Source organism: Schistocerca serialis, chromosome 1, assembly GCF_023864345.2.
Source record: "Schistocerca serialis cubense isolate TAMUIC-IGC-003099 chromosome 1, iqSchSeri2.2, whole genome shotgun sequence".
NCBI lineage: Eukaryota > Metazoa > Arthropoda > Insecta > Orthoptera > Acrididae > Schistocerca > Schistocerca serialis.
The window spans coordinates 1,165,789,592-1,165,861,680 of NC_064638.1; the positions used below are offsets into that span (position 1 = coordinate 1,165,789,592).

At 42.8% G+C, this 72,089-nt stretch overlaps 1 protein-coding gene across 1 annotated transcript; it reads left to right on the forward strand.

Annotated features, from left to right (window-relative positions):
* The first annotated feature begins 3,864 nt into the window (after nt 1–3,864).
* Nucleotides 3,865–41,833, forward strand: LOC126418294 (prostaglandin reductase 1-like). Its single transcript, XM_050085182.1, has 3 exons — nt 3,865–4,146; nt 22,351–22,695; nt 40,671–41,833. The coding sequence occupies exons 1-3, from the start codon at nt 3,901–3,903 to the stop codon at nt 41,121–41,123; spliced, it is 1,044 nt and encodes a 347-aa protein (XP_049941139.1). The 5' UTR covers nt 3,865–3,900; the 3' UTR covers nt 41,124–41,833.
* Nucleotides 41,834–72,089: the final 30,256 nt, after the last annotated feature.

A 72,089-nucleotide genomic window follows, 5' to 3' on the forward strand; every position in this document is an offset into this window, starting at 1 on the left:
GTCATAAGTCGCCTAGAACTTAGAACTAATTAAACCTAACTAACCTAAGGACATCGCACGCATCCATGCCCAAGGCAGGATTCGAACCTTCGACCGTAGCGGTCGCTCGGCTCCAGACTGTAGCGCCTAGAACCGTACGGCCACTCCGGCCGGAGGGACTTAACTGCTCAGGTCATCAGTCCCCTAGAACTTAGACCTACTTAAACCTAACTAACCTAAGGACATCACACACATCCATGCCCGAGGCAGGATTCGAACCTGCGACCGTAGCGGTCACACAGTTCCAGACTGTACCGCCTAGAACCGCTCAGCCACACTGGTCGGCAACAATATCTTCAGAAAAACTATATAATAATCCAACATTTATTATTACAATAATAATAATAATAATTTATATGTTTCTAACATTATTAGCAGTAACAGTATAAGAAATGTTTTGCTGATTACTTTATAGAGAATGCTGGCAAAGTGCCATGCCAAGACAAATGTATCTAAATTGGTCGGTAACAATCGCAATGAACCTAAATCAATACCTTTCCTAATTTGTGTGACTACTGGATTAGTATCACTACAGAAATGTGTTTTCGTGGCTGCAGTACAATAAAGCACTGATTACATTGAACCATCTGGATAACAGATTTTATTTTAAGTAAAGATTTGTCAAATCAGATGAAAGGGCTCCCGCCAGGGAGCTTAGCGCTGTTTCCAGTTTTAAATGACCACATTCGAGCACAAACGCCACCTCTAGAACACCAACACAGAACAGTTTAATAGTGATGTTTACCTATATCATTTCTCTCCTGATTCGGCTTCGCAGCAAAACACCCACAAAACTTTACACACACTTGAAACCATGCGGGTCTTTTCTAAATGCTATCATGATAGTCGTTGCGAGCTGTGTCCTATATTTCAGGGTATTTTTTACTCCCGTTCGATTAACAAGTACACGTCCAAAATGGCTGCATTCAAGACAGGCTAATGATAGCTGTTGCTGGGGTGCGAAAGAGTGTGCACTGCCCCGTTCACTCACTGTATCACTGCTGATCTGCGATAAGCCTAGTTTACACGACGACAGTGGGTTGCACCACTCGTTGCGTGGAATGAGTTGCTCACAAGTGGTTTCAAATTTGACTGTAGACACGGCGACACCAGTATACACTTCAGTTTCGTCGTTTTGTGGGTCCCTAAGTCGTGTCTGAAATGAAAGTTTTGGCAGGGGCTGCATATCGCACGAGTTGTGATGGAGTTAAAGCTTGTTGCATAAGAAAAAAATAAGAGACGTGTTTCGATTCGTGACTGGATGAAGAAAAGACGTCAGCTCGGTTGCTCAGCATCCTTGCTGAAGTAATTTATAACGGAAGATCCAAGCAGTTGTTTTAATTATCTTAGAATGTAACCAGAACTGTTCAAGTTTCTTCTAAATAAAGTTAATTATGCAATAAGGAATAAACGTACTGTAATGCATGAAGCACTGTCGCCGGAACTGACATCACATATGTTACGTGCATTACAATATAAAACACTAGGCATGCTATAAGATACGGTTTTAGACGCTATTTTATTAACACCAATTGTTATTAGCATTAACAGTAATAATTATTATCATTAGCAATAATAATTATTCGAAGCTGGCCACATTAAGAAGAGAATGGTTTGCAAACTACTGTTTTGATTATGGATCTGTACAGTGGCAACATTTCAAAATTCTAACATATGTGAATGAGGAGCACTGCAGAAACGTTTTAAATAGACGAATATTGAATAAAGAATGCAGCTTCTTGAATTGGTATAGCCTTCCCTCCTGTCAACAATATTCCGTAACAAAGAGTTGGCCAACTGGGCCGTCTTGTAGACGAGAGCATTGCCACAGCTAGATTCCGCGTCCGGCCATCCTGATTTAGGTTTTCCGTGATTTCCCTAAATCGCTCCAGGCAAATGCCGGGATGGTTCCTTTGAAAGGGCACGGCCGGCTTCCTTCCCTAATCCGATGAGACCGATGACCTCGCTGTCTGGTCTCCTCCCCCAAACAATCCAATCCACAGCTAGAATTACAATTGGTTGTATTTTTCTTAATTCAGTTGTATATGTGCTGCTAACTCAATGAATTTTGCCCTGCACCTCAGATATTGTCAAAGCATCTATGTTATAATCGCACATGAAGGTCTCAGCGGCAGCAATATGTTGCTTATTTTTGTAATCGGCATCACTGAAATCCCACAAACACCTATGCAAAGCATAGATATCCAAAAAGCTAACATTATTCTCCGTTCCCCGTTTCATATTTCAGTTTGGCTACACTCTACGAACACACATAGCCTCAAAACTCATGCAATTAATGTCGCCATAAGTTGGAACACGCCGAAAGTGTTTAGTTTCACCAACGAGTTGCGCAAACGCGCTGTGCGCATGCGCAGTTGCCGGTAGCGCAGTTGGCTGCAACCTAGTGTCGTCGTGTAAACTAGGCTGTAGTTTGCGAGGTCGCTGCTATGAGGCAGCATTCATGTCACGCTAGGTGAGGAGAGCCCTACGTCAACGTGACGTAGGCATGCGTCATCATGAGTTCCACGAGTTGTCCTATCGACTGTTGTGTCCATTCTGTATACATCGACTGTTGTGTGCGTCTTGAATCTGCACTGTTCAAATGTTCTTAGTTGACTTACAACATGAAGGCAAAATTAAATCGAACTAGATGGTTTAATATTTCCAGCAACATTCGGAATTACTTCGAACTTCAGTTTCTCAGTTTAACGTTTCTGCCCACATGAATTATGTACAAGTCATTGGCTTTTATTGAAATACGAAACACTTTAATTTCTCCTTATTTCACGTTTTTATCCACATGATTTATGCGCGATTAATCGGACTAAAAAATGCCTAGACACTTTCATTATGGTTATGATTCCTTCATTCAGATATTCTCTATGTTCATGAAACACACAATAACATCTCACATTCTTTGGATTGCAGCTTAATAATTTATTATTTCATGTTTCTGTCCACACGATTTAGCCACGATTCCTCGGATTCTTAAAAAAGTGGGGTAGCATTCATTTCAGGCTAGAAAAATAACAAGACACTTTCGTTATGGTTATGATTCCTTCATTCAGATATTCGTTATGTACATGTAACACACAGTAATATCCCACATTCTTTGGATTGCAGCTTAATAATTAATTATTTCACGTTTCTATCCACACGATTTATGCACGATTCATCGGATTTCTTAAAAAAAATTGACTAAAAGCTTTTTTTTTTACTTTCGTTATGGTTCCTTCGTTCAGACATTCATTATGTTCCTGAAACACATAATACCATCCCAAATTGTTGGTATTACAGCTTAATAATTAATTCAATTGGGATGAGCGTAACAGATAACTCCTATCGCTTCGTTGTACACATGTATTTACATTTAGCTTTGGGGTTATCGGTACAACCGCAAAGACCGATTTACGCACTCATGTAGTCGATTTAGGTTATTTACGTCACGATGACGTAGTGTTACTTCACTATGACGTAGGATTCTCCTCACCTAGCGTGAGATGAATGCTACCCACTGCGATGCGGTCAGCAGTGGCTGGCGAGTACAGTTGCCTGGCCGCATTCACGCGGCGAGCTCGCAGCGTCATTGCTGTAGTGTGTGCCGCTCCATGCACTGCCGAACTGCGCGAAAAAATAAGCTTTTGAGTGTCTAGCGAGACACAGACAGCGAAACAGCGCTCGAACGGTTGTTATTTGCCAACGCAAGTGACTCGTAATATGGGCGGGAACAGCATTTGCTGACGCACGGGTCCAAAGAGCGCGCCACGCAGATATGCCGCCCAGACAGATGCCGGCGACTGCCCGCAGCGCTATCTGCGCCAGACGCTCGCCGCTGGCAGCCACGTCAGTTGAGAGTCGGCCATGCAGGGCCTGAGGACGGTCGTGAGACAGTTGAGCGCGGCGTCTGCCGCCACGGCGCGCAAGATCGTCATAGCGCGCCACTTCCAGGGAGACCCCAAGTCCGACGACTTCCGGCTGGAGGAGGAGGCGTTGCCGCCACTCAAAGATGGCCAGATTCTGTGCGAGGCCGCCTACCTCAGCGTCGACCCCTACCAGCGGGCTTACACGCACCGCCACAAAGTCGGCCAGCCCATGATCGGGTCGCAAGTACGTAAACGAGTCTCATACTTCATTCCAGGTCTCACACTTACAAGAACTACTATGTGACAAGAAAAACATTCCGCTTAACAGTTCAGATTTATTATTATTTATTACCCACCTTGAAACACATTAATGCAATGACATTTTCTTTACACGCACACCTTGAATAAATCGAAAACCGTAGTCTCTAGCGAAAACCTATCTCTATACAAAGTTAAAGTACATTAAATTTCTTTTCCTTTTTCCTCCAGCCCTAATAGTTTGTTATCGTTGACACGTTGCATACGTTATGTGACACACGATAGGCCGTTATTATCACAATACAATTTGTTCAAAAAAGAAACATTACATATTCACATGGTACATAAATTAATCAATATTAGTATTCAAGATCATCTTTGGGACACATCTTAAATTCTTCTATTGACTCAGGTGGAATGCCTTTTGTGTAATCTAATTTTATGTGATGTTTCTGAATGAATTACGTGTCGCACCATATTCCTTTTCCGGCAACATGTTAGTTGTAAATACAATTTACTGCTTTTGTTAATGAACAGGCTGTCGAAGTTTATGGTTCTACAGGTTTTCCTTTACATGCATCATACAATTTAAATTACAGAAGTACAACCAGTAGCCCTTTTCACTTTTTTTAATACAGTTTTTACTTTTGACCCCACAGATGCTCCTGATTGCATTTTTGGCAATTTTTTCACAACAAAGAATTCTTTACTCTGTAACAAATGTAGCGCCCTCTACTTCCATATAGTGTGGAGTTACACAACATAATTCTAGGCAAGTAACTGACATACATTGTGAATAATCCAAACACAGAAACTTGTGGCATACTCTCTGACAGCCAGAACACTTAACTCCTATTGTTGATGTATACTATTCGTTTTCTATCACTGAAGTATAATCTGATCAAAGAGAGTTCTCAGCCTCTAAATCCATAACAATGAAGTTTAAAAAAAAAAAAAAATCTGCATTGTGTGGCTGCCAGTGTCAGAATGCCTTACACTGCCTGGCGTCAACAGACGTGGTTGACAGAAGTATACGTTTCACATCTGTCAACTCACCATCGGCCTTCAAACGTCTTACCCCAGTTGAATTTTTTATGAATAACTTCAGTTATTTCATCCACACTAACTGCAATCACACTATTGCAAAATTTCACGTTACTTTCAAATATTTTGCACAGTGCAACATTAAGGGAGGATTCAGACTGTAGTGACAGTGGCATGTGTTTCGATAATTATGTGCATATTCTTTACTTTTATCTATTTTATATTTAAAGGAAGAGAAATAGTTAAAACTTGCTTTAACAAGGCTTACATGACTTTCCAAAATATGAGTATAAAAATTTATCATTTCAGAAATGAAGCCAAGGAGGGGATTGTTGTGTGGTAATTGTAGAAATTACGAACATGGTATTTGAAGCATTGTGTGAGGGAAGGTTTGAGTGGGGGAAGTTGTGTGGAGGTTTAGACCGAGGGGATATAGTGGAGCAAGAACGTTTGAAATTAGACACCGTTGTCTTTCAGGGATTTGTGGTTGAAAACTTTGGAAATAGTGGTAGTAGAATGGAACAATATTCATCCCACTGAATTAGAGGAAAAGCATTCGGAAGGAGAGGAAATCCTGATCTAGCAAAGTTGGATACAGTGGAAAAAGACCCTAAGATGTGCGGGTGGGTTTGATTTTTAAAATGATTACTAACGTGTTGGCTGAATTTTACGATGACACAGAAGTATATCATATTTATGGAGTCTACATTTGTAGCACCATGAAAACCGCTTCCGCTAAATGTCGTTAGTAGATTATAATTGGAAACAACCATTTTTACAAAAGAAGTTATTGGCTGTCTTCTGTAGCTCTTTGTTTACTTGGAGAATAATGTTGTGATGCCGTAAAAACTGATACACTGGCGATAATACCAAATGGTTTCACAAAGTGTTCAAAAACATTTTTGTTCTTACTTCTTCCTGACAAAATATAGAAAACGGTCCCTTCAATAATTAGTGGCTGTAAACTACGTTTCTCCGCAGTAAATTCTTAAAGCAAATTGAAAACTCTCCGACAATTGATACATACGTGAAAAACATGTTCAGGAATTTGTCGGCACGTTTGTGTGTGCCGAGATGAGATACCGCGGAAAGTTCCCGACAAAGGTCGGAGTGACGAATTATCTGTCATCTTTAGAAGACTGGCTATCTTGAAAACATGTTATCATTTGTCGGTTAAATAAATACCGTAACGGTATATCATCGATCAAAAACTTCGCCTACATTAATATATAGTTCATACAACTTCGTGCTATCATGTGATGCTTCTTGTGATAGTTACTATGACCGTATGTAACTGCTGCACTATGCGCTATCGATGTTGTCGCCTACGACTTGTGTAATGATCGCAATACCATAAGCATTCTGTGCAAGTACTAACAGCTAGTCGTCTACAGATGAAGCACGAACATGTGTATTGTGATACGAAGTAGGTATAAGTTTTATTCTGAATTTCAAGGCCAAACAACCAATAACTTAATCATTGTACACTTCAGTACTTCAGAATAGTCCGTGTCTACAGAAAAACTAAATCCCGTATTGCTCAGTGAAATAATTTGTTCTCGGCCAGCTTGAACCCTGTTAGATTGCTGAAAGGGCTGTGCTTCACATTCGTAGTACATGGGAGGTAGGAAGAGCGAGCTTTTGGTTAATTATCTGGCTTGGAGACGCAGTTACAGGACGTGTAGTGACGGCGAGGTTTCTCGTTGTCGCGCCCTGTTTGTTTTGCTGCGTCAGCCTGGTTATCGCTACTCGCGAGTAGTAGCAGCTTTCACGCACAGATGGCGCGCAGAGGCGGTGGCATGATTAAACCGCAGAATTGCAGCGTCTGTTTCAGACCCTCTCTGCGGCTACACAGAGAACAGCGCTGAAAGCTTCGCCGACCTAATTGCAAACCGCAAATGCAACCTGTAATGAACGCAACTGTCACTGGAAATCAAGGTTTGTTTCCCATGTTCTAACAACACAGCTGCTGTGGATCTACGATACCCATCTTCTCGTCAGCCCGTCTTTGACGTGATTTGTCAGCTATGCAGACAGATTATTGGCTCTCTACGTGACTGTTTAACTCCCTGTAATTTGCAGCGCAAACATCTCAATAACGGAGGGCCATGTTTTGAGATCAATACAATGTTGTTATAAGTAAGAAAGTGGTTTTGCACAAATGTCCAAGCGCACTGGACAACGTTCCGCTTCTATAGAGTCGCGTTCGCCAGGTAATGTCGCTACGTTTTCCCGCACAGATCTGTACCACGAACTTCCAGAGTCGGAGAATAAACCACAAATTCTTTGTTAATTGTGATGGTACTAAGTATGTTGAGATGGTAATGTGGTCAAGCTTTTCCTCTTAATTTGTGCCGCATAAACAAGAACAAAGTATAAAACGTAAAAAAAATCAACTAACAGAAAACAGTTAAATAACGCTAACCGTAATATAAAATAAGATCATTATGGGTTTAAGAAAGGCAAAGGCAGCTCAGACGCTGCACATGATAATGGAACAAAGACAAAAGAAAATCAGGCCTCTTTCATAAGGCCCGTCCACACGCAACGATTTGTCTGCGCACATCACGTCTGCGCCGACAGGTCGTTGCGCGTGGACAGAAGATTTGCACCAACCTGAGGTGTGTGCAAACCTGGGAGTTGGAGCTGGAGGTTTGAGCGAAACCTCTCAAATCTGTGGGTTCAAACCACATCTGCGCAGACAAGTTGGAGCGTGTGGACAGGAGATCGCCGCAAATCTGGCGCGAAACAGCTGTTTGCTCATTCTAGTGTTTGTATTTGTGTGCACAGGGCGTTAAAATGGCTGATACTCGTCAGTGTTCTCGAGACTTTGTAAGCGAATTCATTGAAATATATAGAAACCACCCATATTTGTGGAAGATTAAAGTAAAGAATATAGTGACCGAGACAAAAAGACAGCAGCATACAATGCTCTAATTGAAAAATTGTGGGTATTATTTCACTCAATTCTTGTTTCGATATTGCAGTTGAAAATTCCAAATCCTTGTAGCTCCTGGGCCTGTTGCTAGGAAACTTCATGTTACCGCCAGCCGTTCATGAGGAGAAATTGCCCTTCTCTATACAAGTATTTTTTTCTCATAATATGAGGGGTTACAAGCTTTAAGAGATAATTATAAGTTTCGACATCCATCCGCAAATAATTTCGCCAGTCGTTAGGTTCGCCCTGCAACTCTCGCAGTAAATTTACGTGAGAAAACTGCTTTCGCTTTAGCAGCCACTGTCTACACCATTTTGACCCCTTTCTCTGTTTCCTGCGGTTGGTCTGAATGTTTTTTGCAACACAAGTTGCGAACACAGACCATAACAGAACGTCCTCCATTTCTATATTTCAAAATAACTGAATTAAATTTTTGACGTTTACGGGGAGCGTAGTCGCTTGCCACTGACCGACAGATGGCGGGCGAGTAGTAGATTGGGGTTTGTGTCGTGTGAACACACCACATTTGCAGCGATCTTTTGCATGTACAGACATTTGCGCCGATGTCTGCGCAGACAGATCGTTGCGTGTGACAGGGCTATACGGTTTCTCGACCTAGAGAAGCGGTCGAAAATATAGAATGGTGCATGTTTTTTGAAATTCTCAGGAAAATATGAGTAAGCTAAAGGGAACGACGGGTATTTACAATATGTAAGAACAATAAGAACAGAAGACCAAGAAAGAATTTCTCTGATTACAAAGGTTGTAAAGCGGGGATGCAATTTTTCACCCTAATTGTTCAAATCTATACCGCGAATAAGCAATGTCGGAAATAAAAGAAAGATTCAATAGCGGGATTAAAATACAAAGTGAAAGGACATCAGTGATTAGATTCGCTGCTGAATTTGCTATTCTCATTACCGGACCCGTTGAAAGAAATTAATAGTCTGATAAGTACAGAATGTGGACTGGGAGTAAACTGAATAAAGGCGAAAGTAATGCAGAGAAGCAGAAATGAGATTAGCGATAAACTTAACATCAGAATTCGGGACTACGAAGTACTCGGAATGAAGGAATTCTGATAGCTTGGAAGCAAAATTACATCTGACAGATAACGCAAGGAGACTTGAAAGGGATATTATCACAGGCAAAGAGAGCATTCTTGGCCAAAAGAAGTCAACTAGAATCAAACACAGGCATTAACTCGAGGAAGAAATTTACGAGAATGTACTTTTGGACCATGGTAGTGAATCATGGACAATGGGGAAACCGGAACGGAAGAGAATCGAAGCGTTTGAGACATGGCGCTACAGAAGAATGTCGAAAAGCAGGATGGCAGATAAGCTATGAGAAGACTCCGCAAAATCGACGAAGAACGGAATATTTGGAAAACACTGTCAGGGAGGAGGGACAGGATGTTAGGATGTGTGTCAAAAGGCCTCACGGAGCACGTTCCATGGTACAAGAGCCAGCTGTAGAGGGTAGAAACTGTAACGGAAGATAAGGATTGGAGTACAGCCGAAAAATAATTGAGGACATTGGTTGCAAGTGCTCCTCTGAAAGTGTTTTTTTCCACTTTATTGGATTTTGGGACGTGCCCTTTCAGCCATGTCACTGCTGGAACGTCAGTTGTAAGAAAAAACACAACACCTATTCGCTGAGGGGAGAATATCTCCGACCTTCCTGGGAATCGAACACGGTCCCATTCGCTTACAAACCCGCCGCGCTGACTGCACAGCTACCAGGCGGACAAAAGGGACGTTCTGGTGGACCGCATCACACCGGTAAGGATACTGATGATTTTTTTTAAGGGAAAAATGCATGTCGTGAGGAAGATTACGGTTTAAAGTCTCGTCGACGACGAGGTCATTAGAGATGAAGAACAAGAGCGAATGGGAGAAGGATGGGGAGAAAATCAGCAGTGTCTTTTTCAGGGAAGCATCCCGTAATTCACCTTAAACCATTTAGGGAGACCGCAATAAATCTGGTAGGGCAGTTGGCCATCTGATCCCCAGTCAACCCGAATACGTGGCTTCATCTGCTGGTAAGAGACTGACCATATGTATCGGCCTTGCAGTATACGAGAGTGGTTTAACAAGTCTAGTAAACAAGCAACTCACCTTAATTCTCCATGTAGTGTCTTTTGAGGGATATACACTTGGCCCAGCGATCCTCCAGCTTTTTCATCCCATCAGAAAGATAGATTCCAGAGAGACTCGGCAAAATACTCGTTGACTGCAACTATCACTTCCTCATTTAATGAAAATTTCTTCCCAGCATCCAAAGTTTCAAGTTAGGGAACAGGAAGGAGTCACTGGGGCTAAGTCTTGTGAATAGGGCGGATGAGGAACCAGTTCAAAGCCTAGTTCATGCACATTCGCTATTGTTATCGCTGATGTGTGGAATGGTGCATTATCCTAATGAAAGAGCACTTTTTTGCGCACCAGCCTTGATCTTTTTCCAACCAACACAAGTTTCAAACGACCCAACAACAAAGCATCATAGGATATAGTTATGATTATGATTTTTTCCAAGTAATGTAAGATGATTATCCCCCAAAAAATAGTGATCATCACCTTACCAACTGACAAAATGGTCTTTGGCTTCTTTGGTGCATTTTTACCAGCCTTTGTCCGTTGTTTTGACTGGAGTGTAATGATGGATCCAGGTTTCATCAATGGCCACAAATCAGCGGAAAAAGTCTTGCGGATTGCGATTAAACATCGCCAGACATTGTGTTGAAATGTTGTGCGGGATGTGCAATAGGTTGCATGTGAGCAATTGCCGCACCCACCATGCAAAAAGCTTTTTCATAGCCAGTTCCCTGTGCAGGATAATATGCACTCGCTCAGTTGAAATGCGTACAGTTTCACCAATCTCACGATTGCCCATGGTTTCCTTTGTTGCGACATCAAATGGATGGCCAGAGCGCGTTTTATCTTCGGTGCTTGTCCAATCACGTATAACTTCATTAATATTGAAGTAAATGGTCTTCAAAGATGGTACAGAATCCGCGTGAGCTTCATCCAGTTCTGATTGATTTGTGCAGCAATGCAACCCTTCAAATTAAAATGTTAAAAAAGCACGAAACTCGGTTTTCTCCATTTTCATTCGCAGTCGACTTACTGACAAATTCAAATGGCTGCCAACAATGAATCCTTGGAATAATCAAGCTTGCCAACCACGAAGACGCAACAAAAATGTTCCATCCTTTCATGGAAATTTACCGGACTTAACAAACCACCCTCGTATTTCCTTGCGCGAATATTTACTTTCCACAAAATACACAGAATGAGGTGGCGAAGTAATCAGCATACTGGACTCGCACTAGAGGGTCGGGTTTTAAACCCGCGTCCGACCATGTAGATTTAAGTTTTCTGTGGCTTACCTAAACCGCTTAAGGCAAACGCGCAGTATGGCTCCTTAGAAAAGGACACATCCGATCTCCTTCCCTACGAAAAACAGAACGAAGCCAGAAAGAGGCAACTTAAAAAACCGAACTGATAAGGTATGCGTGTCCTCTTATGAAATATTGGTTCCTTCTCCTTATCAACAAATGCTGGACGATTGCAATTTCTATACATAGTATCATTTTCATGCATTCTGAAAGCAATCAGTCGTCATACATAATACACGTAAATATGAAACTGACAAACGGTGAAAATGGAAATTTCAAAGCTACTTGCGTGACTTGTTGTAAGCCACTCAATAATATAGACCTGTGACATGCTGTGTAAATGCTGTTCCATAAACCACACACATTAGAAAGCAGGTGAAATAGTGATATAAACAATTAAGCTTAAATCTCGTGCAGCAGTCGTGATAAATGGATCACGATAGTGGCAAATATGTAAACATACAAAGAGTATGAGCTATAGAGAGCAAAGATGCTAATATATCAAGTCGATACCTTGTGGCTTGTGAAATATGGGTGCAGAAAGGAGAAGTGTCAGAAATATGTCAGATAAAAACGGAATCCCGAAATTATATTGAGAACGTAGATTAAAAGTAGGCAAAAAGATGAAGTGATTATCAAGTCACGATAAAACAATACCCACAAATTACAAGTGCAGGAGAGGGTCTAAAATCTCAGATACAGATAAAAGGAAAAGTTTAGCCAGAGCAATGGATACAAGTCAGCTATGACTCCAGCAAAGTTCAAGGACTGTCTTAACGTCCGTTGTTGCCGCCAAGGAACGACAAGCAGAATAAAGAAGATAATAAATTCGACGTTGAAAAAAGCGAAACATTTTGTAAATGTATTGTTTATTTAAGGCCGAATAACAATAAGTCAACTATTTTTGTTGTACTCATTTTCAGCTTATTGGGCCATCTTCAGAAAACAACTGACTAGCGTTCGCATAGGACACTAGTTCTTAAGTAACCTAAACTTAGGTCCAAAGATACATTTGCACAGAATACTGTGCACCAAACTTGTTTTTTAATGTTGTAAATTACACCTTACGCAATAAATAATTAAACTACACATTACTGCAGTGTTCCAGGTTATTTGGTTATAATGTTAAACTAACATATTACAGTATTGATGATGAATTTGTTTTAGGCCTTATGAGTTCGTCGAAGTTTTGAAATGTGCGATTGTATCTAGCAAAAATGAGAAATTGATTTCAAATATATCGCATGAAATGATGTACGATTGAAAATTGTATGTCCTAGTTGTTCGAAGGTGGAACGATCTCTGTAAAATAAATGAGTGCTTAGTGTTTACCAATTTCTCCCTATATCCGTAGCTTACTATGATAATAGTAAGACAGCTAAGGATTGGAAGAGCATTTGAACGGAATGGACGGCGTCTTGAAAGGAGGATATAAGATGAACATCAACAGAAGCAAAACGAGGATCATGGAATGTAGTCGAATTAAGTCGGGTGATGCTGAGGGTATTAGATTAGGAAATGAGGCACTTAAAGTAGTAAAGGAGTTTTGCTATTTGGGGAGCAAAATAACTGATGATCGTCGAAGTAGAGAGCATATAAAATGTAGACTGGCAATGGCAAGGAAAGCGTTTCTGAAGAAGAGAAATTTGTTAACATCGAGTATAGATTTAAGTGTCAGGAAGTCGTTTCTGAAAGTATTTGTATGGAGTGTAGCCATGTATGGAAGTGAAACGTGGACGATAAATAGTTTGGACAAGAAGAGAATAGAAGCTTTTGAAATGTGGTGCTACAGAAGTATGCTGAAGATTAGATGGATAGATCACATAAATAATGAGGAGGTACTGAACAGAATTGGGGAGAAGAGGAGTTTGTGGCACAAGTTGACTACAAGAAGGGACCGGTTGGTAGGACATGTTCTGAGGCATCAAGGGATCACAAATTTAACATTGGAGGGCAGCGTGGAGGGTAAAAATCGTAGAGGGAGACCGAGAGATGAATACACTAAGCAGATTCAGAAGGATGTAGGTTGCAGTAGGTACTGAGAGATGAAGTAGCTTGCACAGGATAGAGTAGCATGGAGAGCTGCATAAACCAGTCTGTGGACTGAAGACAACAACAACTATGATAATAAATGTTAATTATCTGAAAAATTTTAAAATTATAGTTTTATTAATATTGTATTTTATAATATTATATTTTATTAATATTACATTAAAACAAAGGAAACAAAAGAGATATTTGGAGTAGGAATTAAAATCCATGGAGAAGAAATGAATACTTGAGGTTTGTCGGCGACATTGTAATTCTATCAGAGACAGCAAAGGACCTGGAAGAGGATATAAGATGAACTTCAACAAAAACAAAACAAGGATAATGAAATGTAGTCGAATTAAATCAGTTGATGCTGAGGGAATTAGATTAGAAAATGAGAAACTTAAAGTAGTAGATGAGTTTTGTTGTTTGGGAAGCAAAATGGTGACGGTCGAAACAGAGAAGACATAAAATGTAGACTGGCTACGGCAGGGAAAGCGTTTCTGAAGAAGAGAAACTTGTTAACATCGAGTAGATATTAAAGTGTCAGGAAGTCCTTTCTGAAAGTATTTGTATCGACTGTAGCCATGTATGGATATGAAACGTGGACGATACATAGTTTGGACAAGAAGAGAATACAAGCTTTCGAAATGTGGTGCTACAGAAGAATGCTGAAGATTAAATGGGTAGATCACGTAACAAATGAGGGGGTACTGAATGGAATTGGAGAGAAGAGGAGTTAGTGGCACAACTTGACAAAAAGAAGGGATCGGTTGGCAGGACACGTTCTGAGTCCTCAAGGGATCACCAATTTAGCATTGGAGTGAAACATGGAGGGTACGAATCGTAGAGGGAGACCAGAAGATGAATACACTAAGCAGATTCAGAAGGATGTAGGCTGCAGTAATTACTCGGAGATGAAGAGCCTTGCACAGAATAGAGTAGCATGGAGGGCTGCATCAAACCAGTCTCAGGACTGAAGACCACAACAACAACAGTTTTTCATATAGCTGGGACTCAAAAGTTTAAGGGGAAAAGTCGTATGATGAGCGCAGCCCGCACGGAACTGACAACAGGGTGTGGCACGCGCCTACCGAGCTGATGGTTTGTCCAGACAGGCAGCTGAACGTCGCGTGCGTGACGCACTGCTCTGCGTGACGCGTGCCTCCGCCACGCAAGCCACAGATTCGTGCCGCTGCTGCTCTCTGTAAAAGGAAGCCGGTGTCGAGGGCGCGAATACGCCGAAACTGTTTCGTGTGATGAAGGATTCAGATCTTGTGCGGTGGTGGCAAAATCATGGTTTGAGGTCCCGTCGACGAGGTCTTCAAGAGACGGAGCACAAACTTGGATTGAGCTACGAAACCCGCAGTTTCATTTTCAAAGGAGCCATCCCGGTACTGGTCGTTCGCCGTGGTCATCACTTTGAAAACATCTACAGCTACATCTATACTTTTCAAATCACTGTGAAGCGCACGCTACAGGGTACGTCCCATTGTACAAGTTATTAGGGTTTCTCCCCGTTCCGTTCACGTGTGGAGCGCGGAAGAATGATTGTTTATATGCTGTAATTAATCTCATCTGTTCCTCACGAACCCCATGGGAGTGATACGTAAAGGGTTGTACTATATTCTTAGAGTAATCATTAAAACCGGTTCTTCAAACTTTTGTGAATAGGCTTTCTCAGGATAGTTTACGTTTCCTTCAAGAGTCTCGTCAGGTCAGTTCCGTCAGCATCTCTGTGATGCTCTTCCGCGGGTTAAACAAATCTGTAACTACTCGTGCTGACCACCTCTATACACATTCAATATCCCTGCTCGTCATATTTGGTACAGGTCCCACACACCTTAGCAATATTCTCGGCTAGACGCTACAGTCTGGAACCGCGCGACTGCTACGGTCGCAGGTTCGAATCCTGCCTCGGGCATGGATGTGTGTGATGTCCTTAGGTTAGTTAGGTTTAAGTAGTTCTAAGTTTTAGGGGACTGATGACCTCAGAAGTTAAGTCGCATAGTGCTCAGAGCCATTTGAACCAATATTCTCGGATAGGCCACGCGAGTGATTTATAAGCAGTCTCCTTTGTAGACTGCTCGCATTTCTCTAGCATCCTACAAATAAACCGCAGTCAGTTGCCTACTTAACCCAATTCTGAGCCTAAGATATAGTTCATTTCATGTCCCTGCGAAATGGTACACCCAGCTATTTCTATGAGCTAACCGATTCACAGTTTGACTCTTTGATATTGGTTCAAATGGCTCTGAGCACTATGCGACTTAACTTCTGAGGTCATCAGTCGCCTAGAACTTAGAACTAATTAAACCTAACTAACCTAAGGACATCACACACATCCATGCCCGAGGCAGGATCGAACCTGCGACCGGAGCGGTCACGCGGTTCCAGACTGAAGCGCCTTTAACCGCACGGCCACACCGGCCGGCCACTCTTTGATATTGTAGTCACAGGATAGTACTATTTTTTTCGTTTTATGAAGTGCACAGTTTTACATATTCGAACATTTGAAGGAAGATGCCATTATTTGCGCTGTTTTGAAATCTTATTAAGATCCGGATGATTATTTATACAGCTTCTTTCACACTGTAATTCATCATAGGTAACTGCATCACCTGCAAAAATTCTGAGATTACTATTAACATTGTCCGCAAGGTCATTAATGTATAGCGTGAACAGCAAGGGTCCCAACACACTTCCCAGGGATACACTCGACGTTACTTCCACATCTGTGGATGGCTGTCCATTCCAGATAACTTGCTGCGTCCTCCCTACCAAGAAATCCTCAACCCCGTCAGAAATTTCGTTTATTGGCACGTACGATTGTAATTACGATAACAAGCATAAATGTGGTACTGAGGTAAATGCTTTTCGGAAGTCAAGTAATACTGCATCAACTTGATTGCTTTTATCCAAACACTGGTGTGGCCGAGCGGTTCTAGGTGCTACAGTCTGGAACCGCGCGACCGCTACGGTCGCAGGTTCGAATCCTGCCTCGGGTATGGATGTATGTGATGTCCTTAGGTAAGTTAGGTTTAAGTAGTTATAAGTTCTAGGGGACTGATGACCTCAGCAGTTAAGTCCCATAGTGCTCAGAGCCATTTGAACCATTTTGAACTTCATTCTGTCATGCGAGAAAAGTGTGAGATCGGTTTCACATGATCAATGTTTTCGAAATCCAATGTGTTTGCCACGGAGGAGTTTATTCTGTTGGAGATACTTCGGTATGTTTGAGCTCAGAATGTGTTCTAAGATTTACAACAAATAGACTTCTAGGATATTGGGCGGTAGTTTTGTGGATCACTTATACTATTTGCCCTGTAAACGGGTGTGCTTTCTTCCAACTACATGACGCGGTTTTTGGTTCGAGGGATCTGCAATAATTATAATTAACAGGAAGACAGCATAAAGAAACCTTAAGTTCTTGTGCCAGTTGTTGTGCAATTGCCGCTCCTTTTCCATAACGATGGAAATTTAGAAATGGAATGACGTGGCAGTATTGAAAATGGTTGGAAATTACAAAGACTTATCACATGGAGTGTAAATTATGTTTTTTTCTGTTTTGAGTTAAGAAAAATCGGGAAGCCTAAGTTTCTGGCCAATATTAGTATTTGTAACCTACAAAATGTGGTGCCACAGAAGATTGACGATGACTGGATATATAGATGGAATAGCTAATGAGGAAATACCGAATCAAACTGGAGAGAAAGAAAAATTATTGCACAGTTTGACTGAACGAAGGGTTTGGTTGATAAGACAAATACCAAGGCATCAAGGAATAATCAATGTGGTGATGTCTACAAGTGTTTTGACTGTAGTAAAAAGGTTCAAATTGGCGTAGGTTGATATAGCTATGCACGTATGGAATTTGTGCAACAAAGACTAGCGTGAAGAATTGTTTCAAAGCAGACTTCAGACTGAATACAACAAGAAAGGAAAACATGAGACCGAGTCGATCTGCTCTTTTGCTCGCTCCGGCAGACAGAATTGCACTGATACAGCCAACGGTCATCTTTTGTACGAAAACGTTTAACTAGAGCAATGGATGCAAGACAGTTATGAGTTATGACTGCAGCAAAGTTCCAGTAGAACTTCGTAGTCTTAACATCCGTTACTGCCGCGGAAGAAAGACATGCAGAATACAGGAGATAATAAATACGAGGTTGAACGAAACGAAAACACTCTTTAAAATATTGTTTATGTAATGTTGAATAACAAGTCAACTGGTCTTGTTCTACTGATTTTTGTATTCAAAATGGTTCAAATGGCTCTATCCACTATGGGACTTAACATCTGAGGTCATCAGTCCCCTAGACTTAGTACTACTGAAACCTAGCTAACCTAAGTACATCACACACATCCATAACCGAGGCAGGATTCGAACCTGCGACCGTAGCAGCATCAGTCAGGTTATACCATCATTTTCTTTCCTCCAGATTTCGATTCAGTACCACCTCATTAATTATAGAATCTACCCATCCAGTACTCAGCATTATATTTCAAAAGCTTCTATTCGCGTCTTTTCTGAGCTGTTTCATCTTTCACGCATCACTTCCACACAAACATCTTCAGAAAAGATTCCTAACACTTAAATTTATATTACATATGAACATGTTCTTCTTTTTTAGAAATGCTTTTCTTGCTATTGTCAATCTACATTTTATATCCTCTCTACTTCAGTCATCAGTTATTTTGTTGTCCAAACAGCAGATCTCATCACTTTCTTCTAAGGTTTCATTTCCTAATCTAACTCCCTCAGAATCGTCTTATTTAAGCAACTACATCCCATTACCCTTGTTTTACGTATGTTGAAGTTCACCTTACACCGTCTTTTCACGACACCAACCAATCACTTCGCCAGAAGATGAGGAATGTGACAATTTTCGAAACGTCACGGTACTTTGAAACTGCCGCGCGGAGTGGCCACGCGGTTAGAGGCGTCATGTCACGAATCGCGCGGCCCCTCCCGCCGGAGGTTCGAGTCCTCCCTCGGGCATCGCATAAGTTAGTCTAAGTTACTTTAAGTAGTGTGTAAGTCAAGGGACCGATGACCTCAGAAGTTTGGTCCGTTAGGAATTAACACGCATTGGGCTGGAAACTCGAGAGCTTTTCATCAACTATCCAATCCATTCAACTACTCTTCCAAGTCTCTTATCGTCTCCAACTGAATTACAATGTCATCGGTACCCTCTTTAAACTGTGATTCCTACTTCAGATTTACCTTTTGTTTCCTTTGCTACTTTCTCAATGTACAGACTGAATAACATCCAGGATAGGCTACAGTCCTGTCTCACTCTCCTCTAAACTATGGCGTCCCTTCCATGTCCTTTAAATCTTATAACTGCAGTCTTGTTTCTGTACAAGTTGTAAATAACCTTTCGCTCCCAGTATTTTATCCCTGATACCCTCAACACTACAAAGAAGTTGTTCAGTCAGTTTTATAAAAGGATTTCTATAACTCTAAAAGTGCTTAATGGCGGTTTGCCTTTCTTCAATGTATCTTCTGAGGTTACTGGCTGGGTCGGTATTGCCTTGTGTGCTTCTACTTTTCTCCTGTACTCAAACTGATCTTCCCCGAAACTGGCTTCTACAAGTTTTTCCATTTACCTGTAAATAATTCGTGTTAGTATTTCGCAATCTGACTTATTAAACTGTGAGTTCGGTAGTACTCGCACCTGTCGGTTCCTGCCGTCTTTGGAACTGGAATTATTACATTCTTCTGGAGGGTATTTCGTCTTACCCATATACGTTACACATACACTTTACGGTGCACCTGACTAATACACACCGTAATGACGTCACAGTCGGCCGACGAAACAAATTCATCAAATTATGTTTGTAGCAGTCGCTACAACTCTCTTAGTCCCTACTCCTGTGTTATTGTCAGGGACCCAACTACATGCACGCACTGGGCCAAAGAATATGCAGCAGTTTACGTCACCACTTACATACCATATTATTTCAAGCAGTGTACCTGTATCCTACGAGAAAAAGCCTTGGAATAACTCACTGGTATGCAAAATTTGACGACGAAAGTAAGTTTCACAAGATGTGACGCTGCCAAGTAACATATCTCGATGGAACTTGGACCATGCACAGAAAGAACTGCTACATTATAGAACAGAAGGTAACTGAAAGAGCTATGCAGGGAGACAAATGACACTTCTACACGAAGAAAATAATTACGCTGAAGATACATAATTCATGAGTCTCCTCTGGACATTACAAACAGTGGGACATGGTTCTTGATAGGGAGTGTGACCACCACGGACATTAATGCATGCTCTGCAATGTGCCCCAATGTTGGCCACAAGGTTCATAAGAAGTTCCAGCTAGACAACTGCTGGATTGTCGTTGATACATCTGGTTGTGCTGCAGTACATCTCTGCAACATGTCCCACATTTTCTCAAATGGCTCTGAGCACTATGGGACTTAACATCTATAGTCATCAGTCCCCTAGAACTTAGAACTACTTAAACCTAACTAACCTAAGGACAGCACACAACGCCCAGTCATCACGAGGCAGAGAAAATCCCTGACCCCGCCGGAAATCGAACCCGGGCGTGGGAAGCGAGAACGCTACCGCACGACCACGAGCTGCGGACCACATTTTCTCAATGGGATTTAAATCAGAGGAACGGGCGGCCAGCCGATTTGCCAAATACCCTATCATTCCAAAAGCTCTCCACAAGCGCTCTTCGATGCTGTCGCACATTGCCATCCCTAAAACTGAAGTAAGCGGCAAACGCTCCCTTGAAATGATACACATGTGGAAGAGAACAGATGCACAATAATGCTGACCTGTGAGTGTACTGTGGTGAGTACACCCATGCAACATCATGTCTCCCCACACCATAAGAACTGGATCACCAGAATAATCATGTTTGACAATGTTTCTTGGTACATTAAGTTCCCTCGAATGGCCAGATGTGGGAACACTAAATGCTGTACTGGTACCACCAATACCACCATAATCATTGTCACCACTGTCACCATCACCAGTATGACCACCAATGCACCACCACCACTAATACCACCATTGTCACCGCCACTGACATGACCATCACCACCACAACTGAATCCCCATTACTAACACCATCATTACCATTACCACCCCATCACTGCAACCATCACCTCTGCCACCACCATTGTCATTGCTGCCACCATCACCACCACAACCACCCCCACCACTCCCACAACTGCAACAACCACTGTTACCACCACTACCATTGCTACCATCTCCACCATTACCACAACCAGTACCACCACTGTTACCACAACCACCATTAACGCCACCTCCACTATCACTGTTACCACCACCACTACTGCCATTGTCACCACCACCACTGTTACCACCACAGCCACCACCACAACCACCTCCACAGCTGTCATCATTACCAACAATGTTATCATCATCATCATTATCACCACTCTCATCATTATCATCGCAAATTAAGATTGTATAATTAACCAACAATGAAAGTACATTTACTAACAAGGGAACCTCCCCATCGCACCCCCCTCAGAATTAGTTATAAGTTGGTACAGTGGATAGGCCTTGAAAAACTGAACACAGATCAATCGAGAAAACAGGAAGAAGTTGTGTGGAACTATGAAAAAATAAGAGAAATATACAAACTGAGTAGTCCATGTGGAAGATAGGCAACATCAAGGTGAGTGTGAACCCAAGAGCGCCGTGGTCCCGTGGTTAGCGTGTGCAGCTGCGGAACGAGAGGTTCTTGGTTCAAGTCTTCCCTCGGGTGAAAAGCTTAATTTTTCTATTTTCAGACAATTATCAAAGTTCAGGCACTCACACTTAATCAACTTCGCTCTCCAAAATTCCAGGACATGTTCAGATTTGCTTGGACATATGCAGGATTTGACGGTCTACACACGGAAAAATTTGAAATCGTTAAAAACATATGTTTTGACAGAGCACAGGCAAAACTGTGCGACTGTGAAACTGTTGCATTCATTTGTTGCAGTTTATGTGACAAACTCTTATGTTTTCATCACTTTTTTTTGGAGTGATTATCACATCCACAAGAAAACCTGAATCGGGCAAGGTCGAAGAATCTTTTTACCCATTCGCCAAAGTGTGCAAGTTACGTGGGTCGACAACATATTCCTGTCATGTGGCGCACATGCCGTCACCAGTGTCGTATAGAAAATATCAGACGTGTCTTCCTGTGGAGGAATCGGTTGACCTATGACCTTGCGATCAAATGTTTTCGGTTCCCATTGGAGAGGCACGTCCTTTAGTCTACTAATTGCACGGTTTTGCGGTGCGGTCGCAAAACACAGACGCTAAACTTATTACAGTGAACAGAGACGTCAATGAACGAACGGACAGATCATAACTTTGCAAAAATAAAGAAAGTAAACTTTTCACTCGAGGGAAGACCTGAACCAAGGACCTCTCGTTCCGCAGCTGCTCACACTAACCACGGGACCACGGCGCTCCTGAGCTCGCACTCTCCTAGATGTTGCCTATCTTGCACATGGACCACTCAGTTTGTATATTTTGCTTAGTTTTTTCACAGTTCCACACAACTTCTTCCTGTTTTCTCAATTGATCTGTGTTCAGTTTTTCAAGGCCTACCCACTGTGCCAACTTATAACTAAATCTGAGGGGGGTGCGACGGGGAGGTTCCCTTGTAAGATTAGAAACTTATATGTTGGATCTTCTGTCTTGGTGAATTAGACTAAAATTTTGTTTCTAACAGTTATTTCTACTGACTATTGTAGCTGTAGCATTGTTGTATCATTGCAGGTGGCGCTCATCGTGGAGAGCCGTGCCCCGGAGTTCCCAGTGGGTAGATATGTGGTGGGCTACTGGGGCTGGCGTGACCGTACAGTGGCAGAGACGAGGGCCAACCGGGATATGTGGGCACCAATGCTAGTCCCGGAGCTGGGCGACCTGCCTCTGTCACTGGCACTGGGTGTGCTGGGCATGCCCGGCAACACAGCCTACTTCGGGCTGCTCGAGATCTGCCGTCCCAGGCCAGGGGAGGTGGCTGTGGTCAGCGGCGCAGCGGGGGCCGTCGGCTCCATCGTGGGGCAGATCGCTCGCATCAAGGGCTGCAAGGTCATTGGGTTCGCCGGCTCTGACTCCAAGGTATGCTGCTGACATCTACCTATATTTTACACGAAATCCCATTAATGCAAGCTCCCACTAATAATGTACAATCCCAGATCCAGAACTTAGTTTGTGGTCATTGGCTGACGAGGCTTACAGAACTGCAGTTCCATTTTTTGTTGATTTTATCTTAAATTTATAAGTAACAAACAAAAAACTTTGAGTGGGGCAGATCGCTCGCATCAAGGGCTGCAAGGTCATTGGGTTCGCCGGCTCTGACTCCAAGGTATGCTGCTGACATCTACCTATATTTTACACGAAATCCCATTAATGCAAGCTCCCACTAATAATGTACAATCCCAGATCCAGAACTTAGTTTATGGTCATTGGCTGACGAGGCTTACAGAACTGCAGTTCCATTTTTTGTTGATTTTATCTTAAATTTATAAGTAACAAACAAAAAACTTTGAGTGGGGCAGATCGCTCGCATCAAGGGCTGCAAGGTCATTGGGTTCGCCGGCTCTGACTCCAAGGTATGCTGCTGACATCTACCTATATTTTACACGAAATCCCATTAATGCAAGCTCCCACTAATAATGTACAATCCCAGATCCAGAACTTAGTTTGTGGTCATTGGCTGACGAGGCTTACAGAACTGCAGTTCCATTTTTTGTTGATTTTATCTTAAATTTATAAGTAACAAACAAAAAACTTTGAGTGGGGCAGATCGCTTGCATCAAGGGCTGCAAGGTCATTGGGTTCGCCGGCTCTGACTCCAAGGTATGCTGCTGACATATACCTATATTTTACACGAAATCCCATTAATGCAAGCTCCCACTAATAATGTAGAATCCCAGATCCAGAACTTAATTTGTGGTCATTGGCTGACGAGGCTTACAGAATTGCAGTTCCATTTTTTGTTGATTTTATCTTAAATTTATAAGTAACAAACAAAAAACTTTGAGTGGGGCAGATCGCTCGCATCAAGGGCTGCAAGGTCATTGGGTTCGCTGGCTCTGACTCGAAGGTATGCTGCTGACATCTACCTATATTTTACACGAAATCCCATTAATGCAAGCTCCCACTAATAATGTAGAATCCCAGATCCAGAACTTAGTTTGTGGTCATTAGCTGACGAGGCTTACAGAACTGCAGTTCCATTTTTTGTTGATTTTATCTTAAATTTATAAGTAACAAACAAAAAACTTTGAGTGGGGCAGATCGCTTGCATCAAGGGCTGCAAGGTCATTGGGATCGCCGGCTCTGACTCCAAGGTATGCTGCTGACATCTACCTATATTTTACACGAAATCCCATTAATGCAAGCTCCCACTAATAATGTAGAATCCCAGATCCAGAACTTAGTTTGTGGTCATTGGCTGACGAGGCTTACAGATCTGCAGTTCCATTTTTTGTTGATTTTATCTTAAATTTATAAGTAACAAACAAAAAACTTTGAGTAATTTTTGTTTAGTAATGTTCAGTACAAAAACAATCGCACAAGTACGATGCACTGAAATATCTCGCTGCATCAGTGTTGCCACCTTTACCCTAGGCAAAACTAGAGAGCCTGTATACAGAGAGAATGGCCATAGGTGAAGTTGCCCGTGACTGATTGATTAGCTTTGGCGCCATTATTCTGCCAAACGTCTCTCGCGCTTCCTATGTTCGCCGTGCTTTTGAGTTGAATTGAAGTTCAGAGGACTTTTGGAAACGATTAAAAGGTATTTGAATTATTGAGAGACTTGTTATGCGTTGTGCATGCATATTCGATTTAGTTGTATATCGTTTTTAGTACGTAATTAGCGTTTGCTAATCTTAAATGCGAGTTGAAATAATGAAGCGTTTTGTGATGAAGTCGGTAGGCCTACATGTTTGAAGTAAACACCTTAGTAATTGTACAGTATTGTTTTTGACATCTGTAATTCGTTTTGCCGGCCAGAGTGGCCGAGCGGTTCTGGCGCTACAGTCTGGAACCGCGCGACCGCTACGGTCGCACGTTCGAATCCTGCCTCGGGCATGGATGTGTGTCATGCCCTTAGGTTAGTTAGGTATAAGTAGTTCTGCGTTCTAGGGGACTGATGACCTCAGAAGTTAAGTCTCATAGTGCTCACAGCCATTTGAATCATTTTGTAATTCGTTCTGCAGACGTTAGTAAACGATGCCAGGTTGTGCTGCATTTGGTTGTTCCAATAGAGGCGTAGGTGGATTTCGCATGTTAGCATTTCCACGCAATGAAGAAAGACGAAAGCAATGGGCTGTTTTTTAAAATATTTTTAGTCACGCAAAACAGGTAGGCCGATTACAATTTACTGCATTTTTAAGCTCTTTTTTCTTTAACAGTTCGTGCATACTGGTAGCATCACAAGCTTTTCTGAAGCCAATATCTGACAGTCCTTGCTGGAAACGGAAAGGTCCTGTAATTGTTATCCCATGCTCATTCGAGTTTATAGCGTCAAACTTTATTTCGTTCCGAATCAGTAACACTAGGCATTGTTTTGGTTTCAGTATTATTGCCTGACTGTTGACGCAGGCAAGTTGTAAGCACGTTTTCCGCAGTTGTGGTTGCTCAAACATTATTCGTAGTAAATAATTGTAGGTACTCTTGAAGACAGTTTTACAGTTTTTAATAGGCCTACTTACTGTGGGGTAGAAGGAATACGGTAGTTTTCTTGTTATATTTGGTCGTTATTACAGTAGCCTACATTTTTGTAATTTTTTTCGTTTGTTATCTACGATATATATGTACGGGGTGCTGCAGAAAGGTACGGCCAAACTTTCAGGAAACATTCCTCACACACAAAGAAAGAAAACATGTGATGTGGACATGTGTCCGGAAACGCTTACCTTCCATGTTAAAACTCATTTTATTACTTCTCTGCAAATCACATTAATCATGGAATGGAAACACACAGCAACAGAACGTACCAGCGTGACTTCAAACACTTTGTTTCAGGAAATGTTGAAAATGTCCTCCGTTAGCGATGATACATGCATCCACCCTCCGTCGCATGGAATCCCTGATGCGCTGATGCAGCCCTGGAGAATGGCGTATTGTATCACAGCCGTCCACAATACGAGCACGAAGAGTCTCTACATTTGGTACCGGGGTTGCGTAGACAACAGCTTTCAAATGCCCCCATAAATGAAAGTCAAGAGGGCTGAGGTCATGAGAGCGTGGAGGCCATGGAATTGGTCCGCCTCTACCAATCCATTGGTCACCGAATCTGTTGTTGAGAAGCGTACGAACACTTCGACTGAAATGTGCAGGAGCTCCATCGTGCATGAACCACATGTTGTGTCGTACTTGTAAAGGCACATGTTTTAGCAGCACAGGTAGAGTATCCCGCATGAAATCATGAAACGTGCTCCATTGAGCGTAGGTGGAAGAACATGGGGCCCAATCAAGACATCACCAACAATGCCTGCCCAAACGTTCACAGAAAATCTGTCGCATGTCGACACAAGCACCGAAGTCAACATTACCTTCCTTCAATTGGGCCAACTGGCGGTGAATCGAGGAAGTACAGTACATACTGACGAAACTAAAATGAGCTCTAACATGGAAATTAAGCGTTTCCGGACACATGTCCACGTAACATCTTTTCTTTATTTGTGTGTGAGGAATGTTTCCTGAATGTTTGGCCGTACCTTTTATTAACACCCTGTATATATAAAGAAAGTCGTAAGCAGTTGTTTACTTGTGACATGCAGAAAGTTTGAAGACGTGACAAGAAGTACTAATACGTCTCACACTTTTTGCATCTCACAAGTAAACAACTGTTTACGACTTTCATTCATTTGACGTAATACAGGTACGTTATGCACTTACGATACAAAACAAATGCTATACACTATATTTTTTTATTTGCGTTACTTTCATTGTAATATGTCTAGTAAACGAACTTTAAAGGATATAAATGTAAGTAATGAATAATTTTTGCAGCCACTGTATCAAATTTTCGTGTGCTGTACGCAGTAGGCTAGTATGAGTATATTATAGCTGTAAAGAAAGGCATTTAACGAATGATTTCGTCATATTGTCTTGCGCTTTTGATTCGGTGAGTATGTACTCCACTACTGGCCATTCAAAAGTCCCGCCCGCAGTTGGCAAAAAAATGGGCGCCGTATCGTCCGGTTGGCCACTCTCTCCCTATGCAGGCTCTCTAGGTAAAACCAATACAACGCCATCTTGAAAACGCGCATGTCCGTTACCGTCAGACGTCTGCTAACCACAGCCGTTGATATCAGGTCAATACAGAAACAACCACAGTTGCCACTACTGTCCAAGAGCTCATTTTCGGCTGAGGCGTTAACCAAGCCCTACCTCGGAATTACGATGTGTTTTATGAATCAAATTAAGTTTCATGTAATTTTAAGCTATTGTTGCGACCCAGGGAACCGGGGTCGTGTTGTGTGCAGGACGCCGGCCACGGAGTGTGGGAGAGTGGTCGAATTTGTGCCTGGAGGCGTCAGTGACTCAGTGATCCCTGCAAGTAACTTTCATCTTTCAAGTTGAGCTTACAGAGTTACAGGGTGTTTCAAAAATGACCGGTATATTTGAAACGGCAATAAAAACTAAACGAGCAGCGATAGAAATACACCGTTTGTTGCAATATGCTTGGGACAACAGTACATTTTCAGGCAGACAAACTTTCGAAATTACAGTAGTTACAATTTTCAACAACAGATGGCGCTGCGGTCTGGGAAACTCTATAGTACGATATTTTCCACATATCCACCATGCGTAGCAATAATATGGCGTAGTCTCTGAATGAAATTACCCGAAACCTTTGACAACGTGTCTGGCGGAATGGCTTCACATGCAGATGAGATGTACTGCTTCAGCTGTTCAATTGTTTATGGATTCTGGCGGTACACCTGGTCTTTCAAGTGTCCCCACAGAAAGAAGTCACAGGGGTTCATGTCTGGCGAATAGGGAGGCCAATCCACGCCGCCTCCTGTGTGTTTCGGATAGCCCAAAGCAATCACACGATCATCGAAATATTCACTCAGGAAATTAAAGACGTCGGCCGTGCGATGTGGCCGGGCACCATCTTGCATAAACCACGAGGTGTTCGCAGTGTCGTCTAAGGCAGTTTGTACCGCCACAAATTCACGAAGAATGTCCAGATAGCGTGATGCAGTAATCGTTTCGGATCTGAAAAATGGGCCAATGATTCCTTTGGAAGAAATGGCGGCCCAGACCAGTACTTTTTGAGGATGCAGGGACGATGAGACTGCAACATGGGGCTTTTCGGTTCCCCATATGCGCCAGTTCTGTTTATTGACGAAGCCGTCCAGGTAAAAATAAGCTTCGTCAGTAAACCAAATGCTGCCCACATGCATATCGCCGTCATCAATCCTGTGCACTATATCGTTAGCGAATGTCTCTCGTGCAGCAATGGTAGCGGCGCTGAGGGGTTGCCGCGTTTGAATTTTGTATGGATAGAGGTGTAAACTCTGGCGCATGAGACGATACGTGGACGTTGGCGTCATTTGGACCGCAGCTGCAACACGGCGAACGGAAACCCGAGGCCGCTGTGGGATCACCTGCTGCACTAGCTGCGCGTTGCCCTCTGTGGTTGCCGTACGCGGTCGCCCTACCTTTCCAGCACGTTCATCCGTCACGTTCCCAGTCCGTTGAAATTTTTCAAACAGATCCTTTATTGTATCGCTTTTCGGTCCTTTGGTTACATTAAACCTCCGTTGAAAACTTCGTCGTGTTGCAACAACACTGTGTTCTAGGCGGTGGAATTCCAACACCAGAAAAATCCTCTGTTCTAAGGAATAAACCATGTTGTCTACAGCACACTTGCACGTTGTGAACAGCACACGCTTACAGCAGAAAGACGACGTACAGAATGGCGCACCCACAGACTGCGTTGTCTCCTATATCTTTCACATCACTTGCAGCGCCATCTGTTGTTGAAAATTGTAACTACTGTAATTTCGAAAGTTTGTCCGCCTGAAAATGTACTGTTGTCCCAAGCATATTGCAACAAACGGTGTATTTCTATCGCTGCTCGTTTAGTTTTTATTGACGTATCAAATATACCGGTCATTTTTGAAACACCCTGTAAGTGTCTCAGGGCGTCAGACGGGTACAAAGGCGTGTTGCGGAGAAGAGCTGGCGCCTCAGCAGAGAGTTGTGATGTAGCCACCGCAGATTAGCGAGCTGTGGCTGTGCTGTGCTGGAGGCAGTTTGGGGACGGAAAGGCATAGTCTGTCTGGATTCTGCGCAGTGACGCTCACACCAGAGCTCTCCTGTAGGCAGCCCGTTGTGCACTCAAGTGAGGATCGCCAACTGTGTGCTCCAGGATGCCGGTTGTCGTTAAGACGAGGCCCTGGTCATTACCATGGATCGTCCATGACTGCAGCAGATGTTCGCGAGTCAACCAGGGGCTGTGCAAGTGTGCTGCGCCTGGTCGGTGTGGAGGTGGCACCTTGCGTATCATCTACTATTGACCACCAGTGGAGGACTGCTGACTGCAGACCTTCTTCTTCTCATCTACCATGTCCCTGTAGGCAGCAATGGCAGACCACAGCTGTGGGGTGCACCAGGTCAGCTGCATATCGTTGTTGAATCAGCAAGCGGGTAGCAGGCAGACCATCATCATGTGGTTTCACTGAAACTCTTTCGTTCTAGCGACATGGAGAGAATCGTAGCAAAACTGGATGTGTCTTTGATGTCCAAAAGCCTCATTATTTAAATATCTGAGCGTATGAGGCTGTGGCTCTAGGCCTATGATCGCATTTGCCCTCGTTTATCGTTCTCTGTGGTAACTTAATTCCTATGGGTCGCCGAACTCTGGTCTTTCTGCAACGTTTCACTACAGCAGTGACGCTCTGGCGCTGACGTTACTTCACACTACCCCGCTATGTAGCACTGTGGCATTTGCGTTTTTTGCTTCACTTACTCGGAGGTTGTTTGGCAAGTATTCGCCTAGTGCACTGACGTCCATTATTTCGGTGGTACGTTGTGCTATCATTCCAATCGGCACAGCCACACAGAGTTAGCCTTCTTGTCTCTGAGGACGCCAGGTACAACTTTTAAAAAATTTAAGCATGTATAGTAATGTTATTCTGCGCTGTGAGACAATTTTGATGGCCATTTACACAGCTAATTTCATTGCATCCAAACGACAATAGGAGTTTCTTCACAAATTGCCAGTTGTATCCATACTCAAATCTCCTTTATAATGTGCTGATTGAATCGACCTGAAAGAGAGTATGGAAGAATTAACCGTATACAATGAAAACCACCAACAAAGTACCAAAGGGGGCATTAAACATAAATATATGTACACCAAACGATATTTATCAAACGACTCTGTTCGATCTCAGGAGCACGAAACTGAAATTTGATTTTTTGTAAGCAATGTACTATATGAGTTATCGATGTTTCTCTTCTGGTGTTTTGGTTAATTAACAGCAATAAAAACATCTTTTAAGTAAAACTAGTTATCATATTGGAAGTATTAAGACCTCGTGGTTCGATTAATGTACCGTAATCGCTTCATAAAGCTTTTAATAACATGCCTCTGTCACGCTGCCATAAGTCTAAACTAGTAAACCTTGATGATCAGAAACTTTGAGTGCGACACATTGAAATCTTAATTTTTCCATTTGTACTCTTCTGTTTACTTCTTTCCTTGCCCACAAACTCGTTGTTTTTAACTGTCCTAACAACAGTACCCTTCGTGATCCATTATTACATATATTCTGTGCCTGTGAAAATGGGATATTAAATGTATAAACTCTGTTATGTAATTTGCAAAGAATTTAGCAGCAGGAAGGTTAGTTTGAGTATCCCAGCGTTTCAGCAGACATGGTTCTATTGGCATGCTACAATGTTGTCTTTCTTCAGCCTAAGAAATACTACTTGTATGCCATTACGGAACTGATATACAGGGTGGTCCATTGATAGCGACCGGGCCAAATATCTTACGAAATAAGCATGAATCGAAAAAACAACAAAGAACCAAACTCGTCTACCGTGAAGGGGGAAACCAGATGGCGCTATGGTTGACCCGCTAGATGGCGCTGCCATAAGTCAAACGGATATCAACTGCGTTTTTTTTTTAAATAGGAACCCCCATTTTTATTACATATTCATGTAGTACGTAATGAATTATGAATGTTTTAGTTGGACCACTTTTTTCACTTTTGGGAGATGGCGCTGTAATAGTCACAAACGTATAAGTACGTGGTATCACGTAACATTCCGCCAGTGCGGACGGTATTTGCTTCGTGATACATTACCCGTATTAAAGTGGACCGTTTACCAATTCCGGAAAAGGTCGATATCGTGTTGATGTGTGGCTATTGTGATCAAAATGCCCAACGAGCGTGTGCTATGTATGCTGCTCGGTATCATGGACGACATCATCCAAGTGTCTGGACCGTTCGCCGGATAGTTACGTTATTTATGGAAACAGGAAGTGTTCAGCCACATGTGAAACGTCAACCACGACCTGTAACAAATGATGATGCCCAAGTAGGTGTTTTAACTGCTGTCGCGGCTAATCTGCACATCAGTAGCAGACAAATTGCGCGGGAATCGGGAATCTCAAAAACGTCGGTGTTAAGAATGCTACATCAGTATCGATTGCACACGTACCATATTTCTATGCACCAGGAATTGCATGGCGACGACTTTGAATGTCGTGTACAGTTCTGCCACTGGGCACAAGAGAAATTACGGGATGATGACAGATTTTTTGCACGCGTTCTGTTTAGCGACGAAGCGTCATTCACCAACAGCGGTAACGTAAACCGGCATAATATGCACTATTGTGCAACGGAAAATCCACGATGACTGCGACAAGTGGAACATCAGCGATCTTGGCGGGTTAATGTACGGTGCGGGATTATGGGAGGAAGGATAATTGGCCCCCATTTTATCGATGGCAATCTAAATGGTGCAATGTATGCTGATTTCCTACGTAATGTTCTACCGATGTTACTATAATATGTTTCACTGCATGACAGAATGGCGATGTACCTCCAATATGATGGATGTCCGGCACGTAGCTCGCGTGCGCTTGAAGTGGTATTGAATAGCATATTTCATGACAGGTGGATTGGTCGTCGAAGCACCATACCATGGCCCGCACGTTCACCGCATCTGACATCCCCGGATTTCTTTCTGTGGGGAAAGTTGAAGGATATTTGCTATCGTGATCCACCGACAACGCCTGACAACATACGTCAGCGCATTGTCAATGCATGTGCGAACATTACGGAAGGCGAATTACTCGCTGTTGAGAGGAATGTCGTTACACGTATTGCCAAATGCATTGAGGTTGAGGTTGACGGATATCATTGTGACCATTTATTGCATTTATGTGTATTTACAGGTAATCACGCTGTAACAGCATACCTTCTCAGAAATGAAAGGTTCACAAAGGCACATGCATCACATTGAAACAACCGAAATAAACGTACCTACGTTCTGTATTTAAATTTAAAAGAACCTACCTGTTACCAACTGTTCGTCTAAAATTGTGAGCCATATGTTTGTGACTATTACAGCGCCATCTATCACAAAGCGAAAAAAGTGGTCCAACTAAAACATTCATATTTCTGTACGTACTACACTAATATGTAATAAAAAATGGGGGTTTCTATTTTAAAAAAGGCAGTAGATATCCGTTTGATCTATGGCAGCGCCATCTAGTGGGCCAACCATAGCGCCATCTTGTTTGGCCCTTCAAGCTAGACAAGTTTCGTTCTTTGTAGTTTTTTCGTTTGACGCTTATTTCGTGAGATATTTGGCCCGGTCACTATCAATGGACCATCCTGTATACTAATTTCCAGCATGTTGGAAGGCATGACGTAAGCAACTGTATGATTTACCAAATTATGCAATAAATTGCAGAGAGCTGTCGAAATTGCAATATTTTTTTATATAAGATGACTAGTTTCGAGCCTAAGTTCATTATCAAATCACTCTAAAACCCAGAAACCAAATACGCTACAATTTTTTTCTGAAAGCAGGTTGATTTTATCCAGGATTCCAATACACCATAGTATTCCTCACTTTTTTGGCTACATAACCCTATTTTTCAACATAATCTCAGTTCAATATGACGGCCTTACACCAACTTATTGTGAGGCCCGGTATGTCCGCACGGTATCACTACTGGTCGACGTCGAAGCCAACGTCCTGCTGCAGCAATAACCTCCCCATCATGCACATACTGCTTCCCGCAGAGTGTATCCTTTGTTGGGCCCAATTCTGCACGGATGTTTCTTCGTTGCTCTTTATGGTCTTGAGTTAGGCGGCAAGGAACACATTTTAGTACCCCAACTGGTGAACGAGCGCGACAGAGACGTCCAGTCGGACAGCGAGGTGTTTGACTGTGATTTGTCTTGCACCTCCAATGAGTGACCACACGTTCCAACATTGCAACAGTCACAGCTGTGTGCGGCCGGGCCAGCTCGCAGGAGATCGGACGGGTTTGCGCGACCTTGTTGCAGTGGTGACAGACCACTCGCGCAACGACTCACCGTACATTCGTTCACTGTGGGGTCTCCGCAGACATTCGACAAGCGCAATGAATATCTGCGGTGATTTGGTTTTCCGCCACAAGAAACTCAATGACAGCTCTCAGCTCTGAACTCATCTCCGTTACAGACTCCATTTTGAGGGCTACGTACAGTGCCGCCATCTATCGAAACTTCATGAAACTGCAGGTTGATTCGGGGGAGTGGATCAAACACCGAGGTCATCTGTCCCGTCGGATTAGGGAAGGATGAGGAAGGAAGTCGGCCATGCCCTTTCGAAGGAACCATCCCGGCATTTGCCTGAAGCGATTTAGAGAAATCACGAAAAACTGTCAGGATGACCGGAGGCGGGTTTGTACAGTCAACCTCCCGAATGCGAGTCCAATGTGCTAACCACTGCGCCACCTTGCTCAGTAAACTGTAGGTGTTGAAGTTGGAATGTTCCACGATATGCCACAGCAAATTCCGCATTTTTTCAACTGATATTGTCCGAGAGAAAAATGTTTTGCATTACTTGCTGAACGCTCTTCGTTGAATGTACTTTGTACATTACAAAACTATGCAACATCACAAAGATAACTCATGAAAATTGGTACCTACCAATAAGCTATGCAATAACATCCATTAAGACAGCCACATGATTGTTCGCTCTGCAAAGAAGTGCAGGACTGAATTTTATTCAGCTGGGTGAATGTCCGCCTCTGTAGCGTAGCGGTAGCGTTACCGCCTACCACACAGGGGGCCCGGGTTCGATTCCCGGCAGTGGACTGGGTGTTGTGTGTCCTTCACCATCATTTTCATCATCGTTTATTCGCAAGTCGCCGATGTGTTGTCACTTACGAAGGACTTGCAATACGGCGACCGAGCTCCCTCGAATGGGGCCTCCCGGCCAACAATGCCGTACGATCATTTCATTTAGCTTGGAGAATGAAGTTCCACCTTTGTAGTGAAGGTGTGTTTAACGACAATGAAGATTCACGTGGCTGTCGTAGCGGATCTTACTGCATAGCTTGTTGGATGATTTGATAATCAGCTTAGGCTCTTAAGCACTCATCAAGTAATAAAGAAATTTAATATTGCAACTTCGGCGGTTCTCTACAATTGACTCCATAATTTGAGATAGTTATGCCTGGAATACAGGCACGTGCGATTAGCATTCTTCTTATACTCGGAATAATCGAAGGGCCTAGGTCGATGTCTTGTTAGTTGACTTCCGAAAGGAATTTGATACAGTTCCGCGCTGTCCTTTAGTGAACAAAATAACAGCTTACAGAGTATCAGAACAGATTTGTGATTGGATACAGAATTTCCTTGTCGACAGAATTCGACATGTTGTTGTTAATGGAACAAAATAGACAGGTGTATTCACGGACGATGGTGTTCTCTCTAGGAAGGTGCAGCACCAGGAGACTGCAGCAAGATGCAGAAAGACATACAGAGGGCCGCTCATTAGTGCAGACACTCGCAACTGACCTAGAACGTAAATAAATGTACCGTACTGCGTATAAATAGGAGATAGGGTCCACTACTGTTCGAATACACTCTAATCAACAAATGGCCGAGAGCAATAACTACCGCGAAAAGATACCTAGAAGTAACCACCCTGAACGACCTAAAGTGGAATGACACACTAAAACAAATAGCAGGAAAAGTAGATTCCAAACTGACAAGTAAACCTACTCAAGGAATACAATTTTGATCGGCTTTGCATATGTTGCTGTGAAGAGCAAAATTAGAGACACGTATTGTTTTATTCGTGCCTTTACGGCCGTTAAGGTGGTGAAACGGCCTCTTGAAAAAAATTGAGTTTAAAATTTCTGAATTAATACCGTTGAGACCGCAAAAGATGTAAAAAAACTTCAAATAAAAGTTCTGTGGTTTTTAATGTGCGTTATAACGGCGCACCTAGGTTTTTCGGAAAAGTAATGTTTTTCGCTATCCCCTCCGCATCGTTACTTTGTTTTCCATTTCGACATTTGACTAACAGCAAAACGTGTAGCATCGTCTGTACCAAATTCAGTCATATATGATGAAGTGGTACTCCAAAGACGCATTTGTCAGAAATAAGCTAGAAATATCTCTGTACCACTGTACGTGAGCACGTGAGCATGATATGTCGCGTCTTCAACGCCAGTTGTCAAGCTGGGTTGTTTGCTAAGTCTTTCCCACAGAACTATATTCTTATATGCACACTTTTAATTTTGTGAAATATATCTTGTGTTGTATTTGTGTTTGCTTTTTATAGTTGGTGTATTTTTGTTTCTAGTTGTAACGTTTTCAGATTTAATTATGTTATACTTGAAATTGTTTGTAAATTATTGTTGTGGGATTGGAAATCTGTACAATAATGAGGACGCGTGGAATTTTCTGGATCGAAAAAATGCTGATCGCATTTTCATTTTGCCCACCGAGCACAAGCAAAAGCACATGCGTCTTTGGAATACCACTTCTTCCTATCTGACCGGATGTGGTATTAATGATGATGTACTTTTTGCTGTTAGTTAGATATCGAAATGAAAAATCAGGTAGTGATGGGGAGGGATTTCGAAAAAAAAGGTTTTTTCGATAAATCTTGGTGCATCTTTGTGTAACGTTCATTAAAAACCATGCCGAGCGAGGTGGCGCAGTGGTTAGCACACTGGACTCGCATTCGGAAGGACGACGGTTCAATCCCGTCTCCGGCCATCCTGATTTAGGTTTTCCGTGATTTCCCTAAATCGTTTCAGGCAAATGCCGGGATGGTTCCTTTGAAAGGGCACGGCCGATTTCCTTCCCAATCCTTCCCTAACCCGAGCTTGCGCTCCGTCTCTAACGACCTCGTTGTCGACGGAACGTAAACACTAACCACCACCACCATTAAAAACCATAGAACTTTTATTTGAAGCTTTTTTATGTCTGTTGCCGTTTCAAGGGTATTTATACAGAATAAACTCAGTTTTTTCCAAGGGGGCGTTTCACCCTCTTTATGGCCGCTTTGACACGTATAAAAGATATGTGGCTGTTATTGTGCTCTACGCTAAAACATATGCACAGCCGATCAAAATTTAATTGTATCGCTTGTGAGGGTTACTTTTGACATTCATTGCGACAATGTCAAGGAAGTGCCGGCCGCGGTGGTCTAGCGGTTCTAGGCGCGCAGTCCGGAACCGCGCGACTGCTACGGTCGCAGGTTCGAATCCTGCCTCGGGCATGGATGTGTGTGATGTCCTTAGGTTAGTTAGGTTTAAGTAGTTCTAAGTTCTAGAGGACTGATGACCATAGATGTTAAGTCCCATAGTTCTCAGAGCCATTTGAACTATTTTTTGTCAAGGAAGTGCAGTTCAACAATGTTAAGGAAATTCAATTCATTCGCGAAGAAAATGGCCTGCAGAACACTTGTTGAACCGATCCTTGAGTATTTTTCATCAGTCTCAGACCCGAACTTTGGGGCCAACGCAATGGCGTTCGACCCCTCATCGTCACCAAATCAAGGGGTTTGGGCCGAGAAATTGCTCCCATACTGTTGTTATTACATAGTGGTGATTTATTTATTGTTTCAACGGCCGAAATTATGAAAGTGGTGATTTATTTATTGTTTCAACGGCCGAAATTATGAGGGAAGAAGAGGATTTAGCAGTCGTCGCATTTGCGGCATTTACTTTACTTCAAGTATATGTCCATCAGAAAAAGAAATAGAAGAAGAAACGATGCTGATGAACTATATCACTTTTAAAAAGCAGGGAGCAGCGTGGTGAGACAAAATTAATGTTGACTTTAAAGTTGAATTGGAATGTGGAAGCTACAAAATTTTGAACTGTTACTGAGTTTCCAAGGATGTCACCTCTTTTAGGAGAGCTGTACCTGCAGCAGAAATATTAATGCCAAGTCTAAGATAACACTTTATCAACTTTAATGCCCCTTTTTGCGTTGCTCTCCATACTACAGTATTTTAAACGCAATAAATACGCTCATGTTCAAGAGACAGAGCAGATCGCTACTCTGCCAACCAACATTCGACCCGGCGTCCACAATAGGAGAGAGGTTCCAACGCTGATCCACCGCCGACGCATTGATGTTACCGCCGGCCGTCCGTTCAGCAACCGAACCCCACCACAAGCGTTGGCTGCGATTTGCCGCCCGTACACACTAAGTAAATCACGGCCAACGAAGCGAATGCTTGTCATTCGCTGACCGTATGTGTACGCGCCTTTATGGGGAGCCTCAACAATTTACAGTGACAGACGCTACAGGAGATGCGTTCTGCATGACGGGTAGGTCTACTGTTGAAATTATGCAATAACACTCGGCAAACGTATTGTTTTCGTTTTAAAATGAACATCAACAGTCTTGACCTCAAGATTTTTTTTTTACGTTACCGATATTTGTCTTCAGGCCTCATATCAGGATTCGTATCGCCTGCTCCGTTCACCGCCACTGCCTACCATCGTTGTATGAGGTCTAAAGGTGGTCTACAACAAACCGAAACCGGTAGCCTTGTATAAAAAGAAGTTTCTTGTGGTCGACACTGTTTATGTTCATTTCCAAGTGATAAACAAAACCGCTGTACCCCAACAGAAATGTTCTAAAAAATTAACTACTACTTTCACCTACATACGTCCTACAAGACGATCTCGACGAGAAAATATGAAAAATTACAGCTCGTACGAAAGTTTGCTGTAGTCCTTCTTGTACTTAGTAATTCAACCAGCCTAATCGTGGGAGATTCGCGTGACCAGGCTGAATCATACGGAGTTCCCCAAGGCTGTCTCAGGTCCAAATGGTTCGGAGCATTTTGGGACTTAACATCTAAGGTTATCAGTCCCCTAGACATAGAACTACTTAAATCTAACTAACCTAAGGTCGTCACACACATCCATGCCCGAGGCAGGATTCGAACCTGCGACCGTAGCAGACGCGTGGTTCCGGACTGAAGCGCCTAGAACCGCTCGTACAACACGACCGGCTAGTCTCAGGTCCGCCATTGTTCCTCATATACAGGGTGATTCACGAAGATATGCAGATATTTTACTCTGTTATTCTACAAGTAAAAGTAAAGAAAAAAGTTCATATAAACGTAGGTGCGCAAATGTTTAGTGCCGGAGTTAACGGCTAATAAAAGATTTTTGCCTGAAATTTTGCAACTTCGCTAATATGATGCCACGATTTTTGTGTTTGGGAATGGATGAAAGACATAGTTTATGAGGACAGTCAATACACGTGAGGCATTATTGGTCGCATTATGAATGCAATAGATGAAATTGAGAACAGCCCTACGAAACTGAGACGAGCAACAAAGTCTGTTCATACACGTGCAGCTAAATGCATTGAACTCGTGAAGACATTATTGAACATATGTTTTGAATGTATTGTGAAATTGCATGGACACTATACAACTTCCTTAACACTGAGCTTTGTTTTTAACATGAATTCACGTGTGCTATGGTATTAATAAAAGCAGATTATCTTACACATTCATACAGTTTGAGTTAACGTTATTACCAATATTTTTCCAAAATTAAATTCTCTACAACTTCTGTTGAAAACTTTGTGCAATTGTCTGGAATTTAAAAAACAAATTGGACCAAGTAGTTAATAAAGTAAAAATTTTACGAAATTACTCCTTTGTTTTTGTGGATGTTCTGTAAAACAACTGCAGATACGCGTCTGGGACATGTTTTATTAGATTCACCTGGCCAATAACAACAAAATAAATGGAAATCATGCTTTACTTTAACCTCGTACAGTTTTGCTGTAGCTTTATATTTTCGAAGTTACTAAATTTCAGGCAAAACCTCTTATTAGCCCTAACTCCGTAACTAAACATTTGCGGACGTATGTTTATATGAACTTTTTCTTCAGTTTTACTTGTAGAATAACGTTGTAAAATATTTGCATATCTTCGCGAATCACTCTCTATATGCGATCAGCCGTCTAATACCCCACCAGAAGAATGAGTTCTTTTTGCGAATGACACTGCTATAGTAATCGATCCAAGTGTACTAACCTCAACAGAAGAAATGCTGAACAATGTTTTTAATAGCGTCATGGACTGGTTTCCTGCAAACAGTCTCATTCTTAATTTTAAAAAGACAAAACATATTAAGCTCTGCATATCTTGAAGTACTGCACCAATGATAAGTGTAACGCATGCTGAGGAAATATTAAATAGGATGGGAACTTCAAAATTCTTTGCTGTCCATGTTGATCAGAATTTAAACAGGAAAAAAGTCAATTTTGGAACTCCTAAAAAAGCTTAGTTCAGCCAAATTTGCACATAGAATCAGTGGAAATATTGGATACAGGCAAATAAGTAAGTTGGCATATTTTGCATCTTTTCATTCAATAATATCATGTAGAATAATATTCTGGGTTAATATGTCTTTAACAAAGAAAGTGTTCATTGCTGAAAAATGTGCTGATGAGTAATACGTGGTGCTCACCCACGATCAGCTTGAAGACATCTTTTTAAGGAATTGGGCATTCTGACTATTGCTTCACAGTATATTTATTCCCTCATGAAGTCTCTTTGTAAATAATCCACTATATATCAAAAGGGACAATGATGTACATAATTACAATACCTCAAAGAAAAATGAGTTACTCTGCATTAAGGTTGTCTTTAGCACAAGAAGGTTGGGAAATGCTTTAACTAAATCTTTTGCTCATATATCCAGTGATATAAAATGTCTGACAGACAGTGAAGTAAAAAAACATTTGAAAAAGTTCCTCCTTGATAGCTCCTTCTATCCGTAGAATAATTTTTATTATTGTGAAATGCAAACGGTGATGAGTGGAAGTTACTCACATCTGTATATTTTATAATAATAATAATAATTATTATTATTATTATTATCATTATTATTATTATTATTATTATTATTATTATTATAAGAACAGAAAACTTACAAGTGTTCTGCTTGTAGCCATATTTACATATTAATTTGTAATGTGAATGTAAAATGACTCATTCCATATCATTACGATTTATCGTGCAAATGATCCGTGAACATGAAACTAACTAGCGCACATACCATTCACGAATGGAACAAGGAACTGGGAAGGGAGTGGGGATAATGATACCACAAGTAACCTCAGCCGCACAGAGTAATGTGACTTGCGAAGTATACATAGTGAACCAGAACTTGCAGGGGTGGTGGTACAGACCCAAACAAGAAAAAAATGTCTAGTAAAATGGGCTGTAAAATCCATACCTTAAGAGATATAAGTACTTGTTCAGTGGAAGAGAAGTGTTTCACAGCAGCGAAATGAACAAGTGTTCATAGCACTTTAGGTATTCACTTTGTAGGCCACATTTGCTGGACGTGTTTTTCTTTTTTTGGCCCATACTACCACCCCTGAAAGTTTATCAGCGTTCTGGTCCACCCTGTAGATGTAGGTAAATATCACAAAACTGAAAAGAGAATTGGATCGATAGGAACTCAGCTTCTGCGACAAAACATTATTCTGAACTCAGCTGTCAACCTCACATTTAACTGTCATGTAACCATTCTCTTTTGGTTGCAGGTAAACTGGTTGAGAGATGAACTGGGTTTCGACCACGCATTCAACTATAAGACGGTAGACGTCGGAAAAGCGCTGAAGGAAGTCGCACCTGATGGCGTGGACATATACTTCGACAATGTGGGTGGTCAACAGAGCAGCGCCATCCTCTACAAGATGCGAACTGGAGGCCGTATTTCGGTCTGTGGATCCATCTCCAGCTACAATGACACCAAGATCCCGTCTGCGCCCATCCTGCAGCCGGCGATGGTGTTCAACGAGCTCAAGATGGAAGGCTTCCTGGTCAACCGCTGGCTGGATCGCTGGGATGAAGGCATTAAGCAGAACATGCAATGGATTAAAGAGGGAAAGCTCAAGTACAAAGAGACGGTCACAGAAGGGTTTGAAAATATGCCGAAGGCTTTCATCGGTATGCTCAAGGGAGAAAACCTGGGCAAGGCAGTTGTCAAGGTGTGATGCCGTGTGCACAGCCGCGAGACCTCACGTTATTTCGTGATACCCTATACTGCCAAGTCACCGTAGTCCCGTATTAAATTGCTTACGTATAACAGTTATAGTGTTAGTGTGAAGTATTGCGGTCCTTTGCTGCTATTGTAGTCACCCAAGAAGACGTTATCCTTGATGGTTCGTGATATTTCACTCACTCCAATGATGCCGTACAACACCGTTCTTGCTTCCTGTCTACGCGCTATAACACTGTCTGAAAAGGGGAAGGGTTAGTTCTAAAAGTACGCTTCGGCGACAGTAGCTGAGAACTGCGAAACTATTTGATGGACTTCATCATTCATAGTTACTGGAATGCAAACGAGTACAATGAGACCATAATTAAGCTAAAAGGACGCTATTACGTGCGTCGTTCGCCGACGGTTGGAACAATACGCCCCATAGAGTGTGTGTTACACGACGCGTGAACTAGAGAATAATCGTTTAGACCACAGCTTGGTACTATACTTGGCGAACTATTCTAAGACTCTCGCTGTGATAATGTTCGAAGCGCTTCGCGACACACAACATTCCAAGCAGTAAGCGTACTTTCAGATGTATCATGTATTACGGTGTGAAGTGAGTATGTAATGAAAGCCGTCGTTATTTTCGTGAAGATCCTTAACACGAATGCACGTATCGACCTCCTTGCAGATACAGTAAATGTAATGTTGAAAGATGAATATTTATCATTGTTTATTTATGTTGTATTGCTTTCGTTGCTATGTTATTCTTATAAACAGTGAATGACATAATATATTTTTCGTCTTTAAAAACAGACAATGGGTAGATTTTATTGCGACAGTATTTTGCGTATTAGAAAGAAGCGTAGGTTATAGCAAGGTAGCACTCAAATGTGAAATCAATGTTAATGACAATTAAACAGTCACTACTTTCACGACATCTCTACTTGAGACTATAAATCAGACTCAGAAAGTATGATGCTTCGAGTCTTAAGATATATTTTTCGAACAACATGCAGCAAACTGTCTCTAAGACTACCTTCGTACCTTAAGGTTAGTTACTCGCTTCTATGAGGCATATAAATTCACGATCAATGAGTGCACGTACCAACTCACATCCTACGTATATTCGTATAGTCGTATACAATACGATACAGAGATGTAAAAATGCTGCAAATTTGATCAGAGATTATACATAGTCGTTGTTTTACATCTGTCGCAAAGATGGAGTCATATGCTTTGTTTACTGTGATGCATGGTAACATATCATATGTCTTTTCTTCATTAAATAACATGAACTATATAGAAGATTTTGTAAAAATTTGAAGTGCTCACAAGTCGTTGGCTTGCTGTTACAGAAATTGAAATGAAGATTAAGGTAATTGCTGCTATAGGATTTCATCGTGTGCCTGAAACTGTTTCAAACTATCTCGTAATCATTTCGTTTACTAGCTGTTATCATTGAGTTTTATTTTATATGTTAAAAAACATAAAAAATATTGGTGAAATGTCACTTCGCTTTAAAAACATTAGTATAGTATAATATCTCTGATTTCTCTGGAGACCTGCGCGAAGTTCTGTCAGGACGACTTGATATGAAATCTTTGGGAAAAGACATGCGATCAACATACAAACCACTGGTCATCGCTCTCGCCACTTTACCATCTCTCTCATTTTCTAGACTGTTTTGGGCTCTGTCGTTGGAATTGCTGCTTCAGTTTTCTTTTATCTCACCATCTACATTAGGTCAGCGCCATTTTTTTTTCCAACGGATTTATTTCATGAAGTTTAGCTAGTGTTCGTGTGAAATTAACAGAAGACAACTCACAATCAAGAACGCACTCTCACAAGAAAATTTGACGGTAATGAATGGAAATATACAAAATTTTCATAGAGAGCATTGTACGGACAAGCAATAATTATTATCTCTGTAGGGGGGGGGGGGGTGGAGGAATTCACGCAGCAGCAGTTGGAAGCAACCGCGAAAGTTCCGCTTGGAAGACAGCTGAAGTTGTCTTTGGCAAATGAAAAGAGCTGCACTCTTCGGAATTGCCAAAGCTGTTAAGCAAATGGCAGAGCAAGAGGTCTCGGCAGAAGGAAAGAACTAGTTCTTCTCATCTCTTCTGGAGCTACCAAACGAATGCAAATTCTGAAGTCGAGAGACAGTCCAAAATGGACAGTCGTGTTAATGTCGGGAATTACGAAATACACTCCTGGAAATTGAAATAAGAACACCGTGAATTCATTGTCCCAGGAAGGGGAAACTTTATTGACACATTCCTGGGGTCAGATACATCACATGATCACACTGACAGAACCACAGGCACATAGACACAGGCAACAGATCATGCACAATGTCGGCACTAGTACAGTGTATATCCACCTTTCGCAGCAATGCAGGCTGCTATTCTCCCATGGAGACGATCGTAGAGATGCTGGATGTAGTCCTGTGGAACGGCTTGCCATGCCATTTCCACCTGGCGCCTCAGTTGGACCAGCGTTCGTGCTGGACGTGCAGACCGCGTGAGACGACGCTTCATCCAGTCCCAAACATGCTCAATGGGGGACAGATCCGGAGATCTTGCTGGCCAGGGTAGTTGACTTACACCTTCTAGAGCACTTTGGGTGGCACGGGATACATGCGGACGTGCATTGTCCTGTTGCAACAGCAAGTTCCCTTGCCGGTCTAGGAATGGTAGAACGATGGGTTCGATGACGGTTTGGATGTACCGTGCACTATTCAGTGTCCCCTCGACGATCACCAGTGGTGTACGGCCAGTGTAGGAGATCGCTCCCCACACCATGATACCGGGTGTTGGCCCTGTTTGCCTCGGTCGTATGCAGTCCTGATTGTGGCGCTCACCTGCACGGCGCCAAACACGCATACGACCATCATTGGCACCAAGGCAGAAGCGACTCTCATCGCTGAAGACGACACGTCTCCATTCGTCCCTCCATTCACGCCTGTCGCGACACCACTGGAGGCGGGCTGCACGATGTTGGGGCGTGAGCGGAATACGGCCTAACGGTGTGCGGGACCGTAGCCCAGCTTCATGGAGAGGGTTGCGAATGGTCCTCGCCGATACCCCAGGAGCAACAGTGTCCCTAATTTGCTGGGAAGTGGCGGTGCGGTCCCCTACGGCACTGCGTAGGATCCTACGGTCTTGGCGTGCATCCGTGCGTCGCTGCGGTCCGGTCCCAGGTCGACGGGCATGTGCACCTTCCGCCGACCACTGGCGACAACATCGATGTACTGTGGAGACCTCACGCCCCACGTGTTGAGCAATTCGGCGGTACGTCCACCCGGCCTCCCGCATGCCCACTATACGCCCTCGCTCAAAGTCCGTCAACTGCACATACGGTTCACGTCCACGCTGTCGCGGCATGCTACCAGTGTTAAAGACTACGACGGAGCTCCGTATGCCACGGCAAACTGGCTGACACTGACGGCGGCGGTGCACAAATGCTGCGCAGCTAGCGCCATTCGACGGCCAACACCGCGGTTCCTGGTGTGTCCGCTGTGCCGTGCGTGTGATCATTGCTTGTACAGCCCTCTCGCAGTGTCCGGAGCAAGTATGGTGGGTCTGACACACCGGTGTCAATGTGTTCTTTTTTCCATTTCCAGGAGTGTATTACGACATATATACAGGAACACTGAAAACTATTCAAAAGGTAGTTCCGGCAACCAAAGTATAAACAATCGGTTCACAGAACAACAAAAATATCTTAATTCATTTATGCATCTTTTTATTTGTTTAACATCGTTACATATATACATTTATCCTTGTTCCATAGATCGTGAATACGACATTTCGTAATGATGTGGAACGTGACACTTCAACAATTTTTCTTTACACAAAATAGTTAATTAATTAATTTATTTTTTTACAGTCACTACTTCATATCTAAAAATTAATCTATTGAGTAGAAGGTGTTTTCATGCAGAAATTCTTTTAATGTGCTTTTTAATGTTGGTTGGCTATCTGTCAGACTTTTAATACTATTTGGTAAATGACCAAAGATTTTTGTGGCAGCATAATTCACCCCTTTCTGTGCCAAAGTGAGATTTAATCCAGAACAGTGAATATTATCCTTTCTTCTAGTGTTGTAGCTATGCACTTTGCTGTTATTTTTGAATTAGGATGGGTTATTAATGACAAATTTCATAAGTGAATATATGTATTGCGAAGGTACTGTGAATATCCCGAGTTCCTTAAATAAATGTCTACAAGGTGATATTGGGTGGGCTCCAGCTATTATTCTGATTACACTCTTTTGTGCAATGAATACATTCTCTCTTAATGACGAAATGCCCCAAAATATGATGCCATATGAAAGCAGTGAATGAAAATAGGCATAGTAGGCTAATTCACTGATATGTTTATCACCAAGATTTGCAATAACCCTAATAGCATAAGTAGTTGAACCTAACCGTTTCAGCAAATCAAGGATGTGTTTCTTCCAATTCAGTTTCTCATCAGTGCACACACTCAGAAATTTTGAGTATTCTGCCTTAGCAACAGACTTCTTGCTAATGGTATGTGCTAACTCCTGTCACACAACGGTGATGATGTTAAAGGATGCTAAGCAGGTAGGAAGTGATTTAAAAATTTAATGGGCAATGTACACTGTGTCTTCGGATATCGATTGCCTTACTATCGACTTATGACTGGTTAGCAGGTCACTGTTTAAACACGCTATAACTGTTTCGTTACATAACTTATTAGATACCGTGATACAGTGAGGATATATTGCAAGTAAGTCATTCTATAGCTAATGTGAATTCATTCTAAAAATCTTATTGGGTGACTGTATAAATAAAATGAAATTACTAAATTAAAATAACTGCACATTTCTAAGAATCCAAAAGTTTAAATAAAAATTCCACTGCACTGGACTGAAAATAGGTATCCCTAGGTAAGGGACCTTGGTCTGGAAACGACCAAGTCGAAAGTTGTGATACCTCTGGCAGTGTGTAAGTAGGCTGTTTAGGTTTACGTCACGTAGCGCTCTGTAAGAAAATCACTGGCTGTGCTGTGTCCAGTTTGTGGCTGGTTGGCATTGTTGGAATATTCGCTATTGTAGTGTTGGGCAGTTGGATGTGAACAGCGCGTAGCGTTGCGCAGTTGGAGGTGAGCCTCCAGCAGTGGTGGATGTGGGAAGAGACATGGCAGAGTTTTAAGAGCGGACGATCTGGACGTGTGTCCTTCAGAAAACGAAATTTGTAAGACTGGATGTCATGAACTGATATATATATTATAACTTTTGAACACTATTAAGGTAAATACATTGTTTCTTCTCTATCAAAATTTTTCATTTGCTAACTATGCCTATCAGTAGTTCGTGCCTTCAGTAGTTAGAATCTTTTATTTAGCTGGCAGTATTGGCGCTCGCTGTATTGCAGTAGTTCGAGTAACGAAGATTTTTGTGAGGTAGTGATTCATGAAAGGTATAGGTTATTGTTAGTCAGGGCTATTCTTTTACAGGGATTTTTGAAAGTCAGATTGCGTTGCGCAAAAAAAATATTGTGTGTCAGTTTAGTGTCGATCAGAATAAGTAAAGAGAGAAATGTCTGAGTACGTTCAGTTCTGCTCAGCTGTTTGAAAATCAAATAACGTAAGAGGTTTATCAGCACAGTAATTCATAAATTTTTCCAAGGGGAGGTTTCAAGTGGAACACATGTTCCGGAACTGTCGTTGCTAAGTTTGTAAGACAGGTAACTTTCAGAGGTGAGAATAAGAAAAAAAGTCAAGTAAACATGTGCTTTAAAATGCCCACCTTAAGATTTACGGGCACTTGTTCAGTAGAAGTGTTTCGCAGTGGCGAAGTTGAACAAGTGCTCAAGCTCTTAACGTATGCATTTGAGAGTCCATGTTTACTTGACACTTTTTTCTTGTTTTGGTGCGTACTACCAGCTCTGCAATTTGCCTACCCTACAGCCTTAGCAACAACAACTTTACCGGCGTGTGTTTTCTCCTGCAAAGGTATCAAAACGATTTTCGCTTACAATTTTCTACTCCATCGCCTCCAGACTAGAGTCTCTTACCTCAAATTGAAACAATTACCCGTCTGCATCATCCCTGAAAGTATGTAACACCATTATGGAATCACGCTGTATTAGAGCTAAAGCTGCGTTGTCGCCGTATACGAGGTGTTGTTTGTTGTTATAAAATAACGGGACTGATTCAGTCACAGTAAGCACAGATGCGCCAAAGATGAACGACCAACAGTTGCGATGCTCGAAGTCATCTCAGTCAAAGGCGGTTTCTCTGGTTTCTGTAAACAAATCAGTGTGGCCGTAACCCTCGTTGGTGTAAAAGCAGTTTATTTTGTTTTGCGGGAAAAACGATGTGTAATAACAGAGTAACGAACTGTTATGAAGTTTGGCATGAAACTTGGAAAATCTGCTTCTGAAACCCATGTGTTATTAAGAGATTTGTATGGAGAAGACTGTTTATCACGTAGGCGAGTTGTTGAGTGGTGCAGGCGTTTCCAAGATGGCCGAGAAGTTGAAAATGAATATCGTCCGAGACGACCTTCAACATCAAAAACGGATGAAAATATAGAAAAAGTAGGTAATCTGATTCGATTTGACTATCGGTTGAGTATTCGATCGATTGCTGAAACTTTAGGTATTGACAAGAAATGGTTAAGGCAAATTTTACGTAGCCAGTTTAACAATGGAAAAGTGTGTACGAAACTGGTGCCGAAAATTCTCACGATCGAACAAAAAGAAGCTCATGAAAATGTTTCCACTCAACACTTTGAACAACAATGAAAATGATCTTAATTTCTTGGAAAGGGAGATAACATGTGACTAATATTGGTTTTTCATTTATGATCCAAAAAGTAAGTGCCAATCCACGCACTGGGAGGGCCCAATTCTACCGACAGCGAAAAAAGCTCGAATGAGCAGATCAAAATTCAGAGTGTTGATGATTCGTTTTTTTCTATATTCATGGAACTGTGCATCTTCCCAGGTTTCCTGGAGGGCTAACTGTTAATCAAAATTACTACCTTGTGGTTCTTATTCAACTCCATGAGAAAACAAGGAAGAAAAACTACCTGAACTGTGGAGCAGTACATGAGCTCTGCATCAAGACAACTCGCCGACTCATACCGCGTTGTCTATTAAGAGGTTTCTAGCGAAATACAACATCCTAGTTTTAGATCACCCAACTTACTCGCCTGACCTAGTACCATTTATCTATTCCCCCAAGGTCAAAGCTGCATTAAAAGGAACAAGATTTCAGTCCATTGAAGCAGTGAAAGAAAATGTGGCTTGCGTCATCGAGTATCTCACAGAGGAAAGACTTCCAGCAGTGTTTCCATCAATGGAAAATTCGCATGGAGCTTTGGAGGGATAGAGAGTGTATTGAGGCTGACAATAAATATATATGTTCTTGATATAAAATGTTTTACAGAAGTAGTCCCGTTATTTTATAGCCACATCTCGTATGCCAACGGTAGTGACAGGCCACCGTGTCATCCTCAACCCTTAGGCGTCACCATATGTGGATACAGAGGGTGATGCGGTCAGCACACTGCTCTCCTGGCCATTGTCGGTTTTGCGCCGCAATTTCTCAATCAAGCAGCTCCTCACTTGGCCTCACAAGGGCTGAGGGCACCCCGCTTGGCAACAGCACTCGGCAGACCCAGACGGTGACTCATCCAAGTGCTAGCCAAGCCCAAAAGCACTTCACTTCGGTGATTTGACGGGAACCAACTTTACCATTGTGGCAAGGCCGTTGGCCTCTAAATTCTATAAATGCCTTGAAAGTCTGGAAAGGCATGCACTTCGCCTCGCCTTGCGCATCCGCCAATCTTCCCCAACTCGCACCCTGCCCAACTCATCCACTTCCCACACCTTCTTCTCTTCTTGGAGCAGATTCGAACTCAGTACATTAATTGCAAAACCCAGTCCCAGCACCAAAATATCATTTCCACTAACCACCAGTCCAGGTACCATGTTGTGCAACTGCATCCATATACTACCTGACGTGCTGAGCAAGTTGGTTCAATGGTTAGCACAATGGACTCACATTCGGGAGGACGACGGTTCAGATCCACGTTCGATCGTCCAAATTTGACTCAGATTCTCCGCGAATTCCCCAAAACCAATCAAGACAATGCTGAGATGGTTCCTCTGAAAGGGCATGGCAGATTTCCTTCCCCTTCCCTGAATCATTCCGAGCTTTTACTCTGACTCTAGTGAACACGATGTCGATGGGACGTTAAAGCCTAATCTTCCTTCCTTCCTTTCTTTCACCTTCCATGGAATTGCTTGCTGTGTCCATGCTCCCCTGCTGTAACTTCATTCAACTCCCACTACCTAATCATTAAATCCTTCACAGGATATACCCTTCCTTTCATTCCCATCCTTCCGTTTTCTCCGTCCTCCCCTTCACTAAGCGTTAACTGCATTCTGCAGGTCCACAGAGCCCCATTGTAATATTCATCATCCTATCTCCATCATGAACATAACCACCCTTACACCATACCATCATCAGCGCAGTATCTGATCGATTTAATTTTTGTGTAACTTCACTAAAGTTTTTAAAAAATCATAATTTTTCATTTATGTATAAATTTAAAAAATTGCTTCTTCAACAGTTTTACAGAATTAAATCATTTTTTGTTATCATGCATTTGGCTAAACAGTAGTTTCATCCGACACCAGGATGCCCACTCGCAAGGTCATGAAATAACAATAATGGGGAAAAAATGTGGTCCTAGCAGTATTCTCTACATGTTGGGGCTGTTCTGACTGTCCTCCATTTCCTCCACGTCTTTCCAAATGCATGGTTCAGTGTGCTCCTGCCCAAATCTCCCATCCCACTTTCTCACCAAAACAGTCTCCCTCTAACAACCCTTCTCACCTCCTGCTTACGTCATGTAACGCTAGTAAAGTGATCCGTTGTCATAAAGACTTGTCATTTGACGCTGCCAACCTGACGGCCCAGAAAATGAAATCACCTTAAAGAGGAAAAAATGTGTAAGTAGCATTACTTACCTCGCTTAAGGCCACTTGGTACCATTTCCATTATATTGGTACATCATTTTACAGCTTGACACGTTCTACAACCCAAAAGAATTTAATGGATATGAACGGTATGAAGGTGTCAGTGAGATGTATTGCTATTGTCTCGGCAGCATACCAGGATTGGTAACTAGGGGAGATGGAATGGGGCGATGGGGTTGTTGAAGTCTAGTTTGGGGGATATGTAAGTAGGAGCTGTTCAGCATAGACAGTTCTGTTGCAGAATTTTGAGGTATGTTTTATGCTGTCGTATTACGACATTTCTGGAGACAGAAAATCTCCACTGTGGAAGTGAACAATGATTCCCCAAAGATAGTATGAAACTCGACTCGCTCTGCTCGTCCACGACAACCACAAAGCATTAGATACCGGCGCCCTTCCAGAAGGAGTTCTATTCAGTTCATTACTGCCACTTAGGGAAAAAAATACGAGTGTTCGGAATATCAGACCAGATGTTTGTTAGGATTGAAGACTTCCTAGCAAACAGAACACAATGTCATTTTTAGCGAAGGAAAATTTCCCGGATGTACCCCTAGAGAGCGTTATAGAACCATTACTTTTCATAATATATATAAGTGACGAGGCTTTTAACTGATGATGCTAGAAATGTCACTCAGTTCTCAGTAGAAACCGCTCGGCCACACCGGCCGGCTGGGTTTCCTGTCAGGCGATCTGAGTGGCCAAACCATTTTCTCGAACTGTCCAAAATGTTCTTCAAACCAATAGAGAAAAATTGTAGCCGGTGACATGGCGCGTTATCGTCCAAAGAAATTCAATTTTTCTCTCGAAACACGAAGTCCACGAATGGCTGCAAATGGTCTCCAAGTCGCTGAGCATAACCAGTTCCAGCCGATGATCGGCTCAGTTGAACCAGAGGACCCAGCCCATTCCATCCAAACACACCATTATGGAGCCATCACCAGCTTGCACAGTGCCTTGCTGACAACTTGGGTCCATGGCTTCGTGGTGTCTGCGCCACAGTCGAATACTAGAATCAGCTGTTACCAACTGAAATGGGGACTCATCTGACCAGGCCACAGTTTCCCAACTCTCTAGGTCCAATCTATATGGTCACGAGCTCAGGAGAGGCGCTGCAATTGATGTCGGTTGTTGGCAAAGGCACTCTCGTCGGTCGTCCTCTAACACAGCCCATTAACGCCAAATTTTGCCGCACTATACTAACGGATACGTTCGTCATACGTCCCGCATTGATTTCTCTGGTTATTTCACGTAGTGTTGCATATCTGTTAACACTGTCAAATCCACGCAAACGGCGCTGCTCTCAGTCGTTAAAAGAAGGCCGTCGGCCACTGCGTTGTCCATGATGAGAGGTAATGCCTGTAATTTGACAACCTAATACCGGGAGCGAAAGGCTATTTACAATTTGTACAGAAACCAGATGGCAGTTATAAGAGTCGAGGCGCATGAAAGGGAAGCAGTGGCTGGGAAAGGAGTGAAACAGGGTTGTAGCCTCTCCCCGATGTTATTCAATCTGTATATTGAGCAAGCAGTAAAGGAAACAAAAGAAAAATTCGGAGTAGGTATTCAAATCCATGGGGAAAAAATAAAAGCTTTGAGGTTCGCCGATGACATTGTAATTCTCTCAGAGACAGCAAAGGACTTGGAAGAGCAGTTGAACGGAATGGGCAGTGTCTTCAAAGGCGGATATAAGATGAACATCAACAAAAGCAAAACGAGGATAATGGAATGTAGTCGAATTAAGTCGGGTGATGCTGAGGGAATTAGATTAGGAAATGAGACACTTGAAGAAGTAAATGAGTTTTGCTATTTGCGGAGCAAAATAACTGATGATGGTCAAATTAGAGAGGATATAAAATGTAGACTGGCAATGGCAAGGAAAGTGTTTCTGAAGAAGAGAAATTTGTTAACATCGAGTATAGATTTAAGTGTCAGGAAGTCGTTTCTGAAAGTGTTTGTAAGGAGTGTAGCCATATATGGAAGTGAAACGTGTACGATAAATAGTTTGCACAAGCAGAGAATAGAAGCTTTCGAAATGTGGTGCTACAGAAGAATGCTGAAGATTAGATGGGTAGATCACATAACTGATGAGGAGGTATTGAATAGGATTGGGGAGAAGAGGAGTTTGTGGCACAACTTGACTAGAAGAAGGGACCGGTTGGTAGGACATGTTCTGAGGCATCAAGGGATCACAAATTTAGCATTGGAGGGCAACGTGGAGGGTAAAAATCGTAGAGGGAGACCACGAGATGAATACACTAAGCAGATTCAGAAGGATGTAGGTTGCAGTACGTACTGGGAGATGAAGAAGCTTGCACAGGATAGAGTAGCATGGAGAGCTGCATCAAGCCAGTCTCAGGACTGAAGACTACAACAACAACAACAATATACCGGCACACTCTTGTCACTGAGGATAGCGGAATATTAAGTTCCGTACAGATTTCCGAAATGCAATGTCCCTTGCGTCTAGCTCCAACTACCATTCTGTGTTCAGAGTCTGTTAATTCCCGTAGTGCGACCACAGTCACGTCTGAATCCTTTTCACATGAATCACTTGAGTACAAATGAGAGCTCCGCCAATACATCGCCGCCTTATATTTTGTGTACGTGATATATTTGCATATTGCTGTCCCACGACTTTCGTCACCTCAGTGTAAATCACTGGAAGCAGTCACATCCATACAGTATCTAGGTGTTTGCGTCCGGAGCGATGTGAAGTGGAACAGACATATAAAACTAATTTCAGGTATGACATATGGCGGACTCCGATTCGTTTGAAGAATCCTCGGGAAACCAAGTCCACTAACAAAGGAAGTAGCTTAAAAAACCCCCATTCGACAAGAACTTCAATATTGCTCGTCAGTGTGGGATCCATACGACATAGGATTGATATAGGAAATAGAGGAGATGGACAGAAGAATACGGCATTTCGTTACAGTTTCACTATGTAACCGCGAAAACGTGGCAGAGACGCTCCGCCGAAAGCAGTGGTAGACGCTAAAAAAGACATTCTGCATCAGAGAATTTTACTTTAACAACCGATAACGTACATTCCTAGAAGAGTCTGCCAATAAATTACCTCCTACTACACATTTTTCGCGTAAAGACCGTAAAGTTAAAATTGGAGAAATTCTAACCCACACGGAGACTCACCAACAACTATTCTCCCCACGGACCCTTGGCGATTGGAAATGGAAGGTAGTACACAAATTACCCTTCGCCACACTCCGTAAGGTAGTTTGCAGATTATAGATGTAGATTAGAGGGGGAGGGCTGGAGGATTTGATGAGTTGGTAACTTATTCAATTGCCACAGTACACTGCGTACAAAAAGAAACAACTTCAGGGAGACCCACTGAGTCCTCTGTTATTTATCCTTGCAGCGGAAGAAATTACAAGAACACCCCAGAGGGAGGGCATGCAAATGCAGACGATATTATTATAGGCACAAGGGAAATTGTAAAATTACAAGAAGTAATAAACGATACTGAAGATTCGTGTGTCAAACGCGGCTTCCAAATAAATGTGGATAAAACAGAAATGATGGTACTCCGAAGTGGAGGAAGAGCATCTACATCACCCGAAATCTTCGTACGGGAGAGAAAACTGAAAATCGAACCTAGGAGTCACAGTACAAACAACTGCAAAACGTTTCACAAAATAGATAACACGCCGCGCAGGATTAGCCGTGCGGTCTGAGGCGCTGCAGTCATGGACTGTGCGGCTGGTCTCAGTGGAGGTTCGAGTCCTCCTTCGGGCATGGGTGTGTGTGTTTGTCCTTGGGATAATATAGGTTCAGTAGTGTGTAAGCTTAGGGACTGATGACCTTAGCAGTTAAGTCCCATAAGATTTCATCACACACACACAAAACAGGTAACAGACAAGGCAATGCAGGCAACAATGGCAAAAAAATGGCTCTGAGCACTATGGGACTTAACATCTGAGATCATCAGTCCCCTAGAACTACTTAAACCTAACTAACCTAAGGTCATCACACATATCCATGCCCGAGGCAGGATTCGAACCTGCGACCGTAGCGGTCATGCGGTCCCGGACTGAAGCGCCTAGAACCGCTCGGCCACTGTGGCCGGCCAACAATGGCAGTCCATGCAATAGAATACATCAGATCCCTCAGGCTGGAGACAGCGATGGAACTATCCAGAGCCAAAAATCTTCCCAGTACCGACGTACGGCATAGAAATTATCGGACCACATTTTACAGTGGGAAACCCACGACACTAGAAAGAGTAAAGGCGACCTACGTAAAGAAAGCAATAGAAGTGTCCAAAACAACAAGATCCAGACTTGTATACTTGCTGGTGTGAGAGCCCTTCCTCTTTGAAAACCTACGGACAAACCTGATACTACCCAACACCAGTGCTTTGGAAAGTCTACTAAAAACACTGAAAAAAAAGGGAAGTCTACCTCCAGAATTTTACAGCACAGGCCCCATGACTGACCGAACATGGACAAAGGAAAACTTCGAAATGAGACACGTGACCACCAGAATGGCAATTGCAGTTTTACGTGGCTTTATGCTTAATTACAGACTTACTATTTTATCAGTTTATTTGTTTTCACCACGTAACGCCCGCTGTTTACGTCCTTCTTCGTTGCTGAGTGATGTATCACTTTTCGTTCTGAAGCCGCAACTCTTCCTTCCTATATCTTTACTACTTTTTATCTATATAAATGATGAACTATTGGTTTTGCCGTTTAACAACTTTTTAATAACTGTGGAAGTATTATAAGCATCGGGTCACACCTAATGCGTCACCCGCCTATACGTTTTACATGAACCTTTCAAGACTCGATCGATCTGTTTACAAAGAGAAAGCAGAATATGTCTTCCTTTGACGTTGTCCAACAACGACCTAGGAAGCTCGACACCCTCGCGGCCCAGGCTCTTCCATGGCTCGCGGTAGTTTGCAGCATTCGTTTTATTCCTTGCCCACTTGCCGCTACTTTGAACTTTCGTGATGATCGTTGGGTAACGTCTTCCACGTTATCTGCAACATAAATACCCTTTCTTCCCACAGTATTTCTGAAAACCAAAACAAACTTAAAGAACATAATAATAATAACTGTTCTTACAATTATTCCTATAAGTCTTGTTAGATTTAATGAGGGGTGGGACAGACCTAAGCCTTGTGACACCACACAGTCCACGTTTTCCACCATTTTATTTGCAACAACACGTCATATCATGAACCAAACGCAATGTTTGAGTGTAAATCGTATGGAACTCTCTACCAAAAGGACACGGTCAATAAGTTCAAATGGTTCAAATGGCTCTGAGCACTATGGGACTTAACTGCTGAGGTCATCAGTCCCCTAGAACTTAGAACTACTTTAACCTAACTAAAGCCGGTATTACACTATCAAATTTCTTTGTCAAATATCTTTGTCCAATATCTTTGTCAAAGATATTTGATGGTGTAATAGGGAACTTTGTCAAATGTCGTCCAATATTTGATCAAATCTAGGGCCTCGCTGTAGATTTGATCAAAGAAGTCGCTTGTCTTCTGTTCACTGCAATGTGACATGTTACTACATGGAGCGCTAGCATCGCTGCATTCTGTCGTCTGTAGTGTTTTTTATAAACATAGCGGATAAATACAATTGGTGTGTGCTGACAACTACAAAATTAATAGAGATGCATGAAGCTGATGAGGCGCTTTACAACGTGAGGCACGCTGAATACAAAAATACATTACGAAGATTGGAGACCTGATCTAACCTAACCTAACCTAATCCTCTCCTTGTAGCTAGGAATCGGAGTGTTACAGTGAGCCTGTCTTCTGCAGATGTAGCGGTTCTTAAGTGAATATTGTGCTTTGTGATATGAGGATACTCTTCATTGAGCACATACAGAAATGTATGCTCATCCATTCTTAAGTAACTGATGTACCACTTAACGTCCTCCACTATAAGCTCACGTAATAAGTTTTGTTGAATGCTTTTATCGTGTCGTCGTAAAACCCACGGCTTCACCCAGGTATGTTTCCTTTTTTTCCCCCGCTTTTCTTCCGCATATGCACATAGTGCAATTGTGGTACGTGCAACTGTCAGCCATCTTGAACTTTGCCGAAAAATGTGATGACAGTGTAATACCCCTTCGAGCGCTACGTCAAACATCTTTGTCAAATATATTTGACGGAATATTTGATCACATCTTTGATCAAATCTTTGACAAAGAAACTTGTTAGTGTAATACCGGCCTAACCTAAGGGCATCACACACATCCATGCCCGAGGCAGGATTCGAACCTGCGACCGTAGCGGTCGCGCGGTTCCAGACTGTAGCGCCTAGAACCGCTCGGCCACCCCGGCCGGCGGTCAATAAGTGACCACACACAAATCACAATATGTAAAATTCCTAATTTCGTGTATTATTATCATTGCTCTTCGAACTTGTATGGCTATTTGGCTACAGTAAAGTTATTATTATAAAAAGAAACAACTTGCTAATTTTAGCTGCAGAATTGCAATGGTTGCAATCAGTGGAGCAGAGCCGGAAGGCAGCTGAGACGGAGCATCAAGCAACATCGGCGACGGCGTCAAATGGGCCTGCTCCCCCCCCCCCCCCCCCCCCGGCCCATCACCCCCCGCCACAACCCCATCCTGCTGCTGTGTTATCTACGGCCCTCGCCGAGCAGGCAGCCAGAAGGTACAGCGGCCACTACACTGCACAAGAATGCGCTCTGCCCTCTCCAGCCATCAGATATCGGCTAGGCCGGCAAGACAACGCCGGCGGGCTCGCGCCACGGGCGCCAAGACGGCCTGGGACGACCTCAGATCAGGTTCGCGCCACCCCACCCCACTTCCTATAGGGCGCTTACCGCTTTACACAGAGCAAACGACACTGCGCAACACAGTGGAAGGGTCACTTTTTCGGAACCCCGCACTTGTCTCTCACTGCGACGTATAAGTTTGAAATTTGGCTCAAAGGTGCCTACAACCGCTTCAAACAGCAAGGTGTCGACACGTGAGAAATAAAGGGCCAGAGCCCAGAACTTCCTATGAGCTGTCAAGTGGGTTAATATCACATTGGCACTAAACTTAACCCAATTCTGCCCAACGTCATTGTGGACGTGTCACACGATGGAAAGGTCATCACACCCCCTTTTGCCCAAGTTTCACTCCTTTTTTTTTGGGGGGGGGGGGGGGGGGGAAGCCTCTACGTTGAAGATCAAAACCGCAAGGTCCAGCGTTTAAATCACGCAGTTTTCTTATGGGTGTTGGAGAAAACATTTCAGTCACGCTACCGTTCAGAATCGACACGAAAAGGCCTCAGGAGCTCAGGAGTCGACACAGAGGGCGTCGATGAAACCACCACTTCCTCTGGAGCGTTCATTCCCACTACAGTTGTAAAAGTACTGTAAGGCTACCGTAGACTTTACTAAGCAAGCTTAGATAACAATAGTTATCCACTTTTCTGGAGACTAGAAATCTACTCTGTAGGAATCAGCATGGGTTTCGAAAAAGACGATCGAGTGAAACCCAGCTCGCGCTATTCGTCCACGAGACTCAGAGGGCCATAGACACGGGTTCCCAGGTAGATGCCGCGTTTCTTGACTTCCGCAAGGCGTTCGATACAGTTCCCCACAGTCGTTTAATGAACAAAGTAAGAGCACATGGACTATCAGACCAATTGTGTGATTGCATTGAAGAATTCCTAGATAACAGAACGCAGCATGTCATTCTCAATGGAGAGAAGTCTTCCGAAGTAAGAGTGATTTCAGGTGTGTCACAGGGAAGTGTCGTAGGACCGTTGCTATTCACCATATACATAAATGACCTTGTGGATGACATCGGAAGTTCACTGAGGCTTTTTGCGGATGATGCTGTGGTATATCGAGAGGTTGTAACAATGGAAAATTGTACTGAAATGCAGGAGGATCTGCAACGAATTGACGCATGGTGCAGGGAATGGCAATTGAATCTCAATGTAGACAAGTGTAATGTGCTGCGAATACATAGAAAGAAAGATCCTTTATCATTTAGCTACAATATAACAGGTGAGCAACTGGAAGCAGTTAATTCTATAGATTATCTGGGAGTAGGCATTAAGAGTGATTTAAAATGGAATGATCATATAAAGTTGATCGTCGGTAAAGCAGATGCCAGAATGAGATTCATCGGAAGAATCCTAAGGAAATGCAGTCTGAAAACAAAGGAAGTAGGTTACAGTACACTTGTTCGCCCACTGCTTGAATATTGCTCACCAGTGTGGGATCCGTACCAGATAGTGTTGATAGAACACACAGAGAAGATCCAACGGAGAGCAGCGCGCTTCGTTACAGGATCATTTAGTAATCGCGAAACCGTTACGGAGATGATAGATAAACTCCAGTGGAAGACTCTGCAAGAGCGACGCTCAGTAGCTCGGTACGGGCTTTTGTTGAAGCTTCTGAAAGTATTTGTATGGAGTGTAGCCATGTATGGAAGTGAAACATGGACGATAAATAGTTTAGACAAGAAGAGAATAGAAGCTTTTGAAATTTGGTGCTACAGAAGAATGTTGAAGATTAGATGGGTAGATCGCATAACTAATGAGGAGGTATTGAATAGGATTGGGGAGAAGAGAAGTTTGTGGCACAACTTGACTAGAAGAAGGGATCGGTTGGTAGGACATGTTCTGAGGCATCAAGGGATCACCAATTTAGTATTGGAGGGCAGCGTGGAGGGTGAAAATCGTAGAGGGAGACCAAGAGATGAATACATCAAGCAGATTCAGAAGAATGTAGGTTGCAGTAGGTACTTGGAGATGAAGAAGCTTGACAGGATAGAGTAGCATGGAGAGCTGCATCAAACCAGTCTCAGGACTGAAGACCACAACAACAACAACAACAACCTTCACCGAGGAATCAAGCAGTATATTGCTCCCTCCTACGTATATCTGGCGAAGAGACCATGAGGATTAAATCAGAGAGATTAGAGCCCACACAGGGGCATACCGACAATCTTTCTGGAATAGAAGAGAGAACCGATAGAGGTACTCAAAGTACCCTCCGCCACACACTGCCAGGTGGCTTGCGGAGTATGGATATAGATGTAGATGTAGTTCTCCTAGTAGCTTTGCCCAGTTAAGATCATACCCACATTACCTGTACGTTAGATGTGTTGCATACCTGTCAAGGCATTACGTCACAACGACCGCTTTCTTTGCATGTGCAATCAGTATCTTAAAAGGTTCTGCTAAAACCGAAAGCTGTCAACTGTCTGGAAACTGAATGGGGACATATAAAGGGCCGGGTAACCTATGGAAAATTTGTGTACTACCTTATTATTGTCCTACCTGTCACTCAAAAGTAAACAGTATTCACAGCAAAATTGAAATTTTCAGCGTTTAATTCGCTGTTATCCAAAAATTGATATTTGTAATGTGAAGCAGAAGGATGTTGTAGTAAAAATATACAAAACAACACGGATTTATTACTTAGCGGTAGAAAACTGAGTTTCCCCAACAAAAAGGTGAAATAAAAATTTATAATATAGCACTGGAAAACGCAATTTCCCCCACAAAAAGGTAAATTACAAAAAAAAACTAAAAAAATTTATCAATCATCGCTTCACCACTTCGTCGAACTTATGTAAAACATTTTTCCGTTATTCCTAAACAACTTCCGTATAGGTCAGAAATAACGGGAAAGTATTGACTTTGATCATAATGGAGAATGTTGTGCTGAGTAGAAAATAACAACTTAATTATATATATAGTACATGTAAACTATACTTGCATCAAAAGTAATTACTTCGATTACGTAAAAGCGCAGAAGTTAAGCGATCAGCAATTTTTATAACTTGTAAAATGCCATTTACGTTCTGCAAAGATACAAAATACATAATGCACTATCACTGAATGATGGGCGGTAGGAATCATGTGCAGAACATACAACCAAACAAAGAAACAAACAAACAAAAACATAGAAGTCGCTGACTCTCAGTTTCTTTCTTACAGATTCATTTATGTTGCTTTCCCCACCAATGCTGCCAAATACTACTGGTAATACTACCATTTACTATGTCACTTGTGTAGTGTACCAAAACTACTGAACTACTGAACTAAAGCATAAGTCTACTTCCTACACATTTCGCGTTCGAAAACGCCACTTCTCAGTGCGATAAGCAACAGGACGACGTTCTTGGCAATCTTTGACACTGCTGAAAGCCACAGGACGATTCAGCCCTTCTGTAAGGACATCGTGGGGCTGCAGCCTCACTGAACGTGATCTGATGCCTTCGGATTGTAGTGTGACCGCAGTTTTTGCTCTGGTATACAGGGTGGATCCACTCGGAACCGCACAGAAGCATTTGACAAAGTGTGACCATGATGCGAAGCAACAAAAGGTGTTTATGCTTTTTCTGACATCCTTTTTCATGCCCCCTTGAAAAATGATGATAATCAAATGGGGGACGGGGTGGGGGCGGGCAACACTGACATACGCGTGGATAAAACGGCAAAGGGTTCCTCTAAGACACCCCACTTCAGCAACTCCGCTGGTGGCACCCCCGCACCTCTGTTGCGCGCTTTAAAAGTGCACCTGTCCAGAGACTTCGGGACCCATTCACCTGAATGGCTCTCCTCCGCTGATGTAGCGCCTGAGCGTAGGCAACCCCTTGATGTGGTGTCGACAGCCCGGCGTTGCATCTGAAATGTTATCCAAGGCCACTGCACAAGAAAACCGCGTGAATTAAAAGCTGGGTATCGCAGTTCTGACCTCCATCACAGAGGTGTCAAAAGAAAAGAGTGAACAGTGGGTAAGAGGTGGTGTGACGACCTTTCCATCGTGTGACACGTCCACTATGTCGTTGGGCAGAATTGTGATGTAATTTAGTGCCAATATGACATCGTTAAACCACCTTACACGTCACTTGAACTTCTGAGTTGCGGCCTTTTTTCCCGCATGTGTCGACACCCTGCTGTTAGAAGTGTCGCCGAGCCCGAGGCTGACGTTGCGGGCTTTTGCACCATTACAGTAGAAGGTAGCATGTACCTTTGAGCCAAATTTCAAACTTACACATCACAACAGAAGACAATTATGGTGTTTCGAAAAGATGATGGTTGAATTGTGTTGCATGTACAAAATGTCATGTTGGACTTTCATTCCTTTTCAAACGAATAACTATGTGAGTGGTTTTAAAGCAAGGTATATGAGGTGCGACAATAAAGTAATGAGACCGATTTTCTTTGCAAGATGTGGCAACCCTACAGGCTTGCGTAGGCACAATATCTTTGAGCTTGGTCTGTAAGCCGCTTCTAGTCCAAGCGGCACATCGATGCAACCGCTCAGTCGTGAGTTGTGCTGTAATGAGTTAACACGTGTTTTTGGTTCTCATCACAGAAATGGTCGCATAATACTGCGCAACGGTACGCCATTTCTTTTTGCATTAAATTGGGTGAAATCGCGACAACTTACGGTAAGCTTCAGAAGGCTTTTGGAGAGGAGTTTATGTCAAGAGCTCAAGTTTTTCATTGGCATAACACTTTTAGTGAAGGCAGAACGAATGTTGAAGATGAAGACCACAGCGGACGACCATCAACCTCACGGACGGATGCCAACTTGGCCAGGGTGCGTGAACTCGTACGATCTGATCGAAGATTATCCGTGAAAATGATTACAGAAGAACTGAACATCAATCTAGAAACGGTTCGTCTAATAATAACTGAAGATCTTGGTATGAGAAAGATTTGTACAATAATGGTCTCCAAAAATCTCACACCACCACAGCTAGAAACACGGAAAAATTTGGCAGCCGATCTGTTAGAGCAAACGGAAATCAATCCAGAATAGTTGAGCCGTGATATCACTGGTGATGAAAGTTAGTTTTTTCAGTACAATCCAGAGACAAAACGCCAGAGTTCGCAATGGTGCTCAAAGGGATCACCCAGACCAAAGAAAAAAAAAAGCTCGCATGCCCTCAAAGTCAAAAGCGAAATGCATGCTTGTGTACTTCTTTGATTCCAAGGAAATTGTTCATAAAGAGTGGGTGCCTCCTGGACAAACAGTTAACCAATATTACTACAAAGAAATTTTACAAAGACTTCATAAAAGAGTTCTTCGTGTCCGTACCAGCATTGCTGATAATTGGATTCTGCATCATGATAATGTGCCATCCCATACTGCTCTGCCAGTACAGCAATTTTTAACCTCCAAACAAATTTCAGTAAAACCACAGCCATCTTATTCGCCAGATATGGCTCCGTGCGACTTTTTTCTATTTCCAAGAGTCAAAACGGCGGTCAAGGGACACCATTTTCAAACAAAAAAAGATGTCCAAAAAGCTGTGACTAGGGTCTTGGATGATATTACAGAAGATGAGTTACAGAAATGTTACCATCAATGACAGAAGCGCTGGAAAAAGTGTGTGCAATCAGAAGGGAACTACTTTGAAGGAGACACCACTAAACTTAACTAAAACGGTAAGCAACATCTTTTTTTCACATCAGTCTCATTACTTTATTGTCGCGCCTCGTACAGGGTTATTCATAAGTAACTCCAGGATTTCAGAAGTAAACCGCGCGAAAGCGAGGATCACAGAAAGTAATTTTTTTGTAGAAATTTTCCCAGCGGATAGAAGAGTGCCGCGCGGGATTAGCCGAGCGGTCTCAGGCGCTGCAGTCATGGACTGTGCGGCTGGTCCCGGCGGAGGTTCGAGTCCTCCCTCGGGCATGGGTGTGTCTGTTTTTCCTTAGGATAATTTGGGTTAAGTAGTGTGTAAGCTTAGGGACTGATGACCTTAGCAGTTAAGTCCCAAATGATTTCACACACATTTGAACATTTTTGATAGAAGAGTCCTTCCTCTTTCAGAAGTGCTTTTGTATGAATAAAACCGTCTACATTGCTAAATGAAATGTCTTTGTTTACTATGTCATTTCAGCATCTCCCATCGTCTGATATCAAAAAATCTATTAACGCAATGTCATTTTAAAATCTATACCTAATATGGGTTTGTGACATTACAGCCTTTATCACTGCGATTTTTAATATGTAAAAGTTTTTTTTTCTGGATTTGCGTCAGTATGTGCGAACTTCTAACATATACCAATGAATGTTGTAACCAGATATCTTTGCTGCGCTCCTGAAAAGCGCAGAATATCACGATAGCTATAAACTGTTATACGCTGCTATCGATCAGTAAAAAAAAAACCGATGCACCTATGTTTCAAAATAACAATTGCCAGTTTTTACTTCTGCAGGGAGCCGCGCCGCTGTCTAGCTGTTCTGTGAATGTGTTGCGAGTCGGATGCAAAAGTATTGTGCTCCATACTGATATAACCATTTTATTGTAAATTTAAGAGTTTAAGTGATTGAAAAATATATGTAGCCACAAACAAGCGAGAATGTGTATCATGAAAATTCGCTCCACCGCCACAATGGGTGGCCATGTTAATGTAAGTTTCCGTTTCATAATATAATACTTGAAGCCTTGAAGTTTATTTAATTTCAAAGAAAATCTCTCAACCTTATTTTCGTTAATTATACTTGTGATAATCTTTCCTGTTTAAAAGATTTATGCAGCTTATGATCCAGCGTGTGTTCTGTCGGAACAGGAGGCTGTCGTGACGACATCGTTATAGTATTTATTCCAAGTTCTTTCAGTTCCGTTTGTATGATCGTACAAATCCAATTAGTTGGTCCCTTAGGTTTCTTTCATGTAACTTCTGTCTGTTTTCTCCGCGCGATCTTCCTCCGGAAAAAAAAAAAATTCTGTTCATTTTTTAGTAATTTTCGATATCGCGAATGAGAAAAGACAGCCGCCTCCTGCTCCGAACGGAACACCACGACTTTTCTAACGTCGGAGAGTACCGCACGAATTTTCCGCTAAAAGGTAATAGAATTTCTTAAAGCTGGATCAATTACACATGTTGCTGCTGTTCTCCGACAAATCTGGTGTGATTAATAGTAATTTATTCTGTCACGACAAAAAGAACCAATTTTATTTTTACCAAAGCAACAAAGCTTTCAATTAAATTACTAAAAATCATACCAGAGGTTCAAATGGTTCAAATGGCTCTGAGCACTATGGGACTTAACTGCTACGGTCATCAGTCCCCTAGAACTTAGAACTACTTAAACCTAACTAACCTAAGGACAGCACACAACACCCAGCCATCACGAGGCAGAGAAAATCCCTGACCCCGCCGGGAAACCTAATATGGGCTTTCCGATTAGGTACAGATGTTAATATTGACGCTGAACCTTGTTTATGGGCGTCCTGAGTAGGTCTAGATTTTACTACTGACACTGAACCCTGAAAACGTGGTAGTAAATAAAGACATTTTGTTTATTCAGCTATCTACACGGTTTTATTCAGAAAGTATTCATGATGATCGTGGACTCATGCAGGTAATTCGTTTCGTTTATTATAAGGGGCGATCAAAAAGTTTCCGTTCGAAGGCCTTACAATCCAGAATCGGTATGTCAATCAGGTAAAATCGCCGTGAGGATTACGGAAACCACCCCACCGGCTCGCCACGTTGAAGATACCCGTTTGGCAAAACACCATGTCCTGTTACGTGCCGAAGTCAGTAACTCCCTGCTGCAGATCACAGTGCGATAGGAATCTTCGACCCTTCAAGACCCTTTTTAAGGACTGAAGAACTGATAATCGCCCGGGGAGAGATCACGACTATGGAGCAGGTTCTCGAGCGTCTCCCATCTAAGTATCCTAGTTGAGGACGGCCTCCCAGATCGACCAGCGTCTTGTGTCGAATCGTGACCAGCATGGAACTTGGCACACCATTCCACAGAGGTAGTTTTCAGCAGACTTACTGCCCCGTACACAATCTTCATTCTCAGAAGGATGTCCACCAGCTTTTGTCCTTCAGCAGCCAAGAAAAGAATAACAGCTCGTTGGTCTTGTTTGGGAGGACTGGGTGATAACGTCGCCATTGTTCACATTGCAACACTTACTGCCTGCGCGTCGGAAGGACACGATGTCACACTGATCTATTGCCTACATGTCGATGCTTATATACCTGCATCAGAGTTGCGCTACGTTGCCTTTACCCTGTAGCAACGCCTCGGACAGCAACTCTTCGATCGTCTGCTTATAATTTCAGGAGTGCATCCGGGACCATATTATTCCTTCTTCCAATATTTCGGCTGACAGTTGTACACCTCTCTTCAAGGTGAATCGGTTGACAGATTTAAAGCCACTTGACGCAATACAGTAGAATGAAGATGCTTGCGTGAGAGATAAGTCACAGATGAAACTTCATGCGGCAAGCTCAGTCAGCAAACCCACAGCGCTTACGAATTATATGGCTAATTACTAAAACGGAAAGCTTGAGTTGAAATGGCAGGCGACAAAGACTCACAACAATAATTGCTCTAAGAGCGCAGGAGTGAAATGAGTGTTTTCCTTGATACGTCGAGCTGGAAACACTCGTCTCTGTTGAGCGGGTGGTCTACCAATTGTATTCCCAGAGCTCCCCTTCTTCATTGAATCGCAGTAGGATGAGGCTGTGGTCAGTATCTTCACTTTCCCGTGTACATGGAATGGTACTGATGATAATCCTTGTCAGTGTGATGATGAAAGGTACACGGGACAATCAATACGACCTGCACAAGAACGGTGCACAGAATACAAGCGACCCTCCCACATTCTACTGCCCAATAAATCTGCTGTGGCTGAACACTGGTATTTCCACTGGCTATTCCACGTATTACGAGACAGTTCAGGTATTGGTCAACTGCCTCATCTCTGACACACGCACATTCACTCCACAGTTTTAATTCTGTCAACCGGTTCACCTTAAAGGTAGCTATATGGCTGGTAGCCGAAATATCGGAAGAAGAAATAATACAGTCCCGGATGCACACACGAAATGTGGTGGAATAAACACATATTGTCTTTGCAAAATTAGAGGACGGGATCCTATCTTATAGTCAGCGTGATCGTCGGATCTCATTTCTACGTTTTCTTTCACAGCGTTATGTAAAGACGTTTGCTTCCAAAATGCGGTAGAAAGTCGAGAGGAATCTGTTGTTAGGATCATATCTAATTGTCTCGTTGTACAGTAGACAACAAGTTGTTACTCTGAACATATGCCACGCTGCTGGCCATCAAAACTGCAACAAACGTCAAACTGGTATCTACGTTACGCGCTTGGATATGCAAATGATTTGCATTTCGGCGCAGCGACACAAAGCAGGTAGGAGTAACGTCATCTACAGTGGGTGGACGAGATTAGGAAATACCAAAAACACAGCATATTACCATGCCCAATACGGTGTGGGGAAACCGTTGACAGCCGGCCGCTGTTGCCGAGTGTTTCTAGGCGCTTCAGTCCGAAATCGCGCTGCTGCTACGGTCGCAGGTTCGAATCCTGCCTCGAGCATGGTTGTCTGTGATGTCCTTAGGTTAGGTAGGTCTAGCGGACTGATGATCTCAGATGTTAAATCCCATAGTGCTCAGAGTCAATTTGAAATTTAAAACAGCTTCCAGTCGTCTAGGAATGGATAAATACAGGCCCTGTGTGGTTTTCAAGGGAATCGTATACCATTCTTCCTGCGAAATAGTAGCAACTTCGGGTAACGATGATGGAGGTGGATAGCAGTGACCCACACTTCTCTCCAAAGTAGACCACAAAAGCTGTACACGATACGAACTGTGTGAACAGAAATCCACCTTGGTGATGAAATATGCTCAATCTTCAATCGTCTGTCGATTCCGCCAATTTTGAGTCGATTGTGCGTCATGAGCTATATGGGGGCTTTTCTCAAAACGGTTCTGGGCGCTACAGTCTGGAGCCGAGCGATCGCTACGGTCGCAGGTTCGAATCCTGCCTCGGGCATGGATATGTGTGATGTCCTTAGGTTAGTTAGGTTTAATTAGTTCTAAGTTCTAGGCGACTGATGACCTCAGAAGTTAAGTTGCATAGTGCTCAGAGCCATTTTCTCAAAAGCGGGAGCCGGGCGGCCGGATGGGGGAGAGGGGGGGAGGGGGAGGGGGAGTAGGAGGGGTGGACATTGAAGCAAAATATCTTAGAGTTTGTACACAGGCAACCTACCAAATACGAGACGAATCGGTTAATCTGTGTCTGAGGGCTTCTCCTTCTCAGGCATAGTGTTGAACCAGCATGCAATGACGCACCCATATCCGTCAACCAAACTCCTTGCTGACGTTGCAGTTTTCATGGTCAGTAGTGTGTGAGCTTAAGTTGTTGCTGTAACGTTGTAGTTGTTCCTAACAATAAAAACAAAAAACAAATATTTTTTCCGACCATTAGTTTAGAGTAATCAGTTTAGCATTCTCTACCACCAAATAATTGTGACCCCTCGGCGTTTGGGACATGCTTTATAAGCATACTGGCTGTTTTTAGACAGTGACTGTTAAACTCAATAAACAGTGTAGTAGATTGCATGGGATACCCGATGCGGAATCACACAACACCTGCTCTACGCCCCATCAACGACTGCGATACCCAATCTGCATACTGATGGCTTCATCAAATCTTCCTACCATTAAATTGCAAGCACCCGCCCAAACCAGCCAGCAGAAGGAATTGTGGACAAACCAACGCGACGAGAATTGCGCAACAACGCTGTGAGGTAAGTTCGATATTCAGATCGCTATTGGAGAACATATCGGAGACAACAGCCAAGTTAGATCTTTGTGCACGACCAACCACTTTCGATAACATCTGTGTTGACAGGTGTCGAACTGCGCCTAATACCTTGACTACCTATAGTGGTGGAAATTAGTACAGGGTGATTCAAAAAGAATACCACAACTTTAGGAATTTAAAACTCTGCAACGACAAAAGGCAGAGCTAAGCACTATCTGTCGGCGAATTAAGGGAGCTATAAAGTTTCATTTAGTTGTACATTTGTTCGCTTGAGGCGCTGTTGACTAGGCGTCAGCGTCAGTTGATGCTAAGACGGCGACCGCTCAACAGAAAGCTTTTTGTGTTATTGAGTACGGCAGAAGTGAATCGACGACAGTTGTTCAGCGTGCATTTCGAACGAAGTATGGTGTTAAACCTCCTGATAGGTGGTGTATTAAACGCTGGTATAAACAGTTTACAGAGAATGGGTGTTTGTGCAAAGGGAAAAGTTCTGGATGGCCGAGAACGAGTGATGAAAATGTAGCACGCATCCAGCAAGCATTTGTTCGCAGCCCAGGAAAATCGACTCGCAGAGCTAGCAGAGAGCTGCAAATTCCACAATCAACTGTATGGAGAGTCCTACGAAAAAGGTTAGTTATGAAACCTCATCGTCTGAAATTGGTTCAAGCACTGTCTGCATGGCAGCCTGTGACAGAGCACTTCATCACTGGCCTCCAAGAAGCCCTGATCTTACCCCCTGTGATTTTTTCTAATGGGGGTATGTTAAGGATATGGTGTTTCGGCCACCTCTCCCAGCCACCATTGATGATTTGAAACGAGAAATAACAGCAGCTATCCAAACTGTTACGCCTGATATGCTACAGAGAGTGTGGAACGAGTTGGAGTATCGGGTTGATATTGCTCGAGTGTCTGGAGGGGGCCATATTGAACATCTCTGAACTTGTTTTTGAGTGAAAAAAAAAACCTTTTTAAATACTCTTTGTAATGATGTATAACAGAAGGTTATATTATGTTTCTTTCATTAAATACACATTTTTAAAGTTGTGGTATTCTTTTTGAATCACCCTGTATTAATATACGTGGCTATTTGTGGAAAAGACGTATTTATTTACATATTTGGTATTGCACGCATTTTTCCCGTACAGTTTACAACAAAGCAAAATAAAATACGTTCTCATTTCACCATTAGAATTAGTACTTAAAAATTGATAAAGGCAGTCTATCGCGTAGGAAGGGGAGGACGTTGGTATGAAGGCACGTCCACTAGATGAGGTGCGCAGTGCTAAATGTTAACAGTTCGCTACAGTTGCAATTTAGAGGTGTGTCTGTTAAGGTCGCACGGCAGTTATTGTGATAATGCCGCGTGCAAAGCTTCTATCGGGTGCCGAGGAAGCAAGCATTAAAGCGCACAAGGAAATGGGCCTGTCTAATAGCCAGATTGATAAGAAATCAGAACGTTCCAGTTGTGTTACTGATAATTTTGTCAGATTGAGTGCACAGTATGGCAAATATGGCCGGACACGAAAGTTGCCAGCATCAGATACTCATTAGAGTCTCACCACTCTGGCCCAGACGGTATCCCCGTAAGATTTTATGTTGACTATGCTACAAAAATAGCACCATTCTTATCCATCATCTATAAGAGATCATTGGAACAACGGAAAGTTCCAAGGGACTGGAAGAAGGCCCAGGTCATAGCAATCTATAAAAAGGGTAGAAAATCGGATGCACATAATTACCGGCCAATTTCACTGACATTGATTTGTTGTAGAATCATGGAACATATTTTGTGTTCAGACATAATGACCTTTCTATACTCTGAGAAGCTCATCTGCAGAAACCGGCACGGTTTTAGAAAACAGCGGTCATGCGAGACACAGCTAGTCCTCTTCGTGCATGATATACAACAGGCTCTAGATACCGGCTCCCAGGTTGACGCCATATTTCTCGACTTTCGAAAGGCGTTCGACTCAGTTCCGCACTGTCGCTTGCTACAAAAAGTGCGCGCTTACGGTCTATCCGATGACATATAGGGTTGGATAGAAAAGTTTTCTAACAGACAGGAAGCAGTATGTCGTCCTGAACGGGGAGACTTCAACAGAAACAAGCGTAACTTCAGGTGCCCCAGGGCAGCGTAATAGGTCCTCTGCTTTTTACGAATTACATAAACGACCTGGTTGAATAGTATTGACAGCGGCCTTAGACTGTTTGCCGATGATGCTGTAGTCTACAGGAAAGTAGTATCACACGAAAGTTGTGAACAGGTCAGTGAGGATTTGCAGAAAATAAATACGTGGTGTAATGACTGGCAGTTATCTCTCAATATTAGTAAGCGTAACCTTCTGCGTACAACAAGGCGAAAATCCCCATTAATGTACGAGTAGAAAATAAATGCCCAGTCTTTGGAAGGGGTAACGTCCGTCAAGTATCTGGGTGTCACTATTCGAAATGATCTCAAATGGAATTATCAGATTACGCAAGTAACGGGTAAGGCGAACTCTAGATTGCAGTTTATTGGTAGAATCCTGAAGTGATGTAGTCCTTCAACAAAGGAAATAGCTTACAATACGTTAGTTCGTCCAGTCTTGGAGTATAGTTCGTGTAGTGTTAGCAGTTAGCCAACACTACGCACACTACTTGGTTGAGGGTGCCGATATGCACGCGTCAACTCACGCAGGCTGGCGTGAGGTCTGAAACAGGATACGTTATGAATGCTATAAAGAAAAGTACGTAGCTGCTGGAATACTTAACTTTAATCCATCCTTGTTGTACATCGCTCTTGACGATACAAGTGAGACTCTGCAGATACATGCAATGTAATGTTAATGGCGCCTTGCTAGGTCGTAGCCATTGACTTAGCTGAAGGCTATTCTAACTATCTGCTCGGCCAAGGAGCGAGGCTTCGTCAGTGTAGTCGCTTGCAAAGTCGTCAGTACAACTGGGGCGAGTGCTAGTCCGTCTCTCGAGACCTGCCGTGTGGTGGCGCTCGGTCTGCGATCACTGACAGTGGCGACACGCGGGTCCGACATGTACTAATGGACCGCGGCCGATTTAAAGCTACCACCTAGCAAGTGTGGTGTCTGGCGGTGACACCACAGTTCGTCTTTATGGGACGCTTACCAGTTGGGTCTGATTCAAGAGACTGAGAAGGTCCAAGGAAGAGCGGCAAGATTCGTGACTGGTACATTTAGCCATCGCGAGAGCGTTACAGATATCATAGGAAGTTTGAAGTGGGACACACTTGCAGATAGACGGCGCGCGAAACGGAAGGTGCTGCTCACTAAATTCCGAAATCCGATTTTCACCGAGGATGCAGAGCATATATTATTACCAGAAACTTTCAAATCGCGCAATGATCACCATTCAAAGATACGGGAAATAAGAGCTCGTACTGAGGCGTTCAGACAGTCGTTTTTCCCTCGCGCGATCCGCGAGTGGAACAGAGAACAGAGGGGGGGGGGGGGAATATGACTTTGGCGCGAATTGTGCCCTCCGCCCCACACCGCTTGGTAGCTAGCTGAGTATATATGTAAATGTAGATGTAGATTCTGCGTAAATCAAAAGGCAGCTGCTCGTGTTCCCGTCAAATCATGGCTGATTTGCAGTTATCAGTCACTTTCAGACGCGTTAGACAAATTCTGGCTCAAGACGCGAATTTGACATTCAAGAAACTGCTCCATAACCCATCTAAAACATGCTCATAAGGAGGCTCCACTAAAGCTTGCGGAAGAACATGTTTCGTGCATCGTGGAATGCAACAAAGCAATTTTCAGTGATGAGAAGAAGTTTAATTTGGATAGGCCAGATAGTTTTCAGTATTACTGGCATGATATCCGTACAGAAGAACACATTGGATGAGTAGAAACGTTGGCGTTGGCAGTGGTACCATTTTGTGCTAACGGCACGTCCAACATAGCACAGATGCACCCGAAAACGAAGTCCGATGATTATGTAGGAATGCAGGAAACTTAATTGGTTCGTGTGTATGACGAATTTGACGATGATAATTTACAATTCCAACACGATAACGCTAGGATTCACAGGCCTGCCGAGAGATGGTTTCGGGGTAAAGGAATTCCACTTCTGAGTTGGTCATCGAAAAGTCCAGATTTTAGCCCCATGTAGAATGGAGGATCCTACCACTATATGTTTATTGCAATGGATGACAGTTTGAGACTGTGGTCGAGCTGAAAACTGCAGTTCGAATGGAATAAACCCCTATCTCGGAAGAAAGGATCACTGCCCTTATTACAATCAGTGCCTAAGAAGATTTTCGCTGCAATTAACAATAACGGAGGTTCGACTAAATAGTTGTGATCTATTTACTGTATACCTCAGGTTATTCTGACAACAGTTCATAAGTGCCTTTATATCAATT

Coding starts and splice junctions, on each gene's coding strand:
- LOC126418294 (XM_050085182.1), top strand. CDS start 3,901: ATGCAGGGCCTGAGGACGGTCGTGAGACAGTTGAGCGCGGCGTCTGCC. Junction 4,147..22,350: donor AGCCCATGATCGGGTCGCAA/GTACGTAAACGA, acceptor GTATCATTGCAG/GTGGCGCTCATCGTGGAGAG. Junction 22,696..40,670: donor TCGCCGGCTCTGACTCCAAG/GTATGCTGCTGA, acceptor TTTTGGTTGCAG/GTAAACTGGTTGAGAGATGA.